Raw genomic sequence first — 72,089 nt, forward strand, 5'->3', positions numbered from 1 at the left:
AATAACTTGGCCATTTTCATTCACATTTACCCATTTCTCAAATCTTGTGTTTAGGTCCCCTGGAAGCTTGAAAATCACTTTAAACATCTCATTTTATCTCAAAAATGATTATCCAAGTACAATGTTAATTGTAGTTCAAAGACGCATCATTTGAAAATGAACCATTTTTTTAGTTTCAGAAGCATGTCGTAAGGGGGGGTGGTTATCTCTTTCATCAAAAATCAGGCGTTTTTGATTGAACAATAAAGGCCTCCAAATGGTATTTTATTCACTTCCCGTGGAGGAGAAACACTTTTTAAGGCCGCAGAGTGAGTAAATTGGCCATTTTCATTCACTTTTACCCATTACTAAAATCTTGTGTTTAAGGCCCCTGGAAGCATGAAAATCACTTTAAACATCTCATTTTATCTTTAAAATACGATTTTCCACGTACAAATGGGAATTGTAGTTCAAAGAGGCAACATTTGAAAACGGACCATTTTTTTAGTTTCTGAAGCATGTCGTAAGGGGGGTGGTTATCTCTTTCGTCAAAAATCGGGCGTATTCGCTTGAACAATAAAGGCCTACGAATGTTATTTAATTCACTTCCCGTGGAGGAGAAACACTTTTTAAGGCCTCAGAATGAGTAAATTGACCATTTTCATTCACTTCTACCCATTCCTCAAATCTTGTGTTTAAGGCCCCTGGAAGCATGAAAATCACTTTAAACATCTCATTTTATCTTTAAAAGTGATTTTCCAAGTACAAATGTGAATTGTAGTTCAAAGAGGCAACATTTGAAAACGGGCCATTTTTTTCGTTTCTGAAGCATGTCGTAAGGGGGGGTGGTTATCTCTTTCGTCAAAAATCGGATCGGGCGTTTTCGCTTGAACAATAAAGGCCTACAAATGTTATTTAATTCACTTCCCGTGGTGGAGAAACATTTTTTAAGGCCTCAGAATGAGTAAATTGGCCATTTTCATTCACTTCTACTCATTCCTCTAATCTTGTGTTTAAGGCCACTGGAAGCATGAAAATCACTTTAAACATCTCATTTAATCTTTAAAAGTGATTTTCCACGTACAAATGTGAATTGTAGTTCAAAGAGGCAACATTTGAAAACTGACCATTTTTTTAGTTTCTGAAGCATGTCGTAAGGGGGGGTGGTTATCTCTTTCATCAAAAATCGGGCGTTTTTGATTGAACAATAAAGGCCTCCAAATGTTATTTTATTCACTTCCCGTGGAGGAGAAATACTTTTTAAGGCCGCAGAGTGAGTAAATTGGCCATTTTCATTCACGTTTACCCATTTCTCAAATCTTGTGTTTAGGGCCCCTGGAAGCTTGAAAATCACTTTAAACATCTAATTTTATCTCTAAAAGTGATTATCCACGTACAAATGTGAATTGTCGTTCAAAGACGTAACATTTGAAAATGGACCATTTTTTTGTTTCTGAAGCATGTCGTAAGGGGGGGTGGTTATCTCTTTCTCCAAAAAACAGTCGTTTTTGATTGAACAATAAAGGCCTCCAAATGGTATTTTATTCACTTCCCGTGGAGGAGAAACACTTTTTAAGGCCGCAGAATGAGTAAATTGGCCATTTTCATTCACTTCTACCCATTCCTCAAATCTTGTGTTTAAGGCCCCTGGAAGCATGAAAATCACTTTAAACATCTCATTTTATCTTTAAAAGTGATTTTCCACGTACAAATGTGAATTGTAGTTCAAAGAGGCAACATTTGAAAACGGACCATTTTTTTAGTTTCTGAAGCATGTCGTAAGGGGGGGTGGTTATATCTTTCATCAAAAATCGGGCGTTTTTGATTGAACAATAAAGGCCTACAAATGTTATTTAATTCACTTTCTTAGGTGGAGAAAAACTTTTTAAGGCCTCAGAGTGAATAAATTGGCCATTTTCATTCACATTTACCCATTTCTCAAATCTTGTGTTTAGGGCCCCTGGAAGCTTGAAAATCACTTTAAACATCTAATTTTATCTCTAAAAGTGATTATCCACGTACAAATGTGAATTGTCGTTAAAAGACGCAACATTTGAAAATGGACAATTTTTTTCGTTTCTGAAGCATGTCGTAAGGGGGGGTGGTTATCTCTTTCTCCAAAAAACAGTCGTTTTTGATTGAACAATAAAGGCCTCCAAATGGTATTTTATTCACTTCCCGTGGAGGAGAAACACTTTTTAAGGCCGCAGAATGAGTAAATTGGCCATTTTCATTCACTTCTACCCATTCCTCAAATCTTGTGTTTAAGGCCCCTGGAAGCATGAAAATCACTTTAAACATCTCCTTTTATCTTTAAAAGCGATTTTCCACGTACAAATGTATATTGTAGTTCAAAGAGGCAACATTTGAAAACGGACCATTTTTTTAGTTTCTGAAGCATGTCGTAAGGGGGGTGGTTATCTCTTTCGTCAAAAATCGGGCGTTTTCGCTTGAACAATAAAGGCCTCCAAATATTACTTAATTCACTTCCCGTGGAGGAGAAACACTTTTTAAGGCCTCAGAGTGAATAAATTGGCCATTTTCATTCACGTTTACCCATTTCTCAAATCTTGTGTTTAGGTCCCCTGGAAGCTTGAAAATCACTTTAAACATCTCATTTTATCTCAAAAATGATTATCCAAGTACAATGTTAATTGTAGTTCAAAGACGCAACATTTGAAAATGAACCATTTTTTTAGTTTCAGAAGCATGTCGTAAGGGGGGGTGGTTATCTCTTTCATCAAAAATCAGGCGTTTTCGCTTGAACAATGAAGGCCTCCAAATGGTATTTAATTCACTTCCCATAGAGGAGAAACACTTTTAAGGCCTCAGAATGAGTAAATTGGGCATTTTCATTCATTTTTACCCATTTCTCAAATCTTGTGTTTAGGGCCCCTGGAAGCTTGAAAATCACTTTAAACATCTAATTTCATCTCTAAAAGTGATTATCCACGTACAATTGTGAATTGTCGTTCAAAGACGCAACATTTGAAAATGGACAATTTTTTTCGTTTCTGAAGCATGTCGTAAGGGGGGGTGGTTATCTCTTTCTCCAAAAAACAGTCGTTTTTGATTGAACAATAAAGGCCTCCAAATGGTATTTTATTCACTTCCCGTGGAGGGGAAACACTTTTTAAGGCCGCAGAGTGAGTAAATTGGCCATTTTCATTCACTTTTACCCATTCCTCAAATCTTGTGTTTAAGGCCCCTGGAAGCATGAAAATCACTTTAAACATCTCATTTTATCTTTAAAAGTGATTTTCCACGTACAAATGTGAATTGTAGTTCAAAGAGGCAACATTTGAAAACTGACCATTTTTTTAGTTTCTGAAGCATGTCGTAAGGGGGGGTGGTTATCTCTTTCATCAAAAATCGGGCGTTTTTGATTGAACAATAAAGGCCTACAAATGTCGTTTAATTCACTTTCTTGGGTGAAGAAAAACTTTTTAAGGCCTCAGAGTGAATAAATTGGCCATTTTCATTCACGTTTACCCATTTCTCAAATCTTGTGGTTAGGTCCCCTGGAAGCTTGAAAATCACTTTAAACATCTCATTTTATCTCAAAAATGATTATCCAAGTACAATGTTAATTGTAGTTCAAAGACGCAACATTTGAAAATGAACCATTTTTTTAGTTTCAGAAGCATGTCGTAAGGGGGGGTGGTTATCTCTTTCATCAAAAATCAGGCGTTTTCGCTTGAACAATAACGGCCTCTAAATGGTATTTAATTCACTTCCCATGGAGGAGAAACACTTTTAAGGCCTCAGAATGAGTAAATTGGCCATTTTCATTCATTTTTACCCATTCCTCAAATCTTGTGTTTAAGGCCCCTGGAAGCATGAAAATCACTTTAAACATCTCATTTTATCTTTAAAAGTGATTTTCCACATACAAATGTGAATTGTAGTTCAAAGAGGCAACATTTGAAAATGGACCATTTTTTTAGTTTCTGAACCATGTCGTAAGGGGGGGTGGTTATCTCTTTCGTCAAAAATCGGGCGTTTTCGCTTGAACAATAAAGGCCTACAAATGTTATTTAATTCACTTTCCTTGGAGGAGAAACACTTTTTAAGGCCTCAGAATGAGTAAATTGGCCATTTTCATTCACTTCTACCCATTCCTCAAATCTTGTGTTTAAGGCCCCTGGAAGCATGAAAATCACTTTAAACATCTCATTTTATCTTTAAAAGTGATTTTCCACGTACAAATGTGAATTGTAGTTCTAAGAGGCAACATTTGAAAACTGACCATTTTTTTAGTTTCTGAAGCATGTCGTAAGGGGGGGTGGTTATCTCTTTCGTCAAAAATCTGGTGTTTTTGCTTGAACAATAAAGGCCTAGAAATGTTATTTAATTCACTTCCCGTGGAGGAGAAACACTTTTTAAGGCCTCAGAATGAGTAAATTGGCCATTTTCATTCACTTTTACCCATACCTCAAATCTTGTGTTTAAGGCCCCTGGAAGCTTGAAAATCACTTTAAACATCTCATTTTATCTTTAAAAGTGATTTTCCACGTACAAATGTGAATTGTAGTTCAAAGAGGCAACTTTTGAAAATGGACCATTTTTTTTGTTTCTGAAGCATGTCGTAAGGGGGGGGGTGGTTATCTCTTTCACCAAAAAACAGGCGTTTTCGCTTGAACAATAAAGGCCTACAAATGTTATTTAATTCACTTCCCGTGGAAGAGAAACACTTTTTAAGGCCTCAGAATGAGTAAATTGGCCATTTTCATTCACTTCTACCCATTCCTCAAATCTTGTGTTTAAGGCCCCTGGAAGCATGAAAATCACTTTAAACATCTCATTTTAATCCTTAAAAGTGATTTTCCACGTACAAATGTGAATTGTAGTTCAAAGAGGCAACATTTGAAAACGGACCATTTTTTTTGTTTCTGAAGCATGTCGTAAGGGAGGGTGGTTATCTCTTTCGTCAAAAATCGGGCGTTTTCGCTTGAACAATAAAGGCCTCCAAATGTTACTTAATTCACTTCCCGTGGAGGAGAAACACTTTTTAAGGCCTCAGAATGAGTAAATTGGCCATTTTCATTCACTTCTACCCATTCCTCAAATCTTGTGTTTAAGGCCCCTGGAAGCATGAAAATCACTTTAAACATCTCATTTTATCTTTAAAAGTGATTTTCCACGTACAAATGTGAATTGTAGTTCAAAGAGGCAACATTTGAAAACGGACCATTTTTTTAGTTTCTGAAGCATGTCGTAAGGGCGGGTGGTTATCTCTTTCGTCAAAAATCGGGCGTTTTCGCTTGAACAATAAAGGCCTACAAATGTTATTTAATTCACTTCCCGTGGAGGAGAAACACTTTTTAAGGCCTCAGAATGAGTAAATTGGCCATTTTCATTCACTTCTACCCATTCCTCAAATCTTGTGTTTAAGGCCCCTGGAAGCATGAAAATCACTTTAAACATCTCATTTTATCTTTAAAAGTGATTTTCCACGTACAAATGTGAATTGTAGTTCAAAGAGGCAACATTTGAAAATGGACCATTTTTTCGTTTCTGAAGCATGTCGTAAGGGAGGGTGGTTATCTCTTTCATCAAAAATCGGGCATTTTTGATTGAACGATAAAAGCCTACAAATGTCATTTAATTCACTTTCTTGGGTGGAGAAAAACTTTTTAAGGCCTCAGAGTGAATAAATTGGCCATTTTCATTCACGTTTACCCATTTCTCAAATCTTGTGTTTAGGGCCCCTGGAAGCTTGAAAATCACTTTAAACATCTAATTTTATCTCTAAAAGTGATTATCCACGTACAAATGTGAATTGTCGTTCGAAGACGCAACATTTGAAAATGGACCATTTTTTTCGTTTCTGAAGCATGTCGTAAGGGGGGGTGGTTATCTCTTTCTCCAAAAAACAGTCGTTTTTGATTGAACAATAAAGGCCTCCAAATGGTATTTTATTCACTTCCCGTGGAGGAGAAACACTTTTTAAGGCCGCAGAGTGAGTAAATTGGCCATTTTCATTCACTTTTACCCATTCCTCAAATCTTGTGTTTAAGGCCCCTGGAAGCATGAAAATCACTTTAAACATCTCATTTTATCTTTAAAAGTGATTTTCCACGTACAAATGTGAATTGTAGTTCAAAGAGGCAACATTTGAAAACTGACTATTTTTTTAGTTTCTGAAGCATGTCGTAAGGGGGGGTGGTTATCTCTTTCATCAAAAATCGGGTGTTTTTGATTGAACAATAAAGGCCTACAAATGTCGTTTAATTCACTTTCTTTTGTGAAGAAAAACTTTTTAAGGCCTCAGAGTGAATAAATTGGCCATTTTCATTCACGTTTACCCATTTCTCAAATCTTGTGTTTAGGTCCCCTGGAAGCTTGAAAATCACTTTAAACATCTCATTTTATCTCAAAAATGATTATCCAAGTACAATGTTAATTGTAGTTCAAAGACGCAACATTTGAAAATGAACCATTTTTTTAGTTTCAGAAGCATGTCGTAAGGGGGGGTGGTTATCTCTTTCATCAAAAATCAGGCGTTTTCGCTTGAACAATAACGGCCTCCAAATGGTATTTTATTCACTTCCCGTGGAGGAGAAACACTTTTTAAGGCCGCAGAGTGAGTAAATTGGCCATTTTCATTCACTTTTACCCATTCCTCAAACCTTGTGTTTAAGGCCCCTGGAAGCATGAAAATCACTTTAAACATCTCATTTTATCTTTAAAATACGATTTTCCACGTACGAATGTGAATTGTAGTTCAAAGAGGCAACATTTGAAAACGGACCATTTTTTTAGTTTCTGAAGCATGTCGTAAGGGGGGGTGGTTATCTCTTTCGTCAAAAATCGGGCGTTTTCGCTTGAACAATGAAGGCCTCCAAATGTTACTTAATTCACTTCCCGTGGAGGAGAAACACTTTTTAAGGCCTCAGAATGAGTAAATTGGCAATTTTCATTCACTTCTACCCATTCCTCAAATCTTGTGTTTAAGGCCCCTGGAAGCATGAAAATCACTTTAAACATCTCATTTTATCTTTAAAAGTGATTTTCCACGTACAAATGTGAATTGTAGTTCAAAGAGGCAACATTTGAAAACGGACCATTTTTTTAGTTTCTGAAGCATGTCGTAAGGGGGGGTGGTTATCTCTTTCGTCAAAAATCGGGCGTTTTCGCTTGAACAATAAAGGCCTACAAATGTTATTTAATTCACTTCCCGTGGAGGAGAAACATTTTTTAAGGCCTCAGAATGAGTAAATTGGCCATTTTCATTCACTTCTACCCATTCCTCAAATCTTGTGTTTAAGGCCACTGGAAGCATGAAAATCACTTTAAACATCTCATTTAATCTTTAAAAGTGATTTTCCACGTACAAATGTGAATTGTGGTTCAAAGAGGCAACATTTGAAAACTGACCATTTTTTTAGTTTCTGAAGCATGTCGTAAGGGGGGGTGGTTATCTCTTTCATCAAAAATCGGGCGTTTTTGATTGAACAATAAAGGCCTACAAATGTTATTTAATTCACTTTCTTGGGTGGAGAAAAACTTTTTAAGGCCTCAGAGTGAATAAATTGGCCATTTTCATTCACGTTTACCCATTTCTCAAATCTTGTGTTTAGGTCCCCTGGAAGCTTGAAAATCACTTTAAACATCTCATTTTATCTCAAAAATGATTATCCAAGTACAATGTTAATTGTAGTTCAAAGACGCAACATTTGAAAATGAACCATTTTTTTAGTTTCAGAAGCATGTCGTAAGGGGGGGTGGTTATCTCTTTCATCAAAAATCAGGCATTTTCGCTTGAACAATAACGGCCTCCAAATGGTATTTAATTCACTTCCCATGGAGGAGAAACACTTTTAAGGCCTCAGAATGAGTAAATTGGGCATTTTCATTCATTTTTACCCATTTCTCAAATCTTGTGTTTAGGGCCCCTGGAAGCTTGAAAATCACTTTAAACATCTAATTTTATCTCTAAAAGTGATTATCCACGTACAAATGTGAATTGTCGTTCGAAGACGCAACATTTGAAAATGGACCATTTTTTTCGTTTCTGAAGCATGTCGTAAGGGGGGGTGGTTATCTCTTTCTCCAAAAAACAGTCGTTTTTGATTGAACAATAAAGGCCTCCAAATGGTATTTTATTCACTTCCCGTGGAGGAGAAACACTTTTTAAGGCCGCAGAGTGAGTAAATTGGCCATTTTCATTCACTTTTACCCATTCCTCAAATCTTGTGTTTAAGGCCCCTGGAAGCATGAAAATCACTTTAAACATCTCATTTTATCTTTAAAAGTGATTTTCCACGTACAAATGTGAATTGTAGTTCAAAGAGGCAACATTTGAAAACTGACTATTTTTTTAGTTTCTGAAGCATGTCGTAAGGGGGGGTGGTTATCTCTTTCATCAAAAATCGGGTGTTTTTGATTGAACAATAAAGGCCTACAAATGTCGTTTAATTCACTTTCTTTTGTGAAGAAAAACTTTTTAAGGCCTCAGAGTGAATAAATTGGCCATTTTCATTCACGTTTACCCATTTCTCAAATCTTGTGTTTAGGTCCCCTGGAAGCTTGAAAATCACTTTAAACATCTCATTTTATCTCAAAAATGATTATCCAAGTACAATGTTAATTGTAGTTCAAAGACGCAACATTTGAAAATGAACCATTTTTTTAGTTTCAGAAGCATGTCGTAAGGGGGGGTGGTTATCTCTTTCATCAAAAATCAGGCGTTTTCGCTTGAACAATAACGGCCTCCAAATGGTATTTTATTCACTTCCCGTGGAGGAGAAACACTTTTTAAGGCCGCAGAGTGAGTAAATTGGCCATTTTCATTCACTTTTACCCATTCCTCAAACCTTGTGTTTAAGGCCCCTGGAAGCATGAAAATCACTTTAAACATCTCATTTTATCTTTAAAATACGATTTTCCACGTACGAATGTGAATTGTAGTTCAAAGAGGCAACATTTGAAAACGGACCATTTTTTTAGTTTCTGAAGCATGTCGTAAGGGGGGGTGGTTATCTCTTTCGTCAAAAATCGGGCGTTTTCGCTTGAACAATGAAGGCCTCCAAATGTTACTTAATTCACTTCCCGTGGAGGAGAAACACTTTTTAAGGCCTCAGAATGAGTAAATTGGCAATTTTCATTCACTTCTACCCATTCCTCAAATCTTGTGTTTAAGGCCCCTGGAAGCATGAAAATCACTTTAAACATCTCATTTTATCTTTAAAAGTGATTTTCCACGTACAAATGTGAATTGTAGTTCAAAGAGGCAACATTTGAAAACGGACCATTTTTTTAGTTTCTGAAGCATGTCGTAAGGGGGGGTGGTTATCTCTTTCGTCAAAAATCGGGCGTTTTCGCTTGAACAATAAAGGCCTACAAATGTTATTTAATTCACTTCCCGTGGAGGAGAAACATTTTTTAAGGCCTCAGAATGAGTAAATTGGCCATTTTCATTCACTTCTACCCATTCCTCAAATCTTGTGTTTAAGGCCACTGGAAGCATGAAAATCACTTTAAACATCTCATTTAATCTTTAAAAGTGATTTTCCACGTACAAATGTGAATTGTGGTTCAAAGAGGCAACATTTGAAAACTGACCATTTTTTTAGTTTCTGAAGCATGTCGTAAGGGGGGGTGGTTATCTCTTTCATCAAAAATCGGGCGTTTTTGATTGAACAATAAAGGCCTACAAATGTTATTTAATTCACTTTCTTGGGTGGAGAAAAACTTTTTAAGGCCTCAGAGTGAATAAATTGGCCATTTTCATTCACGTTTACCCATTTCTCAAATCTTGTGTTTAGGTCCCCTGGAAGCTTGAAAATCACTTTAAACATCTCATTTTATCTCAAAAATGATTATCCAAGTACAATGTTAATTGTAGTTCAAAGACGCAACATTTGAAAATGAACCATTTTTTTAGTTTCAGAAGCATGTCGTAAGGGGGGGTGGTTATCTCTTTCATCAAAAATCAGGCATTTTCGCTTGAACAATAACGGCCTCCAAATGGTATTTAATTCACTTCCCATGGAGGAGAAACACTTTTAAGGCCTCAGAATGAGTAAATTGGGCATTTTCATTCATTTTTACCCATTTCTCAAATCTTGTGTTTAGGGCCCCTGGAAGCTTGAAAATCACTTTAAACATCTAATTTTATCTCTAAAAGTGATTATCCACGTACAAATGTGAATTGTCGTTCGAAGACGCAACATTTGAAAATGGACCATTTTTTTCGTTTCTGAAGCATGTCGTAAGGGGGGGTGGTTATCTCTTTCTCCAAAAAACAGTCGTTTTTGATTGAACAATAAAGGCCTCCAAATGGTATTTTATTCACTTCCCGTGGAGGAGAAACACTTTTTAAGGCCGCAGAGTGAGTAAATTGGCCATTTTCATTCACTTTTACCCATTCCTCAAATCTTGTGTTTAAGGCCCCTGGAAGCATGAAAATCACTTTAAACATCTCATTTTATCTTTAAAAGTGATTTTCCACGTACAAATGTGAATTGTAGTTCAAAGAGGCAACATTTGAAAACTGACTATTTTTTTAGTTTCTGAAGCATGTCGTAAGGGGGGGTGGTTATCTCTTTCATCAAAAATCGGGTGTTTTTGATTGAACAATAAAGGCCTACAAATGTCGTTTAATTCACTTTCTTTTGTGAAGAAAAACTTTTTAAGGCCTCAGAGTGAATAAATTGGCCATTTTCATTCACGTTTACCCATTTCTCAAATCTTGTGTTTAGGTCCCCTGGAAGCTTGAAAATCACTTTAAACATCTCATTTTATCTCAAAAATGATTATCCAAGTACAATGTTAATTGTAGTTCAAAGACGCAACATTTGAAAATGAACCATTTTTTTAGTTTCAGAAGCATGTCGTAAGGGGGGGTGGTTATCTCTTTCATCAAAAATCAGGCGTTTTCGCTTGAACAATAACGGCCTCCAAATGGTATTTTATTCACTTCCCGTGGAGGAGAAACACTTTTTAAGGCCGCAGAGTGAGTAAATTGGCCATTTTCATTCACTTTTACCCATTCCTCAAACCTTGTGTTTAAGGCCCCTGGAAGCATGAAAATCACTTTAAACATCTCATTTTATCTTTAAAATACGATTTTCCACGTACGAATGTGAATTGTAGTTCAAAGAGGCAACATTTGAAAACGGACCATTTTTTTAGTTTCTGAAGCATGTCGTAAGGGGGGGTGGTTATCTCTTTCGTCAAAAATCGGGCGTTTTCGCTTGAACAATGAAGGCCTCCAAATGTTACTTAATTCACTTCCCGTGGAGGAGAAACACTTTTTAAGGCCTCAGAATGAGTAAATTGGCAATTTTCATTCACTTCTACCCATTCCTCAAATCTTGTGTTTAAGGCCCCTGGAAGCATGAAAATCACTTTAAACATCTCATTTTATCTTTAAAAGTGATTTTCCACGTACAAATGTGAATTGTAGTTCAAAGAGGCAACATTTGAAAACGGACCATTTTTTTAGTTTCTGAAGCATGTCGTAAGGGGGGGTGGTTATCTCTTTCGTCAAATATCGGATCTGGCGTTTTCGCTTGAACAATAAAGGCCTACAAATGTTATTTAATTCACTTCCCGTGGAGGAGAAACATTTTTTAAGGCCTCAGAATGAGTAAATTGGCCATTTTCATTCACTTCTACCCATTCCTCAAATCTTGTGTTTAAGGCCACTGGAAGCATGAAAATCACTTTAAACATCTCATTTAATCTTTAAAAGTGATTTTCCACATACAAATGTGAATTGTGGTTCAAAGAGGCAACATTTGAAAACTGACCATTTTTTTAGTTTCTGAAGCATGTCGTAAGGGGGGGTGGTTATCTCTTTCATCAAAAATCGGGCGTTTTTGATTGAACAATAAAGACCTACAAATGTTATTTAATTCACTTTCTTGGGTGGAGAAAAACTTTTTAAGGCCTCAGAGTGAATAAATTGGCCATTTTCATTCACATTTACCCATTTCTCAAATCTTGTGTTTAGGGCCCCTGGAAGCTTGAAAATCACTTTAAACATCTAATTTTATCTCTAAAAGTGATTATCCACGTACAAATGTGAATTGTAGTTCAAAGAGGCAACTTTTTAAAATGGACCATTTTTTTTGTTTCTGAAGCATGTCGTAAGGGGGGGGTGGTTATCTCTTTCACCAAAAAACAGGCGTTTTCGCTTGAACAATAAAGGCCTACAAATGTTATTTAATTCACTTCCCGTGGAAGAGAAACACTTTTTAAGGCCTCAGAATGAGTAAATTGGCCATTTTCATTCACTTCTACCCATTCCTCAAATCTTGTGTTTAAGGCCCCTGGAAGCATGAAAATCACTTTAAACATCTCATTTTAATCCTTAAAAGTGATTTTCCACGTACAAATGTGAATTGTAGTTCAAAGAGGCAACATTTGAAAACGGACCATTTTTTTTGTTTCTGAAGCATGTCGTAAGGGAGGGTGGTTATCTCTTTCATCAAAAATCGGGCGTTTTCGCTTGAACAATAAAGGCCTCCAAATGTTACTTAATTCACTTCCCGTGGAGGAGAAACACTTTTTAAGGCCTCAGAATGAGTAAATTGGCCATTTTCATTCACTTCTACCCATTCCTCAAATCTTGTGTTTAAGGCCCCTGGAAGCATGAAAATCACTTTAAACATCTCATTTTATCTTTAAAAGTGATTTTCCACGTACAAATGTGAATTGTAGTTCAAAGAGGCAACATTTGAAAACGGACCATTTTTTTAGTTTCTGAAGCATGTCGTAAGGGGGGGTGGTTATCTCTTTCGTCAAAAATCGGGCGTTTTCGCTTGAACAATAAAGGCCTACAAATGTTATTTAATTCACTTCCCGTGGAGGAGAAACACTTTTTAAGGCCTCAGAATGAGTAAATTGGCCATTTTCATTCACTTCTACCCATTCCTCAAATCTTGTGTTTAAGGCCCCTTGAAGCATGAAAATCACTTTAAACATCTCATTTTATCTTTAAAAGTGATTTTCCACGTACAAATGTGAATTGTAGTTCAAAGAGGCAACATTTGAAAATGGACCATTTTTTCGTTTCTGAAGCATGTCGTAAGGGAGGGTGGTTATCTCTTTCATCAAAAATCGGGCATTTTTGATTGAACAATAAAAGCCTACAAATGTCATTTAATTCACTTTCTTGGGTGGAGAAAAACTTTTTAAGGCCTCAGAGTGAATAAATTGGCCATTTTCATTCACGTTTACCCATTTCTCAAATCTTGTGTTTAGGTCCCCTGGAAGCTTGAAAATCACTTTAAACATCTCATTTTATCTCAAAAATGATTATCCAAGTACAATGTAAATTGTAGTTCAAAGACGCAACATTTGAAAATGAACCATTTTTTTTGTTTCAGAAGCATGTCGTAAGGGGGGGTTGGTTATCTCTTTCATCAAAAATCGGGCGTTTTTGATTGAACAATAAAGGCCTCCAAATGGTATTTTATTCACTTCCCGTGGAGGAGAAACACTTTTTAAGGCCGCAGAGTGAGTAAATTGGCCATTTTCATTCACGTTTACCCATTTCTTAAATCTTGTGTTTAGGGCCCCTGGAAGCTTAAAAATCACTTTAAACATCTAATTTTATCTCTAAAAGTGATTATCCACGTACAAATGTGAATTGTCATTCAAAGATGCAACATTTGAAAACGGACCATTTTTTTTGTTTCTGAAGCATGTCGTAAGGGGGCGTGGTTATCTCTTTCTCCAAAAAACAGTCGTTTTTGATTGAACAATAAAGGCCTCCAAATGGTATTTTATTCACTTCCCGTGGAGGAGAAACACTTTTTAAGGCCGCAGAGTGAGTAAATTGGCCATTTTCATTCACTTTTACCCATTCCTCAAATCTTGTGTTTAAGGCCCCTCGAAGCATGAAAATCACTTTAAACATCTCATTTTATCTTTAAAAGTGATTTTCCACGTACAAACGTGATTTGTAGTTCAAAGAGGCAACATTTGAAAACGGACCATTTTTTTAGTTTCTGAAGCATGTCGTAAGGGGGGGTGGTTATCTCTTTCATCAAAAATCGGGCGTTTTTGATTGAACAATAAAGGCCTACAAATGTTATTTAATTCACTTTCTTGGGTGGAGAAATACTTTTTAAGGCCTCAGAGTGAATAAATTGGCCATTTTTATTCACATTTACCCATTTCTTAAATCTTGTGTTTAGGGCCCCTGGAAGCTTGAAAATCACTTTAAACATCTAATTTTATCTTTAAAAGTGATTTTCCACGTACAAATGTGAATTGTAGTTCAAAGAGGCAACATTTGAAAACTGACCATTTTTTTAGTTTCTGAAGCATGTCGTAAGGGGGGGTGGTTATCTCTTTCATCAAAAATCGGGCGTTTTTGATTGAACAATAAAGGCCTCCAAATGTTATTTTATTCACTTCCCGTGGAGGAGAAACACTTTTTAAGGCCGCAGAGTGAGTAAATTGGCCATTTTCATTCACGTTTACCCATTTCTCAAATCTTGTGTTTAGGGCCCCTGGAAGCTTGAAAATCACTTTAAACATCTAATTTTATCTCTAAAAGTGATTATCCACGTACAAATGTGAATTGTCGTTCAAAGACGTAACATTTGAAAATGGACCATTTTTTTAGTTTCTGAAGCATATCGTAAGGGGGGGTGGTTAACTATTTCTCCAAAAAAAAGTCGTTTTTGATTGAACAATAAAGGCCTCCAAATGGTAGTTTATTCACTTCCCGTGGAGGAGAAACACTTTTTAAGGCCGCAGAGTGAGTAAATTGGCCATTTTCATTCACTTTTACCCATTCCGCAAATCTTGTGTTTAAGGCCCTTGGAAGCATGAAAATCACTTTAAACATCTCATTTTATCTTTAAAAGTGATTTTCCACGTACAAATGTGAATTGTAGTTCAAAGAGGCAACATTTGAAAATGGACCATTTTTTTAGTTTCTGAAGCATGTCGTAAGGGGGGGTGGTTATCTCTTTCGTCAAAAATTGGGCGTTTTCGCTTGAACAATAAAGGCCTACAAATGTTATTTAATTCACTTTCCGTGGAGGAGAAACACTTTTTAAGGCCTCAGAATGAGTAAATTGGCCATTTTCATTCACTTCTTCCCATTCCTCAAATCTTGTGTTTAAGGCCCCTGGAAGCATGAAAATCACTTTAAACATCTCATTTTATCTTTAAAAGTGATTTTCCACGTACAAATGTGAATTGTAGTTCAAAGAGGCAACATTTGAAAACGGACCATTTTTTTAGTTTCTGAAGCATGTCGTAAGGGGGGGTGGTTATCTCTTTCATCAAAAATCGGGCGTTTTTGATTGAACAATAAAGGCCTACAAATGTTATTTAATTCACTTTCTTGGGTGGAGAAAAACTTTTTAAGGCCTCAGAGTGAATAAATTGGCCATTTTCATTCACATTTACCCATTTCTCAAATCTTGTGTTTAGGGCCCCTGGAAGCTTGAAAATCACTTTAAACATCTAACTTTATCTCTAAAAGTGATTATCCACGTACAAATGTGAATTGTCGTTAAAAGACGCAACATTTGAAAATGGACCATTTTTTTCGTTTCTGAAGCATGTCGTAAGGGGGGGTGGTTATCTCTTTCTCCAAAAAACAGTCGTTTTTGATTGAACAATAAAGGCCTCCAAATGGTATTTAATTCACTTCCCGTGGAGGAGAAACACTTTTTAAGGCCTCAGAATGAGTAAATTGGCCATTTTCATTCACTTCTACCCATTCCTCAAATCTTGTGTTTAAGGCCCCTGGAAGCATGAAAATCACTTTAAACATCTCATTTTATCATTAAAAGTGATTTTCCACGTACAAATGTGAATTGTAGTTCAAAGAGGCAACATTTGAAAACTGACCATTTTTTTAGTTTCTGAAGCATGTCGTAAGGGGGGGTGGTTATCTCTTTCGTCAAATATCGGATCTGGCGTGTTCGCTTGAACAATAAAGGCCCACAAATGTTATTTAATTCACTTCCCGTGGAGGAGAAACATTTTTTAAGGCCTCAGAATGAGTAAATTGGCCATTTTCATTCACTTCTACCCATTCCTCAAATCTTGTGTTTAAGGCCACTGGAAGCATGAAAATCACTTTAAACATCTCATTTAATCTTTAAAAGTGATTTTCCACGTACAAATGTGAATTGTAGTTCAAAGAGGCAACTTTTGAAAATGGACCATTTTTTTCGTTTCTGAAGCATGTCGTAAGGTGGGGTGGTTATCTCTTTCATCAAAAATCGGGCGTTTTTGATTGAACAATAAAGGCCTACAAATGTCGTTTAATTCACTTTCTTGGGTGAAGAAAAACTTTTTAAGGCCTCAGAGTGAATAAATTGGCCATTTTCATTCACGTTTACCCATTTCTCAAATCTTGTGTTTAGGTCCCCTGGAAGCTTGAAAATCACTTTAAACATCTCATTTTATCTCTAAAAGTGATTATCCAAGTACAATGTGAATTGTCGTTCAAAGACGCAACATTTGAAAATGGACCATTTTTTTCGTTTCAGAAGCATGTCGTAAGGGGGGGTGGTTATCTCTTTCTCCAAAAAAAAATCGTTTTTGATTGAACAATAAAGGCCTCCAAATGTTATTTTATTCACTTCCCGTGGAGGAGAAACACTTTTTAAGGCCGCAGAGTGAGTAAATTGGCCATTTTCATTCACGTTTACCCATTTCTCAAATCTTGTGTTTAGGGCCCCTGGAAGCTTGAAAATCACTTTAAACATCTCATTTTATCTTTAAAAGTGATTTTCCACGTACAAATGTGAATTGTAGTTCAAAGAGGCAACATTTGAAAACGGACCATTTTTTTAGTTTCTGAAGCATGTCGTAAAGGGGGGTGGTTATCTCTTTCGTCAAAAATCGGGCGTTTTCGCTTGAACAATAAAGGCCTCCAAATGTTACTTAATTCACTTCCCGTGGAGGAGAAACACTTTTTAAGGCCTCAGAATGAGTAAATTGGCCATTTTCATTCACTTCTACCCATTCCTCAAATCTTGTGTTTAAGGCCCCTGGAAGCATGAAAATCACTTTAAACATCTCATTTTATCTTTAAAAGTGATTTTCCACGTACAAATGTGAATTGTAGTTCAAAGAGGCAACATTTGAAAACGGACCATTTTTTTAGTTTCTGAAGCATGTCGTAAGGGGGGGTGGTTATCTCTTTCATCAAAAATCGGGCGTTTTTGATTGAACATTAAAGGCCTACAAATGTTATTTAATTCACTTTCTTGGGTGGAGAAAAACTTTTTAAGGCCTCAGAGTGAATAAATTGGCCATTTTCATTCACATTTACCCATTTCTCAAATCTTGTGTTTAGGGCCCCTGGAAGCTTGAAAATCAATTTAAACATCTAATTTTATCTCTAAAAGTGATTATCCACGTACAAATGTGAATTGTAGTTCAAAGAGGCAACATTTGAAAATGGACCATTTTTTTCGTTTCTGAAGCATGTCGTAAGGGAGGGTGGTTATCTCTTTCATCAAAAATCGGGCGTTTTTGATTGAACAATAAAAGCCTACAAATGTCATTTAATTCACTTTCTTGGGTGAAGAAAAACTTTTTAAGGCCTCAGAGTGAATAAATTGGCCATTTTCATTCACGTTTACCCATTTCTCATATCTTGTGTTTAGGTCCCCTGGAAGCTTGAAAATCACTTTAAACATCTCATTTTATCTCAAAAATGATTATCCAAGTACAATGTTAATTGTAGTTCAAAGACGCAACATTTGAAAATGAACCATTTTTTTAGTTTCAGAAGCATGTCGTAAGGGGGGGGTGGTTATCTCTTTCATCAAAAATCAGGCATTTTCGCTTGAACAATAAAGGCCTCCAAATGTTATTTAATTCACTTCCGGTGGAGGAGAAACACTTTTTAAGGCCTCAGAATGAGTAAATTGGCCGTTTTCATTCACTTCTACCCATTCCTCAAATCTTGTGTTTAGGGCCCCTGGTAGCTTGAAAATCACTTTAAACATCTAATTTTATCTCTAAAAGTGATCATACACTTCTACCCATTCCTCAAATCATGTGTTTAAGGTCACTGGAAGCATGAAAATCACTTTAAACATCTCATTTAATCTTTAAAAGTGATTTTCCACGTACAAATGTGAATTGTAGTTCAAAGAGGCAACATTTGAAAACTGACCATTTTTTTAGTTTCTGAAGCATGTCGTAAGGGGGGGTGGTTATCTCTTTCATCAAAAATCGGGCGTTTTTGATTGAACAATAAAGGCCTACAAATGTCATTTAATTCACTTTCGTGGGTGGAAAAAACTTTTTAAGGCCTCAGAGTGAATAAATTGGCCATATTCATTTACGTTTACTCATTTCTCAAATCTTGTGTTTAGGGCCTCTGGAAGCTTGAAAATCACTTTAAACACCTCATTTTATCTCAAAAATGATTATCCAAGTACAATATTAATTGTAGTTCAAAGACGCAACATTTGAAAATGAACCATTTTTTTAGTTTCAGAAGCATGTCAAAAGGGGGGGTGGTTATCTCTTTCATCAAAAATCAGGCGGTTTCGCTTGAACAATAAAGGCCTCCAAATGTTATTTGATTCACTTCCCATGGAGGAGAAACACTTTTAAGGCCTCAAAATGAGTAAATTGGCCATTTTCATAAATTTTTACCCATTTCTCAAATCTTGTGTTTAGGGCCCCTGGAAGCTTGAAAATCACTTTAAACATCTCATTTTATCTCTAAAAGTGATTATCCAAGTACAATGTTAATTGTAGATCAAAGACGCAACATTTGAAAATGAACCAGTTTTTTAGTTTCAGAAGCATGTCTTAAGGGGGGGGTAGTTATCTCTTTCATCAAAAATCAGGCGTTTTCGCTTGAACAATAAAGGCCTCCACATGTTATTTAATTCACTTCCCGTTGAGGAGAAACACTTTTTAAGGCCTCAGAGTGAGTAAATTGGCCATTTTCATTCACTTTTACCATTCCTCAAATCTCGTGTTTAGGGCCCCTGGAAGCTTGAAAATCACTTTAAACATCTCATTTTATCTTTAAAAGTGATTTTCCACGTACAAATGTGAATTGTAGTTCAAAGAGGCAACATTTGAAAACGGACCATTTTTTTAGTTTCTGAAGCATGTCGTAAGGGGGGGTGGTTATCTCTTTCGTCAAAAATCGTGCGTTTTCGCTTGAACAATAAAGGCCTCCAAATGTTACTTAATTCACTTCCCGTGGAGGAGAAACACTTTTTAAGGCCTCAGAATGAGTAAATTGGCCATTTTCATTCACTTCTACCCATTCCTCAAATCTTGTGTTTAAGGCCCCTGGAAGCATGAAAATCACTTTAAACATCTCATTTTATCTTTAAAAGTGATTTTCCACGTACAAATGTGAATTGTAGTTCAAAGAGGCAACATTTGAAAATGGACTATTTTTTTAGTTTCTGAAGCATGTCGTAAGGGGGGGTGGTTATCTCTTTCATCAAAAATCGGGCGTTTTTGATTGAACAATAAAGGCCTACACATGTTATTTAATTCACTTTCTTGGGTGGAGAAAAACTTTTTAAGGCCTCAGAGTGAATAAATTGGCCATTTTCATTCACGTTTACCCATTTCTCAAATCTTGTGTTTAGGTCCCCTGGAAGCTTGAAAATCACTTTAAACATCTCATTTTATCTCAAAAATGATTATCCAAGTACAATGTTAATTGTAGTTCAAAGACGCAACATTTGAAAATGAACCATTTTTTTAGTTTCAGAAGCATGTCGTAAGGGGGGGTGGTTATCTCTTTCATCAAAAATCAGGCGTTTTCGCTTGAACAATAAAGGCCTCCAAATGTTATTTAATTCACTTCCGGTGGAGGAGAAACACTTTTTAAGGCCTCAGAATGAGTAAATTGGCCATTTTCATTCACTTCTCCCATTCCTCAAATCTTGTGTTTAGGGCCCCTGGTAGCTTGAAAATCACTTTAAACATCTAATTTTATCTCTAAAAGTGATCATACACTTCTACCCATTCCTCAAATCATGTGTTTAAGGACACTGGAAGCATGAAAATCACTTTAAACATCTCATTTAATCTTTAAAAGTGATTTTCCACGTACAAATGTGAATTGTAGTTCAAAGAGGCAACATTTGAAAACTGACCATTTTTTTAGTTTCTGAAGCATGTCGTAAGGGGGGGTGGTTATCTCTTTCATCAAAATCGGGCGTTTTTGATTGAACAATAAAGGCCTACAAATGTCATTTAATTCACTTTCTTGGGTGGAGAAAAACTTTTTAAGGCCTCAGAGTGAATAAATTGGCCATATTCATTTACGTTTACCCATTTCTCAAATCTTGTGTTTAGGGCCTCTGGAAGCTTGAAAATCACTTTAAACACCTCATTTTATCTCAAAAATGATTATCCAAGTACAATGTTAATTGTAGTTCAAAGACGCAACATTTGAAAATGAACCATTTTTTTAGTTTCAGAAGCATGTCATAAGGGGGGGTGGTTATCTCTTTCATCAAAAATCAGGCGGTTTCGCTTGAACAATAAAGGCCTCCAAATGTTATTTAATTCACTTCCCATGGAGGAGAAACACTTTTAAGGCCTCAGAATGAGTAAATTGGCCATTTTCATTCACTTTTACCATTCCTCAAATCTCGTGTTTAAGGCCCCTGGAAGCATGAAAATCACTTTAAACATCTCATTTTATCTTTAAAAGTGATTTTCCACGTACAAATGTGAATTTTAGTTCAAAGAGGCAACATTTGAAAACGGACCATTTTTTTAGTTTCTGAAACATGTCGTAAGGCGGGAGGCTATCTCTTTCGTCAAAAATCGGGCGTTTTCGCTTGAACAATAACGGCCTACAAATGTTATTTAATTCACTTCCCGTAGAGGAGAAACACTTTTTAAGGCCTTAGAATGAGTAAATTGGCCATTTTCATTCACTTTTACCCATTCCTCAAATCTTGTGTTTAAGGCCCCTGGAAGCATGAAAATCACTTTAAACATCTCATTTTATCTTTAAAAGTGATTTTCCACGTACAAATGTGAATTGTAGTTCAAAGAGGCAACATTTGAAAACTGACCATTTTTTTAGTTTCTGAAGCATGTCGTAAGGGGGGGTGGTTATCTCTTTCTCCAAACATCAGGCGTTTTTGATTGAACAATAAAGGCCTCCAAATGGTATTTTATTCACTTCCCGTGGAGGAGAAACACTTTTTAAGGCCGCAGAGTGAGTAAATTGGCCATTTTCATTAACTTTTACCCATTCCTCAAATCTTGTGTTTAAGACCCCTGGAAGCATGAAAATCACTTTAAACATCTCATTTTATCTTTAAAAGTGATTTTCCACGTACAAATGTGAATTGTAGTTCAAAGAGGCAACATTTGAAAACGGACCATTTTTTTAGTTTCTACAGCATGTCGTAAGGGGGGGTGGTTATCTCTTTCACCAAAAAACTGGTGTTTTTGATTGAACAATAAAGGCCTCCAAATGTTATTTTATTCACTTCCCGTGGAGGAGAAACACTTTTTAAGGCCGCAGAGTGAGTAAATTGGCCATTTTCATTCACGTTTACCCATTTCTCAAATCTTGTGTTTAGTTCCCCTGGAAGCTTGAAAATCACTTTAAACATCTCATTTTATCTCTAAAAGTGATTATCCACGTACATTGGTAATTGTAGTTCAAAGACGCAACATTTGAAAATGAACCATTTTTTTAGTTTCAGAAGCATGTCGTAAGGGGTGGTGGTTATCTCTTTCATCAAAAATCAGGCGTTTTTGCTTGAACAGTAACGGCCTCCAAATGTTATTTAATTCCCTTCCCGTGGAGGAGAAACACTTCTTAAGGCCGCAGAGTGAGTAAATTGGCCATTTTCATTCACATTTACACATTTCTCAAATCTTGTGTTTAGGGCCCCTGGAAGCTTGAAAATCAGTTTAAACATCCAATTTTATCTCTAAAAGTGATTATCCACGTACAAATGTGAATTGTCGCTCAAAGAGGCAACATTTGAAAACGGATCATTTTTTTAGTTTCTGAAGCATGTCGTAAGGGGGGGTGGTTATCTCTTTCACCAAAAAACGGGCGTTTTTGATTGAACAATAAAGGCCTCCAAATGTTATTTTATTCACTTCCCGTGGAGGAGAAACATTTTTTAAGGCCTCAGAATGAGTAAATTGGCCATTTTCATTCACTTTTACCCATACCTCAAATCTTGTGTTTAAGGCCCCTGGAAGCATGAAAATAACTTTAAACATCTCATTTTATCTTTAAAAGTGATTTTCCACGTACAAATGTGAATTGTAGTTCAAAGACGCAACATTTGAAAACGGACCATTTTTTTTGTTTCTGAAGCATGTCGTAAGGGGGGGTGGTTATCTCTTTCGTCAAAAATCGTGCGTTTTCGCTTGAACTATAAAGGCCTACAAATGTTATTTAATTCACTTCCCGTGGAGGAGAAACACTTTTTAAGGCCTCAGAATGAGTAAATTGGCCATTTTCATAAATTTTTACCCATTTCTCAAATCTTGTGTTTAGGTCCCCTGGAAGCTTGAAAATCACTTAAAACATCTAATTTTATCTCTAAAAGTGATTATCCACGCACAAATGTGAATTGTAGTTCAAAGACGCAACATTTGAAAATGGACCATTTTTTTCGTTTCTGAAGCATGTCGTAAGGGGGGGGGTTATCTCTTTCACCAAAAAACGGGTGTTTTTGATTGAACAATAAAGGCCTCCAAATGTTATTTTATTCACTTCCCGTGGAGGAGAAACACTTTTTAAGGCCGCAGAGTGAGTAAATTGGCCATTTTCATTCACTTTTACCCATTTCTCAAATCTTGTGTTTAGGGCCCCTGGACGCTTGAAAATCACTTTAAACATCTAATTTTATCTCTAAAAATGATTATCCACGTACAAATGTGAATTGTCGTTCAAAGACGCAACATTTGAAAATGGACCATTTTTTTCGTTTCTGAAGCATGTCGTAAGGGGGGGTGGTTATCTCTTTCACCAAAAAAGGGTCGTTTTTGATTGAACAATAAAGGCCTCCAAATGTTATTTTATTCACTTCCCGTGGAGGAGAAACACTTTTTAAGGCCGCAGAGTGAGTAAATAGGCCATTTTCATTCACTTTTTCCCATTCCTCAAATCTCATGTTTAAGGCCCCTGGAAGCATGAAAATCACTTTAAACATCTCATTTTATCTTTAAAAGTGATTTTCCACTTACAAATGTGAATTGCAGTTCAAAGAGGCAACATTTGAAAACGGACCATTTTTTTAGTTTCAGAAGCATGTCGTAAGGGGTGGTGGTTATCTCTTTCATCAAAAATCAGGCGTTTTTGCTTGAACAATAACGGCCTCCAAATGTTATTTAATTCCCTTCCCGTGGAGGAGAAACACTTCTTAAGGCCGCAGAGTGAGTAAATTGGCCATTTTCATTCACGTTTACACATTTCTCAAATCTTGTGTTTAGGGCCCCTGGAAGCTTGAAAATCAGTTTAAACATCCAATTTTATCTCTAAAAGTGATTATCCACGTACAAATGTGAATTGTCGCTCAAAGAGGCAACATTTGAAAACGGATCATTTTTTTAGTTTCTGAAGCATGTCGTAAGGGGGGGTGGTTATCTCTTTCACCAAAAAACGAGCGTTTTTGATTGAACAATAAAGGCCTCCAAATGTTATTTTATTCACTTCCCGTGGAGGAGAAACACTTTTTAAGGCCTCAGAATGAGTAAATTGGCCATTTTCATTCACTTTTACCCATACCTCAAATCTTGTGTTTAAGGCCCCTGGAAGCATGAAAATAACTTTAAACATCTCATTTTATCTTTAAAAGTGATTTTCCACATACAAATGTGAATTGTAGTTCAAAGACGCAACATTTGAAAACGGACCATTTTTTTAGTTTCTGAAGCATGTCGTAAGGGGGGGTGGTTATCTCTTTCGTCAAAAATCGTGCGTTTTCGCTTGAACTATAAAGGCCTACAAATGTTATTTAATTCACTTCCCGTGGAGGAGAAACACTTTTTAAGGCCTCAGAATGAGTAAATTGGCCATTTTCATAAATTTTTACCCATTTCTCAAATCTTGTGTTTAGGTCCCCTGGAAGCTTGAAAATCACTTAAAACATCTAATTTTATCTCTAAAAGTGATTATCCACGCACAAATGTGAATTGTAGTTCAAAGACGCAACATTTGAAAATGGACCATTTTTTTCGTTTCTGAAGCATGTCGTAAGGGGGGTGGTTATCTCTTTCGTCAAAAATCGTGCGTTTTCGCTTGAACAATAAAGGCCTACAAATGTTATTTAATTCACTTCCCGTGGAGGAGAAACACTTTTTAAGGCCTCAGAATGAGTAAATTGGCCATTTTCATTAATTTTTACCCATTTCTCAAATCTTGTGTTTAGGTCCCCTGGAAGCTTGAAAATCACTTAAAACATCTAATTTTATCTCTAAAAGTGATTATCCACGTACAAATGTGAATTGTAGTTCAAAGACGCAACATTTGAAAATGGACCATTTTTTTAGTTTCTGAAGCATGTCGTAAGGGGGGGTGGTTATCTCTTTCGTCAAAAATCGTGCGTTTTCGCTTGAACAATAAAGGCCTACAAATGTTATTTAATTCACTTCCCGTGGAGGAGAAACACTTTTTAAGGCCTCAGAATGAGTAAATTGGCCATTTTCATTCACGTTTACCCATTTCTCAAATCTTGTGTTTAGGGCCCCTGGAAGCTTGAAAATCACTTTAAACATCTAATTTTATCTCTAAAAATGATTTTTCACGTACAAATGTGAATTGTAGTTCAAAGACGCAACATTTGAAAACGGACCATTTTTTTAGTTTCTGAAGCATGTCGTAAGGGGTGGTGGTTATCTCTTTCGTCAAAAATCAGGTGTTTTTGCTTGAACAATAAAGGCCTAGAAATGTTATTTAATTCACTTCCCGTGGAGGAGAAACACTTTTTAAGGCCTCAGAATGAGTAAATTGGCATTTTCATTCACTTTTACCCATACCTCAAATCTTGTGTTTAAGGCCCCTGGAAACATGAAAATCACTTTAAACATCTCATTTTATCTTTAAAAGTGATTTTCCACGTACAAATGTGAATTGTAGTTCCAAGACGCAACATTTGAAAACGGACCATTTTTTTAGTTTCTGAAGCATGTCGTAAGGGGGGGTGGTTATCTCTTTCGTCAAAAATCGTGCGTTTTCGCTTGAAAAATAAAGGCCTACAAATGTTATTTAATTCACTTCCCGTGGAGGAGAAACACTTTTTAAGGCCTCAGAATGAGTAAATTGGCCATTTTCATTAATTTTTACCCATTTCTCAAATCTTGTGTTCAGGTCCCCTGGAAGCTTGAAAATCACTTAAAACATCTAATTTTATCTCTAAAAGTGATTATCCACGTACAAATGTGAATTGTAGTTCAAAGACGCAACATTTGAAAATGGACCATTTTTTTCGTTTCTGAAGCATGTCGTAAGGGGGGGTGGTTATCTCTTTCACCAAAAAACGGGTGTTTTTGATTGAACAATAAAGGCCTCCAAATGTTATTTTATTCACTTCCCGTGGAGGAGAAACACTTTTTAAGGCCGCAGAGTGAGTAAATTGGCCATTTTCATTCACGTTTACCCATTTCTCAAATCTTGTGTTTAGGGCCCGTGGAAGCTTGAAAATCACTTTAAACATCTAATTTTATCTCTAAAAGTGATTATCCACGTACAAATGTGAATTGTCGTTCAAAGACGCAACATTTGAAAATGGACCATTTTTTTTCGTTTCTGAAGCATGTCGTAAGCTGGGGTGGTTATCTCTTTCACCAAAAAACGGGCGTTTTTGATTGAACAATAAAGGCCTCCAAAGGTCATTTTATTCACTTCCCGTGGAGGAGAAACACTTTTTAAGGCTGCAGAGTGAGTAAATTGGCCATTTTCATTCACGTTTACCCATTTCTCAAATCTCATGTTTAAGGCCCGTGGAAGCATGAAAATCACTTTAAACATCTAATTTTATCTTTAAAAGTGATTTTCCACGTACAAATGTGAATTGTAGTTCAAAGAGACAACATTTGAAAACGGACCATTTTTTTAGTTTCTGAAGCATGTCGTTAGGGGGGGTGGTTATCTCTTTCACCAAAAAACTGGTGTTTTTGATTGAACAATAAAGGCCTCCAAATGTTATTTTATTCACTTCCCGTGGAGGAGAAACACTTTTTAAGGCCGCAGAGTGAGTAAATTGGCCATTTTCATTCATTTTTACCCATTTCTCAAATCTTGTGTTTAGGGCCCCTGGAAGCTTGAAAATCACTTTAAACATCTCATTTCATCTCTAAAAGTGATTATCCACGTACATTGTTAATTGTAGTTCAAAGACGCAACATTTGAAAATGAACCATTTTTTTAGTTTCAGAAGCATGTCGTAAGGGGTGGTGGTTATCTCTTTCATCAAAAATCAGGCATTTTTGCTTGAACAATAACGGCCTCCAAATGTTATTTAATTCCCTTCCCGTGGAGGAGAAACACTTCTTAAGGCCGCAGAGTGAGTAAATTGGCCATTTTCATTCACGTTTACACATTTCTCAAATCTTGTGTTTAGGGCCCCTGGAAGCTTGAAAATCAGTTTAAACATCCAATTTTATCTCTAAAAGTGATTATCCACGTACAAATGTGAATTGTCGCTCAAGAGGCAACATTTGAAAACGGATCATTTTTTTAGTTTCTGAAGCATGTCGTAAGGGGGGGTGGTTATCTCTTTCACCAAAAAACGGGCATTTTTGATTGAACAATAAAGGCCTCCAAATGTTATTTTATTCACTTCCCGTGGAGGAGAAACACTTTTTAAGGCCGCAGAGTGAGTAAATTGGCCATTTTCATTCACTTTTTCCCATTCCTCAAATCTCATGTTTAAGGCCCCTGGAAGCATGAAAATCACTTTAAACACCTCATTTTATCTTTAAAAGTGATTTTCCACGTACAAATGTGAATTGTAGTTCAAAGAGGCAACATTTAAAAACTGACAATTTTTTTAGTTACTGAAGCATGTCGTAAGGGGGGGTGGTTATCTCTTTCGTCAAAAATCGTGTGTTTTCGCTTGAACAATAAAGGCCTACAAATGTTATTTAATTCACTTCCCGTGGAGGAGAAACACTTTTTAAGGCCGCAGTGTGAGTAAATTGGCCATTTTCATTCACGTTTACCCATTTCTCAAATCTTGTGTTTAGTTCCCCTGGAAGCTTGAAAATCACTTTAATCATCTCATTTTATCTCTAAAAGTGATTATCCACGTACATTGTTAATTGTCGCTCAAAGAGGCAACATTTGAAAACGGATCATTTTTTTCGTTTCTGAAGCCTGTCGTAAGGGGGGTGGTTATCTCTTTCGTCAAAAATCAGGCATTTTCGCTTGAACAATAACGGCCTCCAAATGGTATTTAATTCACTTCCCTTGGAGGAGAAACACTTTTTAAGGCCTCGGAGTGAGTAAATTGGCCATTTTCATTCACTTTTACCCTTTCCTCAAATCTTGTGTTTAAGGCCCCTGGAAGCATGAAAATCACTTTAAACATCCCATTTTATCTTTAAAAGTGATTTTCCACGTACAAATGTGAATTGTAGTTCAAAGACGCAACATTTGAAAACGGACCATTTTTTTAGTTTCTGAAGCATGTCGTAAGGGGGGTGGTTATCTCTTTTGTCAAAAATCGTGCGTTTTCGCTTGAACAATAAAGGCCTACAAATGTTATTTAATTCACTTCCCGTGGAGGAGAAACACTTTTTAAGGCCTCAGAATGAGTAAATTGGCCATTTTCATTAATTTTTACCCATTTCTCAAATCTTGTGTTTAGGTCCCCTGGAAGCTTGAAAATCACTTAAAACATCTAATTTTATCTCTAAAAGTGATTATCCACGTACAAATGTGAATTGTAGTTCAAAGACGCAACATTTGAAAATGGACCATTTTTTTAGTTTCTGAAGCATGTCGTAAGGGGGGGTGGTTATCTCTTTCGTCAAAAATCGTGCGTTTTCGCTTGAACAATAAAGGCCTACAAATGTTATTTAATTCACTTCCCGTGGAGGAGAAACACTTTTTAAGGCCTCAGAATGAGTAAATTGGCCATTTTCATTCACGTTTACCCATTTCTCAAATCTTGTGTTTAGGGCCCCTGGAAGCTTGAAAATCACTTTAAACATCTAATTTTATCTCTAAAAATGATTTTTCACGTACAAATGTGAATTGTAGTTCAAAGACGCAACATTTGAAAACGGACCATTTTTTTAGTTTCTGAAGCATGTCGTAAGGGGTGGTGGTTATCTCTTTCGTCAAAAATCAGGTGTTTTTGCTTGAACAATAAAGGCCTAGAAATGTTATTTAATTCACTTCCCGTGGAGGAGAAACACTTTTTAAGGCCTCAGAATGAGTAAATTGGCCATTTTCATTCACTTTTACCCATACCTCAAATCTTGTGTTTAAGGCCCCTGGAAACATGAAAATCACTTTAAACATCTCATTTTATCTTTAAAAGTGATTTTCCACGTACAAATGTGAATTGTAGTTCAAAGACGCAACATTTGAAAACGGACCATTTTTTTAGTTTCTGAAGCATGTCGTAAGGGGGGGTGGTTATCTCTTTCGTCAAAAATCGTGCGTTTTCGCTTGAAAAATAAAGGCCTACAAATGTTATTTAATTCACTTCCCGTGGAGGAGAAACACTTTTTAAGGCCTCAGAATGAGTAAATTGGCCATTTTCATTAATTTTTACCCATTTCTCAAATCTTGTGTTCAGGTCCCCTGGAAGCTTGAAAATCACTTAAAACATCTAATTTTATCTCTAAAAGTGATTATCCACGTACAAATGTGAATTGTAGTTCAAAGACGCAACATTTGAAAATGGACCATTTTTTTCGTTTCTGAAGCATGTCGTAAGGGGGGGTGGTTATCTCTTTCACTAAAAAACGGGTGTTTTTGATTGAACAATAAAGGCCTCCAAATGTTATTTTATTCACTTCCCGTGGAGGAGAAACACTTTTTAAGGCCGCAGAGTGAGTAAATTGGCCATTTTCATTCACGTTTACCCATTTCTCAAATCTTGTGTTTAGGGCCCGTGGAAGCTTGAAAATCACTTTAAACATCTAATTTTATCTCTAAAAATGATTATCCACGTACAAATGTGAATTGTCGTTCAAAGACGCAACATTTGAAAATGGACCATTTTTTTTCGTTTCTGAAGCATGTCGTAAGCTGGGGTGGTTATCTCTTTCACCAAAAAACGGGCGTTTTTGATTGAACAATAAAGGCCTCCAAATGTCATTTTATTCACTTCCCGTGGAGGAGAAACACTTTTTAAGGCCGCAGAGTGAGTAAATTGGCCATTTTCATTCACGTTTACCCATTTCTCAAATCTCATGTTTAAGGCCCCTGGAAGCATGAAAATCACTTTAAACATCTAATTTTATCTTTAAAAGTGATTTTCCACGTACAAATGTGAATTGTATTTCAAAGAGACAACATTTGAAAACGGACCATTTTTTTAGTTTCTGAAGCATGTCGTTAGGGGGGGTGGTTATCTCTTTCACCAAAAAACTGGTGTTTTTGATTAAACAATAAAGGCCTCCAAATGGTTTTTTATTCACTTCCCGTGGAGGAGAAACACTTTTTAAGGCCGCAGAGTGAGTAAATTGGCCATTTTCATTCATTTTTACCCATTTCTCAAATCTTGTGTTTAGGGCCCCTGGAAGCTTGAAAATCACTTTAAACATCTCATTTCATCTCTAAAAGTGATTATCCACGTACATTGTTAATTGTAGTTCAAAGACGCAACATTTGAAAATGAACCATTTTTTTAGTTTCAGAAGCATGTCGTAAGGGGTGGTGGTTATCTCTTTCATCAAAAATCAGGCATTTTTGCTTGAACAATAACGGCCTCCAAATGTTATTTAATTCCCTTCCCGTGGAGGAGAAACACTTCTTAAGGCCTCAGAGTGAATAAATTGGCCATTTTCATTCACATTTACCATTCCTCAAATCTCGTGTTTAAGGCCCCTGGAAGCATGAAAATCACTTTAAACATCTCATTTTATCTTTAAAAGTGATTTTCCACGTACAAATGTGAATTGTAGTTCAAAGAGGCAACATTTGAAAACGGACCATTTTTTTAGTTTCTGAAACATGTCGTAAGGCGGGTGGCTATCTCTTTCGTCAAAAATCGGGCGTTTTCGCTTGAACAATAACGGCCTACAAATGTTATTTAATTCACTTCCCGTAGAGGAGAAACACTTTTTAAGGCCTCAGAATGAGTAAATTGGCCATTTTCATTCACTTTTACCCATTCCTCAAATCTTGTGTTTAAGGCCCCTGGAAGCATGAAAATCACTTTAAACATCTCATTTTATCTTTAAAAGTGATTTTCCACGTACAAATGTGAATTGTAGTTCAAAGAGGCAACATTTGAAAACTGACCATTTTTTTAGTTTCTGAAGCATGTCGTAAGGGGGGGTGGTTATCTCTTTCTCCAAACATCAGGCGTTTTTGATTGAACAATAAAGGCCTCCAAATGGTATTTTATTCACTTCCCGTGGAGGAGAAACACTTTTTAAGGCCGCAGAATGAGTAAATTGGCCATTTTCATTCATTTTTACCCATTTCTCAAATCTTGTGTTTAGGGCCCCTGGAAGCTTGAAAATCACTTAAAACATCTAATTTTATCTCTAAAAGTGATTATCCACGTACAAATGTGAATTGTAGTTCAAAGACGCAACATTTGAAAATGGACCATTTTTTTTGTTTCTGAAACATGTCGTAAGGGGGGGTGGTTATCTCTTTCACCAAAAAACGGGTGTTTTTGATTGAACAATAAAGGCCTCCAAATGTTATTTTATTCACCTCCCGTGGAGGAGAAACACTTTTTAGGGCCGCAGAGTGAGTAAATTGGCCATTTTCATTCACTTTTACCCATTCCTCAAATCTCGTGTTTAAGGCCCCTGGAAGCATGAAAATCACTATAAATATCTCATTTTATCTTTAAAAGTGATTTTCCATGTACAAATGTGAATTGCAGTTCAAAGAGGCAACATTTGAAAACGGACCATTTTTTTAGTTTCTGAAGCATGTCGTAAGGGGGGGTGGTTATCTCTTTCACCAAAAAACTGGGGTTTTTGATTGAACTATAAAGGCCTCCAAATGTTATTTTATTCACTTCCCGTGGAGGAGAAACACTTTTTAAGGCCGCAGAGTGAGTAAATTGGCCATTTTCATTCACTTTTACCCATTCCTCAAATCTCGTGTTTAAGGCCCCTGGAAGCATGAAAATCACTATAAACATCTCATTTTATCTCTAAAAGTGATTATCCACGTACATTGTTAATTGTCGCTCAAAGAGGCAACATTTGAAAACGGATCATTTTTTTAGTTTCTGAAGCATGTCGTAAGGGGGGGTGGTTATCTCTTTCGTCAAAAATCGTGCGTTTTCGCTTGAACAATAAAGGCCTACAAATGTTATTTAATTCACTTCCCGTGGAGGAGAAACACTTTTTAAGGCCTCAGAATGAGTAAATTGGCCATTTTCATTAATTTTTACCCATTTCTCAAATCTTGTGTTTAGGTCCCCTGGAAGCTTGAAAATCACTTAAAACATCTAATTTTATCTCTAAAAGTGATTATCCACTCACAAATGTGAATTGTAGTTCAAAGACGCAACATTTGAAAATGGACCATTTATTTTAGTTTCTGAAGCATGTCGTAAGGGGGGGTGGTTATCTCTTTCGTCAAAAATCGTGCGTTTTCGCTTGAACAATAAAGGCCTACAAATGTTATTTAAATCACTTCCCGTGGAGGAGAAACACTTTTTAAGGCCTCAGAATGAGTAAATTGGCCATTTTCATTCACGTTTACCCATTTCTCAAATCTTGTGTTTAGGGCCCCTGGAAGCTTGAAAATCACTTTAAACATCTAATTTTATCTCTAAAAATGATTTTCCACGTACAAATGTGAATTGTAGTTCAAAGACGCAACATTTGAAAACGGACCATTTTTTTAGTTTCTGAAGCATGTCGTAAGGGGGGGTGGTTATCTCTTTCGTCAAAAATCGTGCGTTTTCACTTGAAAAATAAAGGCCTACAAATGTTATTTAATTCACTTCCCGTGGAGGAGAAACACTTTTTAAGGCCTCAGAATGAGTAAATTGGCCATTTTCATTAATTTTTACCCATTTCTCAAATCTTGTGTTTAGGTCCCCTGGAAGCTTGAAAATCACTTAAAACATCTAATTTTATCTCTAAAAGTGATTATCCACGTACAAATGTGAATTGTAGTTCAAAGACGCAACATTTGAAAATGGACCATTTTTTTCGTTTCTGAAGCATGTCGTAAGGGGGGGTGGTTATCTCTTTCACCAAAAAACGGGTGTTTTTGATTGAACAATAAAGGCCTCCAAATGTTATTTTATTCACTTCCCGTTCAGGAGAAACACTTTTTAAGGCCGCAGAGTGAGTAAATTGGCCATTTTCATTCACGTTTACCCATTTCTCAAATCTTGTGTTTAGGGCCCGTGGAAGCTTGAAAATCACTTTAAACATCTAATTTTATCTCTAAAAGTGATTATCCACGTACAAATGTGAATTGTAGTTCAAAGAGGCAACATTTGAAAATGGACCATTTTTTTCGTTTCTGAAGCATGTCGTAAGGGGGGGTGGTTATCTCTTTCACCAAAAAACTGGTGTTTTTGATTGAACAATAAAGGCCTCCAAATGTTATTTTATTCACTTCCCGTGGAGGAGAAACACGTTTTAAGGCCGCAGAGTGAGTAAATTGGCCATTTTCATTCACTTTTACCCATTCCTCAAATCTCGTGTTTAAGGCCCCTGGAAGCATGAAAATCACTATAAACATCTCATTTTATCTTTAAAAGTGATTTTCCACGTACAAATGTGAATTGCAGTTCAAAGAGGCAACATTTGAAAAAGGACCATTTTTTTAGTTTCTGAAGCATGTCGTAAGGGGGGGGGGTTATCTCTTTCACCAAAAAACTGGTGTTTTTGATTGAACAATAAAGGCCTCCAAATGTTATTTTATTCACTTCCCGTGGAGGAGAAACACTTCTTAAGGCCGCAGAGTGAGTAAATTGGCCATTTTCATTAACGTTTACACATTTCTCAAATCTTGTGTTTTGGTACCCCTGGAAGCTTGAAAATCAGTTTAAACATCCAATTTTATCTCTAAAAGTGATTATCCACGTACAAATGTGAATTGTCGCTCAAAGAGGCAACATTTGAAAACGGATCATTTTTTTAGTTTCTGAAGCCTTTCGTAAGAAGGTGGTTATCTCTTTCGTCAAAAATCAGGCGTTTTCGCTTGAACAATAACGGCCTCCAAATGTTATTTATTTACTTCCCGTGGAGGAGAAACACTTTTTAAGGCCTCAGAGTGAGTAAATTGGCCATTTTCATTCACTTTTACCCTTTCCTCAAATCTCGTGTTTAAGGCCCCTGGAAGCATGAAAATCACTTTAAACATCTCATTTTATCTTTAAAAGTGATTTTGCACGTACAAATGTGAATTGTAGTTCAAAGACGCAACATTTGAAAACCGACCATTTTTTTAGTTTCTGAAGCATGTCGTAAGGGGGGGTGGTTATCTCTTTCGTCAAAAATCGTGCGTTTTCGCTTGAACAATAAAGGCCTACAAATGTTATTTAATTCACTTCCCGTGGAGGAGAAATACTTTTTAAGGTCTCAGAATGAGTAAATTGGCCATTTTCATTCACGTTTACCCATTTCTCAAATCTTGTGTTTAGGGCCCAAGGAAGCTTGAAAATCACTTTAAACATCTCATTTTATCTTTAAAAGTGATTTTCCACGTACAAATGTGAATTGTAGTTCAAAGACGCAACATTTGAAAACGGACCATTTTTTTAGTTTCTGAAGCATGTCGTAAGGGGGGGTGGTTATCTCTTTCGTCAAAAATCGTGCGTTTTCGCTTGAACAATAAAGGCCTACAAATGGTATTTAATTCACTTCCCATGGAGAAGAAACACTTTTTAAGGCCTCAGAATGAGTAAATTGGCCATTTTCATTAATTTTTACCCATTTCTCAAATCTTGTGTTTAGGTCCCCTGGAAGCTTGAAAATCACTTAAAACATCTAATTTTATCTCTAAAAGTGATTATCCACGTACAAATGTGAATTGTAGTTCAAAGACGCAACATTTGAAAATGGACCATTTTTTTCGTTTCTGAAGCATGTCGTAAGGGGGGGGTTATCTCTTTCACCAAAAAACGGGTGTTTTTGATTGAACAATAAAGGCCTCCAAATGTTATTTTATTCACTTCCCACTTTTTAACCACTTTTTAAGGCCGCAGAGTGAGTAAATAGGCCATTTTCATTCACTTTTTCCCATTCCTCAAATCTCATGTTAAAGGCCCCTGGAAGCATGAAAATCACTTTAAACATCTCATTTTATCTTTAAAAGTGATTTTCCACTTACAAATGTGAATTGCAGTTCAAAGAGGCAACATTTGAAAACGGACCATTTTTTTAGTTTCTACAGCATGTCGTAAGGGGGGGTGGTTATCTCTTTCACCAAAAAACTGGTGTTTTTGATTGAACAATAAAGGCCTCCAAATGTTATTTTATTCACTTCCCGTGGAGGAGAAACACTTTTTAATTGGCCATTTTCATTCACGTTTACCCATTTCTCAAATCTTGTGTTTAGTTCCCCTGGAAGCTTGAAAATCACTTTAAACATCTCATTTTATCTCTAAAAGTGATTATCCACGTACATTGTTAATTGTAGTTCAAAGATGCAACATTTGAAAATGAACCATTTTTTTAGTTTCAGAAGCATGTCGTAAGGGGTGGTGGTTATCTCTTTCATCAAAAATCAGGCGTTTTTGCTTGAACAATAACGGCCTCCAAATGTTATTTAATTCCCTTCCCGTGGAGGAGAAACACTTTTTAAGGCCTCAGAATGAGTAAATTGGCCATTTTCATTCACGTTTACCCATTTCTCAAATCTTGTGTTTAGGGCCCCTGGAAGCTTGAAAATCACTTTAAACATCTAATTTTATCTCTAAAAATGATTTTCCACGTACAAATGTGAATTGTAGTTCAAAGACGCAACATTTGAAAACAGACCATTTTTTTAGTTTCTGAAGCATGTCGTAAGGGGGGGTGGTTATCTCTTTCGTCAAAAATCGTGCGTTTTCACTTGAAAAATAAAGGCCTACAAATGTTATTTAATTCACTTCCCGTGGAGGAGAAACACTTTTTAAGGCCTCAGAATGAGTAAATTGGCCATTTTCATTAATTTTTACCCATTTCTCAAATCTTGTGTTTAGGTCCCCTGGAAGCTTGAAAATCACTTAAAACATCTAATTTTATCTCTAAAAGTGATTATCCACGTACAAATGTGAATTGTAGTTCAAAGACGCAACATTTGAAAATGGACCATTTTTTTCGTTTCTGAAGCATGTCGTAAGGGGGGGTGGTTATCTCTTTCACCAAAAAACGGGTGTTTTTGATTGAACAATAAAGGCCTCCAAATGTTATTTTATTCACTTCCTGTTCAGGAGAAACACTTTTTAAGGCCGCAGAGTGAGTAAATTGGCCATTTTCATTCACGTTTACCCATTTCTCAAATCTTGTGTTTAGGGCCCCTGGAAGCTTGAAAATCACTTTAAACATCTAATTTTATCTCTAAAAATGATTATCCACGTACAAATGTGAATTGTTGTTCAAAGATGCAACATTTGAAAATGGACCATTTTTTTCGTTTCTGAAGCATGTCGTAAGGGGGGGTGGTTATCTCTTTCACCAAAAAACTGGTGTTTTTGATTGAACAATAAAGGCCTCCAAATGTCATTTTATTCACTTCCCGTGGAGGAGAAACACTTTTTAAGGCCTCAGAGTGAGTAAATAGGCCATTTTCATTCACTTTTTCCCATTCCTCAAATCTCGTGTTTAAGGCCCCTGGAAGCATGAAAATCACTTTAAACATCTCATTTTATCTTTAAAAGTGATTTTGCACGTACAAATGTGAATTGTAGTTCAAAGACGCAACATTTGAAAACCGACCATTTTTTTAGTTTCTGAAGCATGTCGTAAGGGGGGGTGGTTATCTCTTTCGTCAAAAATCGTGTGTTTTCGCTTGAACAATAAAGGCCTACAAATGTTATTTAATTCACTTCCCGTGGAGGAGAAACACTTTTTAAGGCCTCAGAATGAGTAAATTGGCCATTTTCATTCATTTTTACCCATTTCTCAAATCTTGTGTTTAGGGCCCCTGGAAGCTTGAAAATCACTTAAAACATCTAATTTTATCTCTAAAAGTGATTATCCACGTACAAATGTGAATTGTAGTTCAAAGAGGCAACATTTGAAAATGGACCATTTTTTTCGTTTCTGAAGCATGTCGTAAGGGGGGGTGGTTATCTCTTTCACCAAAAAACTGGTGTTTTTGATTGAACAATAAAGGCCTCCAAATGTTATTTTATTCACTTCCCGTGGAGGAGAAACACGTTTTAAGGCCGCAGAGTGAGTAAATTGGCCATTTTCATTCACTTTTACCCATTCCTCAAATCTCGTGTTTAAGGCCCCTGGAAGCATGAAAATCACTATAAACATCTCATTTTATCTTTAAAAGTGATTTTCCACGTACAAATGTGAATTGCAGTTCAAAGAGGCAACATTTGAAAAAGGACCATTTTTTTAGTTTCTGAAGCATGTCGTAAGGGGGGGGGGTTATCTCTTTCACCAAAAAACTGGTGTTTTTGATTGAACAATAAAGGCCTCCAAATGTTATTTTATTCACTTCCCGTGGAGGAGAAACACTTCTTAAGGCCGCAGAGTGAGTAAATTGGCCATTTTCATTAACGTTTACACATTTCTCAAATCTTGTGTTTTGGTACCCCTGGAAGCTTGAAAATCAGTTTAAACATCCAATTTTATCTCTAAAAGTGATTATCCACGTACAAATGTGAATTGTCGCTCAAAGAGGCAACATTTGAAAACGGATCATTTTTTTAGTTTCTGAAGCCTTTCGTAAGAAGGTGGTTATCTCTTTCGTCAAAAATCAGGCGTTTTCGCTTGAACAATAACGGCCTCCAAATGTTATTTATTTACTTCCCGTGGAGGAGAAACACTTTTTAAGGCCTCAGAGTGAGTAAATTGGCCATTTTCATTCACTTTTACCCTTTCCTCAAATCTCGTGTTTAAGGCCCCTGGAAGCATGAAAATCACTTTAAACATCTCATTTTATCTTTAAAAGTGATTTTGCACGTACAAATGTGAATTGTAGTTCAAAGACGCAACATTTGAAAACCGACCATTTTTTTAGTTTCTGAAGCATGTCGTAAGGGGGGGTGGTTATCTCTTTCGTCAAAAATCGTGCGTTTTCGCTTGAACAATAAAGGCCTACAAATGTTATTTAATTCACTTCCCGTGGAGGAGAAATACTTTTTAAGGTCTCAGAATGAGTAAATTGGCCATTTTCATTCACGTTTACCCATTTCTCAAATCTTGTGTTTAGGGCCCAAGGAAGCTTGAAAATCACTTTAAACATCTCATTTTATCTTTAAAAGTGATTTTCCACGTACAAATGTGAATTGTAGTTCAAAGACGCAACATTTGAAAACGGACCATTTTTTTAGTTTCTGAAGCATGTCGTAAGGGGGGGTGGTTATCTCTTTCGTCAAAAATCGTGCGTTTTCGCTTGAACAATAAAGGCCTACAAATGGTATTTAATTCACTTCCCATGGAGAAGAAACACTTTTTAAGGCCTCAGAATGAGTAAATTGGCCATTTTCATTAATTTTTACCCATTTCTCAAATCTTGTGTTTAGGTCCCCTGGAAGCTTGAAAATCACTTAAAACATCTAATTTTATCTCTAAAAGTGATTATCCACGTACAAATGTGAATTGTAGTTCAAAGACGCAACATTTGAAAATGGACCATTTTTTTCGTTTCTGAAGCATGTCGTAAGGGGGGGGTTATCTCTTTCACCAAAAAACGGGTGTTTTTGATTGAACAATAAAGGCCTCCAAATGTTATTTTATTCACTTCCCACTTTTTAACCACTTTTTAAGGCCGCAGAGTGAGTAAATAGGCCATTTTCATTCACTTTTTCCCATTCCTCAAATCTCATGTTAAAGGCCCCTGGAAGCATGAAAATCACTTTAAACATCTCATTTTATCTTTAAAAGTGATTTTCCACTTACAAATGTGAATTGCAGTTCAAAGAGGCAACATTTGAAAACGGACCATTTTTTTAGTTTCTACAGCATGTCGTAAGGGGGGGTGGTTATCTCTTTCACCAAAAAACTGGTGTTTTTGATTGAACAATAAAGGCCTCCAAATGTTATTTTATTCACTTCCCGTGGAGGAGAAACACTTTTTAATTGGCCATTTTCATTCACGTTTACCCATTTCTCAAATCTTGTGTTTAGTTCCCCTGGAAGCTTGAAAATCACTTTAAACATCTCATTTTATCTCTAAAAGTGATTATCCACGTACATTGTTAATTGTAGTTCAAAGATGCAACATTTGAAAATGAACCATTTTTTTAGTTTCAGAAGCATGTCGTAAGGGGTGGTGGTTATCTCTTTCATCAAAAATCAGGCGTTTTTGCTTGAACAATAACGGCCTCCAAATGTTATTTAATTCCCTTCCCGTGGAGGAGAAACACCTTTTAAGGCCTCAGAATGAGTAAATTGGCCATTTTCATTCACGTTTACCCATTTCTCAAATCTTGTGTTTAGGGCCCCTGGAAGCTTGAAAATCACTTTAAACATCTAATTTTATCTCTAAAAATGATTTTCCACGTACAAATGTGAATTGTAGTTCAAAGACGCAACATTTGAAAACGGACCATTTTTTTAGTTTCTGAAGCATGTCGTAAGGGGTGGTGGTTATCTCTTTCGTCAAAAATCTGGTGTTTTTGCTTGAACAATAAAGGCCTAGAAATGTTATTTAATTCACTTCCCGTGGAGGAGAAACACTTTTTAAGGCCTCAGAATGAGTAAATTGGCCATTTTCATTCACTTTTACCCATACCTCAAATCTTGTGTTGAAGGCCCCTGGAAACATGAAAATCACTTTAAACATCTCATTTTATCTTTAAAAGTGATTTTCCACGTACAAATGTGAATTGTAGTTCAAAGACGCAACATTTGAAAACGGACCATTTTTTTAGTTTCTGAAGCATGTCGTAAGGGGGGTGGTTATCTCTTTCGTCAAAAATCGTGCGTTTTCGCTTGAAAAATAAAGGCCTACAAATGTTATTTAATTCACTTCCCGTGGAGGAGAAACACTTTTTAAGGCCTCAGAATGAGTAAATTGGTCATTTTTATTAATTTTTACCCATTTCTCAAATCTTGTGTTTAGGTCCCCTGGAAGCTTGAAAATCACTTAAAACATCTAATTTTATCTCTAAAAGTGATTATCCACGTACAAATGTGAATTGTAGTTCAAAGACGCAACATTTGAAAATGGACCATTTTTTTCGTTTCTGAAGCATGTCGTAAGGGGGGGTGGTTATCTCTTTCACCAAAAAACAGGTGTTTTTGATTGAACAATAAAGGCCTCCAAATGGTATTTTATTCACTTCCCGTGGAGGAGAAACACTTTTTAAGGCCGCAGAGTGAGTAAATTGGCCATTTTCATTCACGTTTACCCATTTCTCAAATCTTGTGTTTAGGGCCCCTGGAAGCTTGAAAATCACTTTAAACATCTAATTTTATCTCTAAAAATGATTATCCACGTACAACTGTGAATTGTTGTTCAAAGACGCAACATTTGAAAATGGACCATTTTTTTCGTTTCTGAAGCATGTCGTAAGGGGGGGTGGTTATCTCTTTCACCAAAAAAGTGGTGTTTTTGATTGAACAATAAAGGCCTCCAAATGTTATTTTATTCACTTCCCGTGTAGGAGAAACACTTCTTAAGGCCGCAGAGTGAGTAAATTGGCCATTTTCATTATCGTTTACAAATTTCTCAAATCTTGTGTTTAGGGCCCCTGGAAGCTTGAAAATCAGTTTAAACATCCAATTTTATCTCTAAAAGTGATTATCCACGTACAAATGTGAATTGTCGCTCAAAGAGGCAACATTTGAAAACGGATCATTTTTTTAGTTTCTGAAGCCTTTCGTAAGAATGTGGTTATCTCTTTCGTCAAAAATCAGGCGTTTTCGCTTGAACAATAACGGCCTCCAAATGTTATTTATTTACTTCCCGTGGAGGAGAAACACTTTTTAAGGCCTCAGAGTGAGTAAATTGGCCATTTTCATTCACTTTTACCCTTTCCTCAAATCTCGTGTTTAAGGCCCCTGGAAGCATGAAAATCACTTTAAACATCTCATTTTATCTTTAAAAGTGATTTTGCACGTACCAATGTGAATTGTAGTTCAAAGACGCAACATTTGAAAACCGACCATTTTTTTAGTTTCTGAAGCATGTCGTAAGGGGGGGTGGTTATCTCTTTCGTCAAAAATCGTGCGTTTTCGCTTGAACAATAAAGGCCTACAAATGTTATTTAATTCACTTCCCGTGGAGGAGAAATACTTTTTAAGGCCTCAGAATGAGTAAATTGGCCATTTTCATTCACGTTTACCCATTTCCCAAATCTTGTGTTTAGGGCCCAAGGAAGCTTGAAAATCACTTTAAACATCTCATTTTATCTTTAAAAGTGATTTTCCACGTACAAATGTGAATTGTAGTTCAAAGACGCAACTTTGAAAACGGACCATTTTTTTAGTTTCTGAAGCATGTCGTAAGGGGGGGTGGTTATCTCTTTCGTCAAAAATCGTGCGTTTTCGCTTGAACAATAAAGGCCTACAAATGGTATTTAATTCACTTCCCGTGGAGAAGAAACACTTTTTAAGGCCTCAGAATGAGTAAATTGGCCATTTTCATTAATTTTTACCCATTTCTCAAATCTTGTGTTTAGGTCCCCTGGAAGCTTGAAAATCACTTAAAACATCTAATTTTATCTCTAAAAGTGATTATCCACGTACAAATGTGAATTGTAGTTCAAAGACGCAACATTTGAAAATGGACCATTTTTTTCGTTTCTGAAGCATGTCGTAAGGGGGGGGTTATCTCTTTCACCAAAAAACGGGTGTTTTTGATTGAACAATAAAGGCCTCCAAATGTTATTTTATTCACTTCCCGTGGAGGAGAACCACTTTTTAAGGCCGCAGAGTGAGTAAATTGGCCATTTTCATTCACTTTTTCCCATTCCTCAAATCTCATGTTAAAGGCCCCTGGAAGCATGAAAATCACTTTAAACATCTCATTTTATCTTTAAAAGTGATTTTCCACTTACAAATGTGAATTGCAGTTCAAAGAGGCAACATTTGAAAACGGACCATTTTTTTATTTTCTACAGCATGTCGTAAGGGGGGGTGGTTATCTCTTTCACCAAAAAACTGGTGTTTTTGATTGAACAATAAAGGCCTCCAAATGTTATTTTATTCACTTCCCGTGGAGGAGAAACACTTTTTAATTGGCCATTTTCATTCACGTTTACCCATTTCTCAAATCTTGTGTTTAGTTCCCCTGGAAGCTTGAAAATCACTTTAAACATCTCATTTTATCTCTAAAAGTGATTATCCACGTACATTGTTAATTGTAGTTCAAAGATGCAACATTTGAAAATGAACCATTTTTTTAGTTTCAGAAGCATGTCGTAAGGGGTGGTGGTTATCTCTTTCATCAAAAATCAGGCGTTTTTGCTTGAACAATAACGGCCTCCAAATGTTATTTAATTCCCTTCCCGTGGAGGAGAAACACTTTTTAAGGCCTCAGAATGAGTAAATTGGCCATTTTCATTCACGTTTACCCATTTCTCAAATCTTGTGTTTAGGGCCCCTGGAAGCTTGAAAATCACTTTAAACATCTAATTTTATCTCTAAAAATGATTTTCCACGTACAAATGTGAATTGTAGTTCAAAGACGCAACATTTGAAAACGGACCATTTTTTTAGTTTCTGAAGCATGTCGTAAGGGGTGGTGGTTATCTCTTTTGTCAAAAATCTGGTGTTTTTGCTTGAACAATAAAGGCCTAGAAATGTTATTTAATTCACTTCCCGTGGAGGAGAAACACTTTTTAAGGCCTCAGAATGAGTAAATTGGCCATTTTCATTCACTTTTACCCATACCTCAAATCTTGTGTTTAAGGCCCCTGGAAACATGAAAATCACTTTAAACATCTCATTTTATCTTTAAAAGTGATTTTCCACGTACAAATGTGAATTGTAGTTCAAAGACGCAACATTTGAAAACGGACCATTTTTTTAGTTTCTGAAGCATGTCGTAAGGGGGGGTGGTTATCTCTTTCGTCAAAAATCGTGCGTTTTCGCTTGAAAAATAAAGGCCTACAAATGTTATTTAATTCACTTCCCGTGGAGGAGAAACACTTTTTAAGGCCTCAGAATGAGTAAATTGGTCATTTTTATTAATTTTTACCCATTTCTCAAATCTTGTGTTTAGGTCCCCTGGAAGCTTGAAAATCCCTTAAAACATCTAATTTTATCTCTAAAAGTGATTATCCACGTACAAATGTGAATTGTAGTTCAAAGACGCAACATTTGAAAATGGACCATTTTTTTCGTTTCTGAAGCATGTCGTAAGGGGGGGTGGTTATCTCTTTCACCAAAAAACAGGTGTTTTTGATTGAACAATAAAGGCCTCCAAATGTTATTTTATTTACTTCCCGTGGAGGAGAAACACTTTTTAAGGCCGCAGAGTGAGTAAATTGGCCATTTTCATTCACGTTTACCCATTTCTCAAATCTTGTGTTTAGGGCCCCTGGAAGCTTGAAAATCACTTTAAACATCTAATTTTATCTCTAAAAATGATTATCCACGTACAACTGTGAATTGTTGTTCAAAGACGCAACATTTGAAAATGGACCATTTTTTTCGTTTCTGAAGCATGTCGTAAGGGGGGGTGGTTATCTCTTTCACCAAAAAAGTTCTGTTTTTGATTGAACAATAAAGGCCTCCAAATGTCATTTTATTCGCTTCCCGTGGAGGAGAAACACTTTTTAAGGCCGCAGAGTGAGTAAATAGGCCATTTTCATTCACTTTTTCCCATTCCTCAAATCTCATGTTTAAGGCCTCTGGAAGCATGAAAATCACTTTAAACATCTAATTTTATCTTTAAAAGTGATTTTCCACGTACAAATGTGAATTGTAGTTCAAAGAGACAACATTTGAAAATGGACCATTTTTTTAGTTTCTGAAGCATGTCGTAAGGGGGGGTGGTTATCTCTTTCGTCAAAAATCGTGTGTTTTCGCTTGAACAATAAAGGCCTACAAATGTTATTTAATTCACTTCCCGTGGAGGAGAAACACTTTTTAAGGCCTCAGAATGAGTAAATTGGCCATTTTCATTCATTTTTACCCATTTCTCAAATCTTGTGTTTAGGTCCCCTGGAAGCTTGAAAATCACTTAAAACATCTCATTTTATCTCTAAAAGGGATTATCCACGCACAAATGTGAATTGTAGTTCAAAGACGCAACATTTGAAAATGGACCATTTTTTTCGTTTCTGAAGCATGTCGTAAGGGGGGTGGTTATCTCTTTCACCAAAAAACGGGTGTTTTTGATTGAACAATAAAGGCCTCCAAATGTTATTTTATTCACTTCCCGTGGAGGAGAAACACGTTTTAAGGCCGCAGAGTGAGTAAATTGGCCATTTTCATTCACTTATACCCATTCCTCAAATCTCGTGTTTAAGGCCCCTGGAAGCATGAAAATCACTATAAACATCTCATTTTATCTTTAAAAGTGATTTTCCACGTACAAATGTGAATTGCAGTTCAAAGAGGCAACATTTGAAAACGGACCATTTTTTTAGTTTCTGAAGCATGTCGTAAGGGGGGGGGTTATCTCTTTCACCAAAAAACTGGTGTTTTTGATTGAACAATAAAGGCCTCCAAATGTTATTTTATTCACTTCCCGTGGAGGAGAAACACTTCTTAAGGCCGCAGAGTGAGTAAATTGGCCATTTTCATTAACGTTTACACATTTCTCAAATCTTGTGTTTTGGTACCCCTGGAAGCTTGAAAATCAGTTTAAACATCCAATTTTATCTCTAAAAGTGATTATCCACGTACAAATGTGAATTGTCGCTCAAAGAGGCAACATTTGAAAACGGATCATTTTTTTAGTTTCTGAAGCCTTTCGTAAGAAGGTGGTTATCTCTTTCGTCAAAAATTAGGCGTTTTCGCTTGAACAATAACGGCCTCCAAATGTTATTTATTTACTTCCCGTGGAGGAGAAACACTTTTTAAGGCCTCAGAGTGAGTAAATTGGCCATTTTCATTCACTTTTACCCTTTCCTCAAATCTCGTGTTTAAGGCCCCTGGAAGCATGAAAATCACTTTAAACATCTCATTTTATCTTTAAAAGTGATTGTGCACGTACAAATGTGAATTGTAGTTCAAAGACGCAACATTTGAAAACCGACCATTTTTTTAGTTTCTGAAGCATGTCGTAAGGGGGGGTGGTTATCTCTTTCGTCAAAAATCATGCGTTTTCGCTTGAACAATAAAGGCCTACAAATGTTATTTAATTCACTTCCCGTGGAGGAGAAATACTTTTTAAGGCCTCAGAATGAGTAAATTGGCCATTTTCATTCACGTTTACCCATTTCTCAAATCTTGTGTTTAGGGCCCAAGGAAGCTTGAAAATCACTTTAAACATCTCATTTTATCTTTAAAAGTGATTTTCCACGTACAAATGTGAATTGTAGTTCAAAGACGCAACATTTGAAAACGGACCATTTTTTTAGTTTCTGAAGCATGTCGTAAGGGGGGGTGGTTATCTCTTTCGTCAAAAATCGTGCGTTTTCGCTTGAACAATAAAGGCCTACAAATGGTATTTAATTCACTTCCCATGGAGAAGAAACACTTTTTAAGGCCTCAGAATGAGTAAATTGGCCATTTTCATTAATTTTTACCCATTTCTCAAATCTTGTGTTTAGGTCCCCTGGAAGCTTGAAAATCACTTAAAACATCTAATTTTATCTCTAAAAGTGATTATCCACGTACAAATGTGAATTGTAGTTCAAAGACGCAACATTTGAAAATGGACCATTTTTTTCGTTTCTGAAGCATGTCGTAAGGGGGGGGTTATCTCTTTCACCAAAAAACGGGTGTTTTTGATTGAACAATAAAGGCCTCCAAATGTTATTTTATTCACTTCCCGTGGAGGAGAACCACTTTTTAAGGCCGCAGAGTGAGTAAATATGCCATTTTCATTCACTTTTTCCCATTCCTCAAATCTCATGTTAAAGGCCCCTGGAAGCATGAAAATCACTTTAAACATCTCATTTTATCTTTAAAAGTGATTTTCCACTTACAAATGTGAATTGCAGTTCAAAGAGGCAACATTTGAAAACGGACCATTTTTTTAGTTTCTACAGCATGTCGTAAGGGGGGGTGGTTATCTCTTTCACCAAAAAACTGGTGTTTTTGATTGAACAATAAAGGCCTCCAAATGTTATTTTATTCACTTCCCGTGGAGGAGAAACACTTTTTAATTGGCCATTTTCATTCACGTTTACCCATTTCTCAAATCTTGTGTTTAGTTCCCCTGGAAGCTTGAAAATCACTTTAAACATCTCATTTTATCTCTAAAAGTGATTATCCACGTACATTGTTAATTGTAGTTCAAAGATGCAACATTTGAAAATGAACCATTTTTTTAGTTTCAGAAGCATGTCGTAAGGGGTGGTGGTTATCTCTTTCATCAAAAATCAGGCGTTTTTGCTTGAACAATAACGGCCTCCAAATGTTATTTAATTCCCTTCCCGTGGAGGAGAAACACTTTTTAAGGCCTCAGAATGAGTAAATTGGCCATTTTCATTCACGTTTACCCATTTCTCAAATCTTGTGTTTAGGGCCCCTGGAAGCTTGAAAATCACTTTAAACATCTAATTGTATCTCTAAAAATGATTTTCCACGTACAAATGTGAATTGTAGTTCAAAGACGCAACATTTGAAAACGGACCATTTTTTTAGTTTCTGAAGCATGTCGTAAGGGGTGGTGGTTATCTCTTTCGTCAAAAATCTGGTGTTTTTGCTTGAACAATAAAGGCCTAGAAATGTTATTTAATTCACTTCCCGTGGAGGAGAAACACTTTTTAAGGCCTCAGAATGAGTAAATTGGCCATTTTCATTCACTTTTACCCATACCTCAAATCTTGTGTTTAAGGCCCCTGGAAACATGAAAATCACTTTAAACATCTCATTTTATCTTTAAAAGTGATTTTCCACGTACAAATGTGAATTGTAGTTCAAAGACGCAACATTTGAAAACGGACCATTTTTTTAGTTTCTGAAGCATGTCGTAAGGGGGGGTGGTTATCTCTTTCGTCAAAAATCGTGCGTTTTCGCTTGAAAAATTAAAGGCCTACAAATGTTATTTAATTCACTTCCCGTGGAGGAGAAACACTTTTTAAGGCCTCAGAATGAGTAAATTGGTCATTTTTATTAATTTTTACCCATTTCTCAAATCTTGTGTTTAGGTCCCCTGGAAGCTTGAAAATCACTTAAAACATCTAATTTTATCTCTAAAAGTGATTATCCACGTACAAATGTGAATTGTAGTTCAAAGACGCAACATTTGAAAATGGACCATTTTTTTCGTTTCTGAAGCATGTCGTAAGGGGGGGTGGTTATCTCTTTCACCAAAAAACAGGTGTTTTTGATTGAACAATAAAGGCCTCCAAATGTTATTTTATTCACTTCCCGTGGAGGAGAAACACTTTTTAAGGCCGCAGAGTGAGTAAATTGGCCATTTTCATTCACGTTTACCCATTTCTCAAATCTTGTGTTTAGGGCCCCTGGAAGCTTGAAAATCACTTTAAACATCTAATTTTATCTCTAAAAATGATTATTCACGTACAACTGTGAATTGTTGTTCAAAGACGCAACATTTGAAAATGGACCATTTTTTTCGTTTCTGAAGCATGTCGTAAGGGGGGGTGGTTATCTCTTTCACCAAAAAAGTGGTGTTTTTGATTGAACAATAAAGGCCTCCAAATGTCATTTTATTCACTTCCCGTGGAGGAGAAACACTTTTTAAGGCCGCAGAGTGAGTAAATAGGCCATTTTCATTCACTTTTTCCCATTCCTCAAATCTCATGTTTAAGGCCTCTGGAAGCATGAAAATCACTTTAAACATCTAATTTTATCTTTAAAAGTGATTTTCCACGTACAAATGTGAATTGTAGTTCAAAGAGACAACATTTGAAAACGGACCTTTTTTTAGTTTCTGAAGCATGTCGTAAGGGGGGGTGGTTATCTCTTTCGTCAAAAATCGTGTGTTTTCGCTTGAACAATAAAGGCCTACAAATGTTATTTAATTCACTTCCCGTGGAGGAGAAACACTTTTTAAGGCCTCAGAATGAGTAAATTGGCCATTTTCATTCATTTTTACCCATTTCTCAAATCTTGTGTTTAGGTCCCCTGGAAGCTTGAAAATCACTTAAAACATCTAATTTTATCTCTAAAAGGGATTATCCACGCACAAATGTGAATTGTAGTTCAAAGACGCAACATTTGAAAATGGACCATTTTTTTCGTTTCTGATGCATGTCGTAAGGGGGGTGGTTATCTCTTTCACCAAAAAACGGGTGTTTTTGATTGAACAATAAAGGCCTCCAAATGTTATTTTATTCACTTCCCGTGGAGGAGAAACACTTTTTAAGGCCGCAGAGTGAGTAAATTGGCCATTTTCATTCACGTTTACCCATTTCTCAAATCTTGTGTTTAAGGCCCCTGGAAGCATGAAAATCACTATAAACATCTCATTTTATCTTTAAAAGTGATTTTCCACGTACAAATGTGAATTGCAGTTCAAAGAGGCAACATTTGAAAACGGACCATTTTTTTCGTTTCTGAAGCATGTCGTAAGGGGGGGGGGTTATCTCTTTCACCAAAAAACTGGTGTTTTTGATTGAACAATAAAGGCCTCCAAATGTTATTTTATTCACTTCCCGTGTAGGAGAAACACTTCTTAAGGCCGCAGAGTGAGTAAATTGGCCATTTTCATTATCGTTTACAAATTTCTCAAATCTTGTGTTTAGGGCCCCTGGAAGCTTGAAAATCAGTTTAAACATCCAATTTTATCTCTAAAAGTGATTATCCACGTACAAATGTGAATTGTCGCTCAAAGAGGCAACATTTGAAAACGGATCATTTTTTTAGTTTCTGAAGCCTTTCGTAAGAATGTGGTTATCTCTTTCGTCAAAAATCAGGCGTTTTCGCTTGAACAATAACGGCCTCCAAATGTTATTTATTTACTTCCCGTGGAGGAGAAACACTTTTTAAGGCCTCAGAGTGAGTAAATTGGCCATTTTCATTCACTTTTACCCTTTCCTCAAATCTCGTGTTTAAGGCCCCTGGAAGCATGAAAATCACTTTAAACATCTCATTTTATCTTTAAAAGTGATTTTGCACGTACCAATGTGAATTGTAGTTCAAAGACGCAGCATTTGAAAACCGATCATTTTTTTAGTTTCTGAAGCATGTCGTAAGGGGGGGTGGTTATCTCTTTCGTCAAAAATCGTGCGTTTTCGCTTGAACAATAAAGGCCTACAAATGTTATTTAATTCACTTCCCGTGGAGGAGAAATACTTTTTAAGGCCTCAGAATGAGTAAATTGGCCATTTTCATTCACGTTTACCCATTTCCCAAATCTTGTGTTTAGGGCCCAAGGAAGCTTGAAAATCACTTTAAACATCTCATTTTATCTTTAAAAGTGATTTTCCACGTACAAATGTGAATTGTAGTTCAAAGACGCAACATTTGAAAACGGACCATTTTTTTAGTTTCTGAAGCATGTCGTAAGGGGGGGTGGTTATCTCTTTCGTCAAAAATCGTGCGTTTTCGCTTGAACAATAAAGGCCTACAAATGGTATTTAATTCACTTCCCGTGGAGAAGAAACACTTTTTAAGGCCTCAGAATGAGTAAATTGGCCATTTTCATTAATTTTTACCCATTTCTCAAATCTTGTGTTTAGGTCCCCTGGAAGCTTGAAAATCACTTAAAACATCTAATTTTATCTCTAAAAGTGATTATCCACGTACAAATGTGAATTGTAGTTCAAAGACGCAACATTTGAAAATGGACCATTTTTTTCGTTTCTGAAGCATGTCGTAAGGGGGGGGTTATCTCTTTCACCAAAAAACGGGTGTTTTTGATTGAACAATAAAGGCCTCCAAATGTTATTTTATTCACTTCCCGTGGAGGAGAACCACTTTTTAAGGCCGCAGAGTGAGTAAATAGGCCATTTTCATTCACTTTTTCCCATTCCTCAAATCTCATGTTAAAGGCCCCTGGAAGCATGAAAATCACTTTAAACATCTCATTTTATCTTTAAAAGTGATTTTCCACTTACAAATGTGAATTGCAGTTCAAAGAGGCAACATTTGAAAACGGACCATTTTTTTAGTTTCTACAGCATGTCGTAAGGGGGGGTGGTTATCTCTTTCACCAAAAAACTGGTGTTTTTGATTGAACAATAAAGGCCTCCAAATGTTATTTTATTCACTTCCCGTGGAGGAGAAACACTTTTTAATTGGCCATTTTCATTCACGTTTACCCATTTCTCAAATCTTGTGTTTAGTTCCCCTGGAAGCTTGAAAATCACTTTAAACATCTCATTTTATCTCTAAAAGTGATTATCCACGTACATTGTTAATTGTAGTTCAAAGATGCAACATTTGAAAATGAACCATTTTTTTAGTTTCAGAAGCATGTCGTAAGGGGTGGTGGTTATCTCTTTCATCAAAAATCAGGCGTTTTTGCTTGAACAATAACGGCCTCCAAATGTTATTTAATTCCCTTCCCGTGGAGGAGAAACACTTTTTAAGGCCTCAGAATGAGTAAATTGGCCATTTTCATTCACGTTTACCCATTTCTCAAATCTTGTGTTTAGGGCCCCTGGAAGCTTGAAAATCACTTTAAACATCTAATTTTATCTCTAAAAATGATTTTCCACGTACAAATGTGAATTGTAGTTCAAAGACGCAACATTTGAAAACGGACCATTTTTTTAGTTTCTGAAGCATGTCGTAAGGGGTGGTGGTTATCTCTTTTGTCAAAAATCTGGTGTTTTTGCTTGAACAATAAAGGCCTAGAAATGTTATTTAATTCACTTCCCGTGGAGGAGAAACACTTTTTAAGGCCTCAGAATGAGTAAATTGGCCATTTTCATTCACTTTTACCCATACCTCAAATCTTGTGTTTAAGGCCCCTGGAAACATGAAAATCACTTTAAACATCTCATTTTATCTTTAAAAGTGATTTTCCACGTACAAATGTGAATTGTAGTTCAAAGACGCAACATTTGAAAACTGACCATTTTTTTAGTTTCTGAAGCATGTCGTAAGGGGGGGTGGTTATCTCTTTCGTCAAAAATCGTGCGTTTTCGCTTGAAAAATAAAGGCCTACAAATGTTATTTAATTCACTTCCCGTGGAGGAGAAACACTTTTTAAGGCCTCAGAATGAGTAAATTGGTCATTTTTATTAATTTTTACCCATTTCTCAAATCTTGTGTTTAGGTCCCCTGGAAGCTTGAAAATCCCTTAAAACATCTAATTTTATCTCTAAAAGTGATTATCCACGTACAAATGTGAATTGTAGTTCAAAGACGCAACATTTGAAAATGGACCATTTTTTTCGTTTCTGAAGCATGTCGTAAGGGGGGGTGGTTATCTCTTTCACCAAAAAACAGGTGTTTTTGATTGAACAATAAAGGCCTCCAAATGTTATTTTATTCACTTCCCGTGGAGGAGAAACACTTTTTAAGGCCGCAGAGTGAGTAAATTGGCCATTTTCATTCACGTTTACCCATTTCTCAAATCTTGTGTTTAGGGCCCCTGGAAGCTTGAAAATCACTTTAAACATCTAATTTTATCTCTAAAAATGATTATCCACGTACAACTGTGAATTGTTGTTCAAAGACGCAACATTTGAAAATGGACCATTTTTTTCGTTTCTGAAGCATGTCGTAAGGGGGGGTGGTTATCTCTTTCACCAAAAAAGTGGTGTTTTTGATTGAACAATAAAGGCCTCCAAATGTCATTTTATTCACTTCCCGTGGAGGAGAAACACTTTTTAAGGCCGCAGAGTGAGTAAATAGGCCATTTTCATTCACTTTTTCCCATTCCTCAAATCTCATGTTTAAGGCCTCTGGAAGCATGAAAATCACTTTAAACATCTAATTTTATCTTTAAAAGTGATTTTCCACGTACAAATGTGAATTGTAGTTCAAAGAGACAACATTTGAAAATGGACCATTTTTTTAGTTTCTGAAGCATGTCGTAAGGGGGGGTGGTTATCTCTTTCGTCAAAAATCGTGTGTTTTCGCTTGAACAATAAAGGCCTACAAATGTTATTTAATTCACTTCCCGTGGAGGAGAAACACTTTTTAAGGCCTCAGAATGAGTAAATTGGCCATTTTCATTCATTTTTACCCATTTCTCAAATCTTGTGTTTAGGTCCCCTGGAAGCTTGAAAATCACTTAAAACATCTCATTTTATCTCTAAAAGGGATTATCCACGCACAAATGTGAATTGTAGTTCAAAGACGCAACATTTGAAAATGGACCATTTTTTTCGTTTCTGAAGCATGTCGTAAGGGGGGTGGTTATCTCTTTCACCAAAAAACGGGTGTTTTTGATTGAACAATAAAGGCCTTCAAATGTTATTTTATTCACTTCCCGTGGAGGAGAAACACGTTTTAAGGCCGCAGAGTGAGTAAATTGGCCATTTTCATTCACTTTTACCCATTCCTCAAATCTCGTGTTTAAGGCCCCTGGAAGCATGAAAATCACTATAAACATCTCATTTTATCTTTAAAAGTGATTTTCCACGTACAAATGTGAATTGCAGTTCAAAGAGGCAACATTTGAAAACGGACCATTTTTTTAGTTTCTGAAGCATGTCGTAAGGGGGGGGGGGGTTATCTCTTTCACCAAAAAACTAGTGTTTTTGATTGAACAATAAAGGCCTCCAAATGTTATTTTATTCACTTCCCGTGGAGGAGAAACACTTCTTAAGGCCGCAGAGTGAGTAAATTGGCCATTTTCATTAACGTTTACACATTTCTCAAATCTTGTGTTTTGGTACCCCTGGAAGCTTGAAAATCAGTTTAAACATCCAATTTTATCTCTAAAAGTGATTATCCACGTACAAATGTGAATTGTCGCTCAAAGAGGCAACATTTGAAAACGGATCATTTTTTTAGTTTCTGAAGCCTTTCGTAAGAAGGTGGTTATCTCTTTCGTCAAAAATCAGGCGTTTTCGCTTGAACAATAACGGCCTCCAAATGTTATTTATTTACTTCCCGTGGAGGAGAAACACTTTTTAAGGCCTCAGAGTGAGTAAATTGGCCATTTTCATTCACTTTTACCCTTTCCTCAAATCTCGTGTTTAAGGCCCCTGGAAGCATGAAAATCACTTTAAACATCTCATTTTATCTTTAAAAGTGATTGTGCACGTACAAATGTGAATTGTAGTTCAAAGACGCAACATTTGAAAACCGACCATTTTTTTAGTTTCTGAAGCATGTCGTAAGGGGGGGTGGTTATCTCTTTCGTCAAAAATCGTGCGTTTTCGCTTGAACAATAAAGGCCTACAAATGTTATTTAATTCACTTCCCGTGGAGGAGAAATACTTTTTAAGGCCTCAGAATGAGTAAATTGGCCATTTTCATTCACGTTTACCCATTTCTCAAATCTTGTGTTTAGGGCCCAAGGAAGCTTGAAAATCACTTTAAACATCTCATTTTATCTTTAAAAGTGATTTTCCACGTACAAATGTGAATTGTAGTTCAAAGACGCAACATTTGAAAACGGACCATTTTTTTAGTTTCTGAAGCATGTCGTAAGGGGGGGGTGGTTATCTCTTTCGTCAAAAATCGTGCGTTTTCGCTTGAACAATAAAGGCCTACAAATGGTATTTAATTCACTTCCCATGGAGAAGAAACACTTTTTAAGGCCTCAGAATGAGTAAATTGGCCATTTTCATTAATTTTTACCCATTTCTCAAATCTTGTGTTTAGGTCCCCTGGAAGCTTGAAAATCACTTAAAACATCTAATTTTATCTCTAAAAGTGATTATCCACGTACAAATGTGAATTGTAGTTCAAAGACGCAACATTTGAAAATGGACCATTTTTTTCGTTTCTGAAGCATGTCGTAAGGGGGGGGTTATCTCTTTCACCAAAAAACGGGTGTTTTTGATTGAACAATAAAGGCCTCCAAATGTTATTTTATTCACTTCCCGTGGAGGAGAACCACTTTTTAAGGCCGCAGAGTGAGTAAATAGGCCATTTTCATTCACTTTTTCCCATTCCTCAAATCTCATGTTAAAGGCCCCTGGAAGCATGAAAATCACTTTAAACATCTCATTTTATCTTTAAAAGTGATTTTCCACTTACAAATGTGAATTGCAGTTCAAAGAGGCAACATTTGAAAACGGACCATTTTTTTAGTTTCTACAGCATGTCGTAAGGGGGGGTGGTTATCTCTTTCACCAAAAAACTGGTGTTTTTGATTGAACAATAAAGGCCTCCAAATGTTATTTTATTCACTTCCCGTGGAGGAGAAACACTTTTTAATTGGCCATTTTCATTCACGTTTACCCATTTCTCAAATCTTGTGTTTAGTTCCCCTGGAAGCTTGAAAATCACTTTAAACATCTCATTTTATCTCTAAAAGTGATTATCCACGTACATTGTTAATTGTAGTTCAAAGATGCAACATTTGAAAATGAACCATTTTTTTAGTTTCAGAAGCATGTCGTAAGGGGTGGTGGTTATCTCTTTCATCAAAAATCAGGCGTTTTTGCTTGAACAATAACGGCCTCCAAATGTTATTTAATTCCCTTCCCGTGGAGGAGAAACACTTTTTAAGGCCTCAGAATGAGTAAATTGGCCATTTTCATTCACGTTTACCCATTTCTCAAATCTTGTGTTTAGGGCCCCTGGAAGCTTGAAAATCACTTTAAACATCTAATTTTATCTCTAAAAATGATTTTCCACGTACAAATGTGAATTGTAGTTCAAAGACGCAACATTTGAAAACGGACCATTTTTTTAGTTTCTGAAGCATGTCGTAAGGGGTGGTGGTTATCTCTTTCGTCAAAAATCTGGTGTTTTTGCTTGAACAATAAAGGCCTAGAAATGTTATTTAATTCACTTCCCGTGGAGGAGAAACACTTTTTAAGGCCTCAGAATGAGTAAATTGGCCATTTTCATTCACTTTTACCCATACCTCAAATCTTGTGTTTAAGGCCCCTGGAAACATGAAAATCACTTTAAACATCTCATTTTATCTTTAAAAGTGATTTTCCACGTACAAATGTGAATTGTAGTTCAAAGACGCAACATTTGAAAACGGACCATTTTTTTAGTTTCTGAAGCATGTCGTAAGGGGGGGTGGTTATCTCTTTCGTCAAAAATCGTGCGTTTTCGCTTGAAAAATAAAGGCCTACAAATGTTATTTAATTCACTTCCCGTGGAGGAGAAACACTTTTTAAGGCCTCAGAATGAGTAAATTGGTCATTTTTATTAATTTTTACCCATTTCTCAAATCTTGTGTTTAGGTCCCCTGGAAGCTTGAAAATCCCTTAAAACATCTAATTTTATCTCTAAAAGTGATTATCCACGTACAAATGTGAATTGTAGTTCAAAGACGCAACATTTGAAAATGGACCATTTTTTTCGTTTCTGAAGCATGTCGTAAGGGGGGGTGGTTATCTCTTTCACCAAAAAACAGGTGTTTTTGATTGAACAATAAAGGCCTCCAAATGTTATTTTATTCACTTCCCGTGGAGGAGAAACACTTTTTAAGGCCGCAGAGTGAGTAAATTGGCCATTTTCATTCACGTTTACCCATTTCTCAAATCTTGTGTTTAGGGCCCCTGGAAGCTTGAAAATCACTTTAAACATCTAATTTTATCTCTAAAAATGATTATTCACGTACAACTGTGAATTGTTGTTCAAAGACGCAACATTTGAAAATGGACCATTTTTTTCGTTTCTGAAGCATGTCGTAAGGGGGGGTGGTTATCTCTTTCACCAAAAAAGTGGTGTTTTTGATTGAACAATAAAGGCCTCCAAATGTCATTTTATTCACTTCCCGTGGAGGAGAAACACTTTTTAAGGCCGCAGAGTGAGTAAATAGGCCATTTTCATTCACTTTTTCCCATTCCTCAAATCTCATGTTTAAGGCCTCTGGAAGCATGAAAATCACTTTAAACATCTAATTTTATCTTTAAAAGTGATTTTCCACGTACAAATGTGAATTGTAGTTCAAAGAGACAACATTTGAAAACGGACCATTTTTTTAGTTTCTGAAGCATGTCGTAAGGGGGGGTGGTTATCTCTTTCGTCAAAAATCGTGTGTTTTCGCTTGAACAATAAAGGCCTACAAATGTTATTTAATTCACTTCCCGTGGAGGAGAAACACTTTTTAAGGCCTCAGAATGAGTAAATTGGCCATTTTCATTCATTTTTACCCATTTCTCAAATCTTGTGTTTAGGTCCCCTGGAAGCTTGAAAATCACTTAAAACATCTAATTTTATCTCTAAAAGGGATTATCCACGCACAAATGTGAATTGTAGTTCAAAGACGCAACATTTGAAAATGGACCATTTTTTTCGTTTCTGATGCATGTCGTAAGGGGGGTGGTTATCTCTTTCACCAAAAAACGGGTGTTTTTGATTGAACAATAAAGGCCTCCAAATGTTATTTTATTCACTTCCCGTGGAGGAGAAACACTTTTTAAGGCCGCAGAGTGAGTAAATTGGCCATTTTCATTCACGTTTACCCATTTCTCAAATCTTGTGTTTAAGGCCCCTGGAAGCATGAAAATCACTATAAACATCTCATTTTATCTTTAAAAGTGATTTTCCACGTACAAATGTGAATTGCAGTTCAAAGAGGCAACATTTGAAAACGGACCATTTTTTTCGTTTCTGAAGCATGTCGTAAGGGGGGGGTTATCTCTTTCACCAAAAAACTGGTGTTTTTGATTGAACAATAAAGGCCTCCAAATGTTATTTTATTCACTTCCCGTGTAGGAGAAACACTTCTTAAGGCCGCAGAGTGAGTAAATTGGCCATTTTCATTATCGTTTACAAATTTCTCAAATCTTGTGTTTAGGGCCCCTGGAAGCTTGAAAATCAGTTTAAACATCCAATTTTATCTCTAAAAGTGATTATCCACGTACAAATGTGAATTGTCGCTCAAAGAGGCAACATTTGAAAACGGATCATTTTTTTAGTTTCTGAAGCCTTTCGTAAGAATGTGGTTATCTCTTTCGTCAAAAATCAGGCGTTTTCGCTTGAACAATAACGGCCTCCAAATGTTATTTATTTACTTCCCGTGGAGGAGAAAGACTTTTTAAGGCCTCAGAGTGAGTAAATTGGCCATTTTCATTCACTTTTACCCTTTCCTCAAATCTCGTGTTTAAGGCCCCTGGAAGCATGAAAATCACTTTAAACATCTCATTTTATCTTTAAAAGTGATTTTGCACGTACCAATGTGAATTGTAGTTCAAAGACGCAACATTTGAAAACCGACCATTTTTTTAGTTTCTGAAGCATGTCGTAAGGGGGGGTGGTTATCTCTTTCGTCAAAAATCGTGCGTTTTCGCTTGAACAATAAAGGCCTACAAATGTTATTTAATTCACTTCCCGTGGAGGAGAAATACTTTTTAAGGCCTCAGAATGAGTAAATTGGCCATTTTCATTCACGTTTACCCATTTCCCAAATCTTGTGTTTAGGGCCCAAGGAAGCTTGAAAATCACTTTAAACATCTCATTTTATCTTTAAAAGTGATTTTCCACGTACAAATATGAATTGTAGTTCAAAGACGCAACATTTGAAAACGGACCATTTTTTTAGTTTCTGAAGCATGTCGTAAGGGGGGGTGGTTATCTCTTTCGTCAAAAATCGTGCGTTTTCGCTTGAACAATAAAGGCCTACAAATGGTATTTAATTCACTTCCCGTGGAGAAGAAACACTTTTTAAGGCCTCAGAATGAGTAAATTGGCCATTTTCATTAATTTTTACCCATTTCTCAAATCTTGTGTTTAGGTCCCCTGGAAGCTTGAAAATCACTTAAAACATCTAATTTTATCTCTAAAAGTGATTATCCACGTACAAATGTGAATTGTAGTTCAAAGACGCAACATTTGAAAATGGACCATTTTTTTCGTTTCTGAAGCATGTCGTAAGGGGGGGGTTATCTCTTTCACCAAAAAACGGGTGTTTTTGATTGAACAATAAAGGCCTCCAAATGTTATTTTATTCACTTCCCGTGGAGGAGAACCACTTTTTAAGGCCGCAGAGTGAGTAAATAGGCCATTTTTATTCACTTTTTCCCATTCCTCAAATCTCATGTTAAAGGCCCCAGGAAGCATGAAAATCACTTTAAACATCTCATTTTATCTTTAAAAGTGATTTTCCACTTACAAATGTGAATTGCAGTTCAAAGAGGCAACATTTGAAAACGGACCATTTTTTTAGTTTCTACAGCATGTCGTAAGGGGGGGTGGTTATCTCTTTCACCAAAAAACTGGTGTTTTTGATTGAACAATAAAGGCCTCCAAATGTTATTTTATTCACTTCCCGTGGAGGAGAAACACTTTTTAATTGGCCATTTTCATTCACGTTTACCCATTTCTCAAATCTTGTGTTTAGTTCCCCTGGAAGCTTGAAAATCACTTTAAACATCTCATTTTATCTCTAAAAGTGATTATCCACGTACATTGTTAATTGTAGTTCAAAGATGCAACATTTGAAAATGAACCATTTTTTTAGTTTCAGAAGCATGTCGTAAGGGGTGGTGGTTATCTCTTTCATCAAAAATCAGGCGTTTTTGCTTGAACAATAACGGCCTCCAAATGTTATTTAATTCCCTTCCCGTGGAGGAGAAACACTTTTTAAGGCCTCAGAATGAGTAAATTGGCCATTTTCATTCACGTTTACCCATTTCTCAAATCTTGTGTTTAGGGCCCCTGGAAGCTTGAAAATCACTTTAAACATCTAATTTTATCTCTAAAAATGATTTTCCACGTACAAATGTGAATTGTAGTTCAAAGACGCAACATTTGAAAACGGACCATTTTTTTAGTTTCTGAAGCATGTCGTAAGGGGTGGTGGTTATCTCTTTCGTCAAAAATCTGGTGTTTTTGCTTGAACAATAAAGGCCTAGAAATGTTATTTAATTCACTTCCCGTGGAGGAGAAACACTTTTTAAGGCCTCAGAATGAGTAAATTGGCCATTTTCATTCACTTTTACCCATACCTCAAATCTTGTGTTTAAGGCCCCTGGAAACATGAAAATCACTTTAAACATCTCATTTTATCTTTAAAAGTGATTTTCCACGTACAAATGTGAATTGTAGTTCAAAGACGCAACATTTGAAAACGGACCATTTTTTTAGTTTCTGAAGCATGTCGTAAGGGGGGGTGGTTATCTCTTTCGTCAAAAATCGTGCGTTTTCGCTTGAAAAATAAAGGCCTACAAATGTTATTTAATTCACTTCCCGTGGAGGAGAAACACTTTTTAAGGCCTCAGAATGAGTAAATTGGTCATTTTTATTAATTTTTACCCATTTCTCAAATCTTGTGTTTAGGTCCCCTGGAAGCTTGAAAATCACTTAAAACATCTAATTTTATCTCTAAAAGTGATTATCCACGTACAAATGTGAATTGTAGTTCAAAGACGCAACATTTGAAAATGGACCATTTTTTTCGTTTCTGAAGCATGTCGTAAGGGGGGGGGTTATCTCTTTCACCAAAAAACGGGTGTTTTTGATTGAACAATAAAGGCCTCCAAATGTTATTTTATTCACTTCCCGTGGAGGAGAACCACTTTTTAAGGCCGCAGAGTGAGTAAATAGGCCATTTTTATTCACTTTTTCCCATTCCTCAAATCTCATGTTAAAGGCCCCAGGAAGCATGAAAATCACTTTAAACATCTCATTTTATCTTTAAAAGTGATTTTCCACTTACAAATGTGAATTGCAGTTCAAAGAGGCAACATTTGAAAACGGACCATTTTTTTAGTTTCTACAGCATGTCGTAAGGGGGGGTGGTTATCTCTTTCACCAAAAAACTGGTGTTTTTGATTGAACAATAAAGGCCTCCAAATGTTATTTTATTCACTTCCCGTGGAGGAGAAACACTTTTTAATTGGCCATTTTCATTCACGTTTACCCATTTCTCAAATCTTGTGTTTAGTTCCCCTGGAAGCTTGAAAATCACTTTAAACATCTCATTTTATCTCTAAAAGTGATTATCCACGTACATTGTTAATTGTAGTTCAAAGATGCAACATTTGAAAATGAACCATTTTTTTAGTTTCAGAAGCATGTCGTAAGGGGTGGTGGTTATCTCTTTCATCAAAAATCAGGCGTTTTTGCTTGAACAATAACGGCCTCCAAATGTTATTTAATTCCCTTCCCGTGGAGGAGAAACACTTTTTAAGGCCTCAGAATGAGTAAATTGGCCATTTTCATTCACGTTTACCCATTTCTCAAATCTTGTGTTTAGGGCCCCTGGAAGCTTGAAAATCACTTTAAACATCTAATTTTATCTCTAAAAATGATTTTCCACGTACAAATGTGAATTGTAGTTCAAAGACGCAACATTTGAAAACGGACCATTTTTTTAGTTTCTGAAGCATGTCGTAAGGGGTGGTGGTTATCTCTTTCGTCAAAAATCTGGTGTTTTTGCTTGAACAATAAAGGCCTAGAAATGTTATTTAATTCACTTCCCGTGGAGGAGAAACACTTTTTAAGGCCTCAGAATGAGTAAATTGGCCATTTTCATTCACTTTTACCCATACCTCAAATCTTGTGTTTAAGGCCCCTGGAAACATGAAAATCACTTTAAACATCTCATTTTATCTTTAAAAGTGATTTTCCACGTACAAATGTGAATTGTAGTTCAAAGACGCAACATTTGAAAACGGACCATTTTTTTAGTTTCTGAAGCATGTCGTAAGGGGGGGTGGTTATCTCTTTCGTCAAAAATCGTGCGTTTTCGCTTGAAAAATAAAGGCCTACAAATGTTATTTAATTCACTTCCCGTGGAGGAGAAACACTTTTTAAGGCCTCAGAATGAGTAAATTGGTCATTTTTATTAATTTTTACCCATTTCTCAAATCTTGTGTTTAGGTCCCCTGGAAGCTTGAAAATCACTTAAAACATCTAATTTTATCTCTAAAAGTTATTGTCCACGTACAAATGTGAATTGTAGTTCAAAGACGCAACATTTGAAAATGGACCATTTTTTTCGTTTCTGAAGCATGTCGTAAGGGGGGGTGGTTATCTCTTTCACCAAAAAACAGGTGTTTTTGATTGAACAATAAAGGCCTCCAAATGTTATTTTATTCACTTCCCGTGGAGGAGAAACACTTTTTAAGGCCGCAGAGTGAGTAAATTGGCCATTTTCATTCACGTTTACCCATTTCTCAAATCTTGTGTTTAGGGCCCCTGGAAGCTTGAAAATCACTTTAAACATCTAATTTTATCTCTAAAAATGATTATTCACGTACAACTGTGAATTGTTGTTCAAAGACGCAACATTTGAAAATGGACCATTTTTTTCGTTTCTGAAGCATGTCGTAAGGGGGGGTGGTTATCTCTTTCACCAAAAAAGTGGTGTTTTTGATTGAACAATAAAGGCCTCCAAATGTCATTTTATTCACTTCCCGTGGAGGAGAAACACTTTTTAAGGCCGCAGAGTGAGTAAATAGGCCATTTTCATTCACTTTTTCCCATTCCTCAAATCTCATGTTTAAGGCCTCTGGAAGCATGAAAATCACTTTAAACATCTAATTTTATCTTTAAAAGTGATTTTCCACGTACAAATGTGAATTGTAGTTCAAAGAGACAACATTTGAAAACGGACCATTTTTTTAGTTTCTGAAGCATGTCGTAAGGGGGGGTGGTTATCTCTTTCGTCAAAAATCGTGTGTTTTCGCTTGAACAATAAAGGCCTACAAATGTTATTTAATTCACTTCCCGTGGAGGAGAAACCCTTTTTAAGGCCTCAGAATGAGTAAATTGGCCATTTTCATTCATTTTTACCCATTTCTCAAATCTTGTGTTTAGGTCCCCTGGAAGCTTGAAAATCACTTAAAACATCTAATTTTATCTCTAAAAGGGATTATCCACGCACAAATGTGAATTGTAGTTCAAAGACGCAACATTTGAAAATGGACCATTTTTTTCGTTTCTGATGCATGTCGTAAGGGGGGTGGTTATCTCTTTCACCAAAAAACGGGTGTTTTTGATTGAACAATAAAGGCCTCCAAATGTTATTTTATTCACTTCCCGTGGAGGAGAAACACTTTTTAAGGCCGCAGAGTGAGTAAATTGGCCATTTTCATTCACGTTTACCCATTTCTCAAATCTTGTGTTTAAGGCCCCTGGAAGCATGAAAATCACTATAAACATCTCATTTTATCTTTAAAAGTGATTTTCCACGTACAAATGTGAATTGCAGTTCAAAGAGGCAACATTTGAAAACGGACCATTTTTTTCGTTTCTGAAGCATGTCGTAAGGGGGGGGGGTTATCTCTTTCACCAAAAAACTGGTGTTTTTGATTGAACAATAAAGGCCTCCAAATGTTATTTTATTCACTTCCCGTGTAGGAGAAACACTTCTTAAGGCCGCAGAGTGAGTAAATTGGCCATTTTCATTATCGTTTACAAATTTCTCAAATCTTGTGTTTAGGGCCCCTGGAAGCTTGAAAATCAGTTTAAACATCCAATTTTATCTCTAAAAGTGATTATCCACGTACAAATGTGAATTGTCGCTCAAAGAGGCAACATTTGAAAACGGATCATTTTTTTAGTTTCTGAAGCCTTTCGTAAGAATGTGGTTATCTCTTTCGTCAAAAATCAGGCGTTTTCGCTTGAACAATAACGGCCTCCAAATGTTATTTATTTACTTCCCGTGGAGGAGAAACACTTTTTAAGGCCTCAGAGTGAGTAAATTGGCCATTTTCATTCACTTTTACCCTTTCCTCAAATCTCGTGTTTAAGGCCCCTGGAAGCATGAAAATCACTTTAAACATCTCATTTTATCTTTAAAAGTGATTTTGCATGTACCAATGTGAATTGTAGTTCAAAGACGCAACATTTGAAAACCGACCATTTTTTTAGTTTCTGAAGCATGTCGTAAGGGGGGGTGGTTATCTCTTTCGTCAAAAATCGTGCGTTTTCGCTTGAACAATAAAGGCCTACAAATGTTATTTAATTCACTTCCCGTGGAGGAGAAATACTTTTTAAGGCCTCAGAATGAGTAAATTGGCCATTTTCATTCACGTTTACCCATTTCCCAAATCTTGTGTTTAGGGACCAAGGAAGCTTGAAAATCACTTTAAACATCTCATTTTATCTTTAAAAGTGATTTTCCACGTACAAATGTGAATTGTAGTTCAAAGACGCAACATTTGAAAACGGACCATTTTTTTAGTTTCTGAAGCATGTCGCAAGGGGGAGTGGTTATCTCTTTCGTCAAAAATCGTGCGTTTTCGCTTGAACAATAAAGGCCTACAAATGGTATTTAATTCACTTCCCGTGGAGAAGAAACACTTTTTAAGGCCTCAGAATGAGTAAATTGGCCATTTTCATTAATTTTTACCCATTTCTCAAATCTTGTGTTTAGGTCCCCTGGAAGCTTGAAAATCACTTAAAACATCTAATTTTATCTCTAAAAGTGATTATCCACGTACAAATGTGAATTGTAGTTCAAAGACGCAACATTTGAAAATGGACCATTTTTTTCGTTTCTGAAGCATGTCGTAAGGGGGGGGTTATCTCTTTCACCAAAAAACGGGTGTTTTTGATTGAACAATAAAGGCCTCCAAATGTTATTTTATTCACTTCCCGTGGAGGAGAACCACTTTTTAAGGCCGCAGAGTGAGTAAATAGGCCATTTTCATTCACTTTTTCCCATTCCTCAAATCTCATGTTAAAGGCCCCTGGAAGCATGAAAATCACTTTAAACATCTCATTTTATCTTTAAAAGTGATTTTCCACTTACAAATGTGAATTGCAGTTCAAAGAGGCAACATTTGAAAACGGACCATTTTTTTAGTTTCTACAGCATGTCGTAAGGGGGGGTGGTTATCTCTTTCGTCAAAAAACTGGTGTTTTTGATTGAACAATAAAGGCCTCCAAATGTTATTTTATTCACTTCCCGTGGAGGAGAAACACTTTTTAATTGGCCATTTTCATTCACGTTTACCCATTTCTCAAATCTTGTGTTTAGTTCCCCTGGAAGCTTGAAAATCACTTTAAACATCTCATTTTATCTCTAAAAGTGATTATCCACGTACATTGTTAATTGTAGTTCAAAGATGCAACATTTGAAAATGAACCATTTTTTTAGTTTCAGAAGCATGTCGTAAGGGGTGGTGGTTATCTCTTTCATCAAAAATCAGGCGTTTTTGCTTGAACAATAACGGCCTCCAAATGTTATTTAATTCCCTTCCCGTGGAGGAGAAACACTTTTTAAGGCCTCAGAATGAGTAAATTGGCCATTTTCATTCACGTTTACCCATTTCTCAAATCTTGTGTTTAGGGCCCCTGGAAGCTTGAAAATCACTTTAAACATCTAATTTTATCTCTAAAAATGATTTTCCACGTACAAATGTGAATTGTAGTTCAAAGACGCAACATTTGAAAACGGACCATTTTTTTAGTTTCTGAAGCATGTCGTAAGGGGTGGTGGTTATCTCTTTCGTCAAAAATCTGGTGTTTTTGCTTGAACAATAAAGGCCTAGAAATGTTATTTAATTCACTTCCCGTGGAGGAGAAACACTTTTTAAGGCCTCAGAATGAGTAAATTGGCCATTTTCATTCACTTTTACCCATACCTCAAATCTTGTGTTTAAGGCCCCTGGAAACATGAAAATCACTTTAAACATCTCATTTTATCTTTAAAAGTGATTTTCCACGTACAAATGTGAATTGTAGTTCAAAGACGCAACATTTGAAAACGGACCATTTTTTTAGTTTCTGAAGCATGTCGTAAGGGGGGGTGGTTATCTCTTTCGTCAAAAATCGTGCGTTTTCGCTTGAAAAATAAAGGCCTACAAATGTTATTTAATTCACTTCCCATGGAGGAGAAACACTTTTTAAGGCCTCAGAATGAGTAAATTGGTCATTTTTATTAATTTTTACCCATTTCTCAAATCTTGTGTTTAGGTCCCCTGGAAGCTTGAAAATCCCTTAAAACATCTAATTTTATCTCTAAAAGTGATTATCCACGTACAAATGTGAATTGTTGTTCAAAGACGCAACATTTGAAAATGGACCATTTTTTTCGTTTCTGAAGCATGTCGTAAGGGGGGGTGGTTATCTCTTTCACCAAAAAACAGGTGTTTTTGATTGAACAATAAAGGCCTCCAAATGTTATTTTATTCACTTCCCGTGGAGGAGAAACACTTTTTAAGGCCGCAGAGTGAGTAAATAGGCCATTTTCATTCACTTTTTCCCATTCCTCAAATCTCATGTTTAAGGCCCCTGGAAGCATGAAAATCACTTTCAACATCTCATTTTATCTTTAAAAGTGATTTTCCACGTACAAATGGGAATTATAGTTCAAAGAGGCAACATTTGAAAACGGACCATTTTTTTAGTTTCTGAAGCATGTCGTAAGGGGTGGTGGTTATCTCTTTCGTCAAAAATCGTGCGTTTTCGCTTGAACAATAAAGGCCTACAAATGTTATTTAATTCACTTCCCGTGGAGGAGAAACACTTTTTAAGGCCTCAGAATGAGTAAATTGGCCATTTTCATTAATTTTTACCCATTTCTCAAATCTTGTGTTTAGGTCCCCTGGAAGCTTGAAAATCACTTAAAACATCTAATTTTATCTCTAAAAGTGATTATCCATGTACAAATGTGAATTGTAGTTCAAAGACGCAACATTTGAAAATGGACCATTTTTTTCGTTTCTGAAGCATGTCGTAAGGGGGGGTGGTTATCTCTTTCACCAAAAAACGGGTGTTTTTGATTGAACAATAAAGGCCTCCAAATGTTATTTTATTCACTTCCCGTGGAGGAGAAACACTTTTTAAGGCCGCAGAGTGAGTAAATTGGCCATTTTCATTCACGTTTACCCATTTCTCAAATCTTGTGTTTAGGGCCCCTGGAAGCTTGAAAATCACTTTAAACATCTAATTTTATCTCTAAAAATGATTATCCACGTACAAATGTGAATTGTTGTTCAAAGACGCAACATTTGAAAATGGACCATTTTTTTCGTTTCTGAAGCATGTCGTAAGGGGGGGTGGTTATCTCTTTCACCAAAAAACTGGTGTTTTTGATTGAACAATAAAGGCCTCCAAATGTCATTTTATTCACTTCCCGTGGAGGAGAAACACTTTTTAAGGCCTCAGAGTGAGTAAATAGGCCATTTTCATTCACTTTTTCCCATTCCTCAAATCTCGTGTTTAAGGCCCCTGGAAGCATGAAAATCACTTTAAACATCTCATTTCATCTTTAAAAGTGATTTTGTACGTACAAATGTGAATTGTAGTTCAAAGACGCAACATTTGAAAACCGACCATTTTTTTAGTTTCTGAAGCATGTCGTAAGGGGGGGTGGTTATCTCTTTCGTCAAAAATCGTGTGTTTTCGCTTGAACAATAAAGGCCTACAAATGTTATTTAATTCACTTCCCGTGGAGGAGAAACACTTTTTAAGGCCTCAGAATGAGTAAATTGGCCATTTTCATTCATTTTTACCCATTTCTCAAATCTTGTGTTTAGGTCGCCTGGAAGCTTGAAAATCACTTAAAACATCTAATTTTATCTCTAAAAGGGATTATCCACGCACAAATGTGAATTGTAGTTCAAAGACGCAACATTTGAAAATGGACCATTTTTTTCGTTTCTGAAGCATGTCGTTAGGGGGGGTGGTTATCTCTTTCACCAAAAAACTGGTGTTTTTGATTGAACAATAAAGGCCTCCAAATTTTATTTTATTCACTTCCCGTGGAGGAGAAACACTTTTTAAGGCCGCAGAGTGAGTAAATTGGCCATTTTCATTCATTTTTACCCATTTCTCAAATCTTGTGTTTAGGGCCCCTGGAAGCTTGAAAATCACTTTAAACATCTCATTTTATCTCTAAAGGTGATTATCCACGTACATTGTTAATTGTAGTTCAAAGACGCAACATTTGAAAATGAACCATTTTTTTAGTTTCAGAAGCATGTCGTAAGGGGTGGTGGTTATCTCTTTCATCAAAAATCAGGCAATTTTGCTTGAACAATAACGGCCTCCAAATGTTATTTAATTCCCTTCCCGTGGAGGAGAAACACTTCTTAAGGCCGCAGAGTGAGTAAATTGGCCATTTTCATTCACGTTTACACATTTCTCAAATCTTGTGTTTAGGGCCCCTGGAAGCTTGAAAATCAGTTTAAACATCCAATTTTATCTCTAAAAGTGATTATCCACGTACAAATGTGAATTGTCGCTCAAGAGGCAACATTTGAAAACGGATCATTTTTTTAGTTTCTGAAGCATGTCGTAAGGGGGGGTGGTTATCTCTTTCACCAAAAAACGGGTGTTTTTGATTGAACAATAAAGGCCTCCAAATGTTATTTTATTCACTTCCCGTGGAGGAGAAACACTTTTTAAGGCCGCAGAGTGAGTAAATTGGCCATTTTCATTCACGTTTACCCATTTCTCAAATCTTGTGTTTAAGGCCCCTAGAAGCATGAAAATCACTATAAACATCTCATTTTATCTTTAAAAGTGATTTTCCACGTACAAATGTGAATTGCAGTTCAAAGAGGCAACATTTGAAAACGGACCATTTTTTTAGTTTCTGAAGCATGTCGTAAGGGGGGGGGTTATCTCTTTCACCAAAAAACTGGTGTTTTTGATTGAACAATAAAGGCCTCCAAATGTTATTTTATTCACTTCCCGTGGAGGAGAAACACTTCTTAAGGCCGCAGAGTGAGTAAATTGGCCATTTTCATTAACGTTTACACATTTCTCAAATCTTGTGTTTAGGGCCCCTGGAAGCTTGAAAATCAGTTTAAACATCCAATTTTATCTCTAAAAGTGATTATCCACGTACAAATGTGAATTGTCGCTCAAAGAGGCAACATTTGAAAACGGATCATTTTTTTAGTTTCTGAAGCCTTTCGTAAGAAGGTGGTTATCTCTTTCGTCAAAAATCAGGCGTTTTCGCTTGAACAATAAAGGCCTCCAAATGTTATTTATTTACTTCCCGTGGAGGAGAAACACTTTTTAAGGCCTCAGAATGAGTAAATTGGCCATTTTCATTCACTTTTACCCTTTCCTCAAATCTCGTGTTTAAGGCCCCTGGAAGCATGAAAATCACTTTAAACATCTCATTTTATCTTTAAAAGTGATTTTGCACGTACAAATGTGAATTGTAGTTCAAAGACGCAACATTTGAAAACCGACCATTTTTTTAGTTTCTGAAGCATGTCGTAAGGGGGGGTGGTTATCTCTTTCGTCAAAAATCGTGCGTTTTCGCTTGAACAATAAAGGCCTACAAATGTTATTTAATTCACTTCCCGTGGAGGAGAAATACTTTTTAAGGCCTCAGAATGAGTAAATTGGCCATTTTCATTCACTTTTTCCCATTCCTCAAATCTCATGTTTAAGGCCCCTGGAAGCATGAAAATCACTTTAAACATCTCATTTTATCTTTAAAAGTGATTATCCACGTACAAATGTGAATTGTAGTTCAAAGACGCAACATTTCAAAATGGAACATTTTTTTCATTTCTGAAGCATGTCGTAAGGGGGGGTTATCTCTTTCACCAAAAAACGGGTGTTTTTTATTGAACAATAAAGGCCTCCAAATGTTATTTTATTCACTTCCCGTGGAGGAGAAACACTTTTTAAGGCCGCAGAGTGAGTAAATAGGCTATTTTCATTCACTTTTTCCCATTCCTCAAATCTCATGTTTAAGGCCCCTGGAAGCATGAAAATCACTTTAAACATCTCATTTTATCTTTAAAAGTGATTTTCCACTTACAAATGTGAATTGCAGTTCAAAGAGGCAACATTTAAAAATGGACCATTTTTTTAGTTTCTACAGCATGTCGTAAGGGGGGGTGGTTATCTCTTTCACCAAAAAACTGGTGTTTTTGATTGAACAATAAAGGCCTCCAAATGTTATTTTATTCACTTCCCGTGGAGGAGAAACACTTTTTAATTGGCCATTTTCATTCACGTTTACCCATTTCTCAAATCTTGTGTTTAGTTCCCCTGGAAGCTTGAAAATCACTTTAAACATCTCATTTTATCTCTAAAAGTGATTATCCACGTACATTGTTAATTGTAGTTCAAAGATGCAACATTTGAAAATGAACCATTGTTTTAGTTTCAGAAGCATGTCGTAAGGGGTGGTGGTTATCTCTTTCATCAAAAATCAGGCGTTTTTGCTTGAACAATAACGGCCTCCAAATGTTATTTAATTCCCTTCCCGTGGAGGAGAAACACTTTTTAAGGCCTCAGAATGAGTAAATTGGCCATTTTCATTCACGTTTACCCATTTCTCAAATCTTGTGTTTAGGGCCCCTGGAAGCTTGAAAATCACTTTAAACATCTAATTTTATCTCTAAAAATGATTTTCCACGTACAAATGTGAATTGTAGTTCAAAGACGCAACATTTGAAAACGGACCATTTTTTTAGTTTCTGAAGCATGTCGTAAGGAGTGGTGGTTATCTCTTTCGTCAAAAATCTGGTGTTTTTGCTTGAACAATAAAGGCCTAGAAATGTTATTTAATTAACTTCCCGTGGAGGAGAAACACTTTTTAAGGCCGCAGAGTGAGTAAATAGGCCATTTTCATTCACTTTTTCCCATTCCTCAAATCTCATGTTTAAGGCCCCTGGAAGCATGAAAATCACTTTAAACATCTCATTTTATCTTTAAAAGTGATTTTCCACGTACAAATGTGAATTGTAGTTCAAAGAGGCAACATTTAAAAACTGACAATTTTTTTAGTTACTGAAGCATGTCGTAAGGGGGGGTGGTTATCTCTTTCGTCAAAAATCGTGCGTTTTCGCTTGAAAAATAAAGGCCTACAAATGTTATTTAATTCACTTCCCGTGGAGGAGAAACACTTTTTAAGGCCTCAGAATGAGTAAATTGGCCATTTTCATTAATTTTTACCCATTTCTCAAATCTTGTGTTTAGGTCCCCTGGAAGCTTGAAAATCCCTTAAAACATCTAATTTTATCTCTAAAAGTGATTATCCACGTACAAATGTGAATTGTAGTTCAAAGACGCAACATTTGAAAATGGACCATTTTTTTCGTTTCTGAAGCATGTCGTAAGGGGGGGTGGTTATCTCTTTCACCAAAAAACAGGTGTTTTTGATTGAACAATAAAGGCCTCCAAATGTTATTTTATTCACTTCCCGTGGAGGAGAAACACTTTTTAAGGCCGCAGAGTGAGTAAATTGGCCATTTTCATTCACGTTTACCCATTTCTCAAATCTTGTGTTTAGGGCCCCTGGAAGCTTGAAAATCACTTTAAACATCTAATTTTATCTCTAAAAATGATTATCCACGTACAACTGTGAATTGTTGTTCAAAGACGCAACATTTGAAAATGGACTATTTTTTTCGTTTCTGAAGCATGTCGTAAGGGGGGGTGGTTATCTCTTTCACCAAAAAAGTGGTGTTTTTGATTGAACAATAAAGGCCTCCAAATGTCATTTTATTCACTTCCCGTGGAGGAGAAACACTTTTTAAGGCTGCAGAGTGAGTAAATAGGCCATTTTCATTCACTTTTTCCCATTCCTCAAATCTCATGTTTAAGGCCCCTGGAAGCATGAAAATCACTTTAAACATCTAATTTTATCTTTAAAAGTGATTTTCCACGTACAAATGTGAATTGTAGTTCAAAGAGACAACATTTGAAAACGGACCATTTTTTTAGTTTCTGAAGCATGTCGTAAGGGGGGGTGGTTATCTCTTTCGTCAAAAATCGTGTGTTTTCGCTTGAACAATAAAGGCCTACAAATGTTATTTAATTCACTTCCCGTGGAGGAGAAACACTTTTTAAGGCCTCAGAATGAGTAAATTGGCCATTTTCATTCATTTTTACCCATTTCTCAAATCTTGTGTTTAGGTCGCCTGGAAGCTTGAAAATCACTTAAAACATCTAATTTTATCTCTAAAAGGGATTATCCACGCACAAATGTGAATTGTAGTTCAAAGACGCAACATTTGAAAATGGACCATTTTTTTCGTTTCTGAAGCATGTCGTTAGGGGGGGTGGTTATCTCTTTCACCAAAAAACTGGTGTTTTTGATTGAACAATAAAGGCCTCCAAATTTTATTTTATTCACTTCCCGTGGAGGAGAAACACTTTTTAAGGCCGCAGAGTGAGTAAATTGGCCATTTTCATTCATTTTTACCCATTTCTCAAATCTTGTGTTTAGGGCCCCTGGAAGCTTGAAAATCACTTTAAACATCTCATTTTATCTCTAAAGGTGATTATCCACGTACATTGTTAATTGTAGTTCAAAGACGCAACATTTGAAAATGAACCATTTTTTTAGTTTCAGAAGCATGTCGTAAGGGGTGGTGGTTATCTCTTTCATCAAAAATCAGGCAATTTTGCTTGAACAATAACGGCCTCCAAATGTTATTTAATTCCCTTCCCGTGGAGGAGAAACACTTCTTAAGGCCGCAGAGTGAGTAAATTGGCCATTTTCATTCACGTTTACACATTTCTCAAATCTTGTGTTTAGGGCCCCTGGAAGCTTGAAAATCAGTTTAAACATCCAATTTTATCTCTAAAAGTGATTATCCACGTACAAATGTGAATTGTCGCTCAAGAGGCAACATTTGAAAACGGAGTATTTTTTTAGTTTCTGAAGCATGTCGTAAGGGGGGGTGGTTATCTCTTTCACCAAAAAACGGGCGTTTTTGATTGAACAATAAAGGCCTCCAAATGTTATTTTATTCACTTCCCGTGGAGGAGAAACACTTTTTAAGGCCGCAGAGTGAGTAAATAGGCCATTTTCATTCACTTTTTCCCATTCCTCAAATCTCATGTTTAAGGCCCCTGGAAGCATGAAAATCACTTTAAACATCTCATTTTATCTTTAAAAGTGATTTTCCACGTACAAATGTGAATTGTAGTTCAAAGAGGCAACATTTAAAAACTGACAATTTTTTTAGTTACTGAAGCATGTCGTAAGGGGGGGTGGTTATCTCTTTCGTCAAAAATCGTGTGTTTTCGCTTGAACAATAAAGGCCTACAAATGTTATTTAATTCACTTCCCGTGGAGGAGAAACACTTTTTAAGGCCTCAGAATGAGTAAATTGGCCATTTTCATTAATTTTTACCCATTTCTCAAATCTTGTGTTTAGGTCCCCTGGAAGCTTGAAAATCCCTTAAAACATCTAATTTTATCTCTAAAAGTGATTATCCACGTACAAATGTGAATTGTAGTTCAAAGACGCAACATTTGAAAATGGACCATTTTTTTCGTTTCTGAAGCATGTCGTAAGCGGGGGTGGTTATCTCTTTCACCAAAAAACAGGTGTTTTTGAGTGAACAATAAAGGCCTCCAAATGTTATTTTATTCACTTCCCGTGGAGGAGAAACACTTTTTAAGGCCGCAGAGAGAGTAAATTGGCCATTTTCATTCACGTTTACCCATTTCTCAAATCTTGTGTTTAGGGCCCCTGGAAGCTTGAAAATCACTTTAAACATCTAATTTTATCTCTAAAAATGATTATCCACGTACAACTGTGAATTGTTGTTCAAAGACGCACCATTTGAAAATGGACTATTTTTTTCGTTTCTGAAGCATGTCGTAAGGGGGGGTGGTTATCTCTTTCACCAAAAAAGTGGTGTTTTTGATTGAACAATAAAGGCCTCCAAATGTCATTTTATTCACTTCCCGTGGAGGAGAAACACTTTTTAAGGCCGCAGAGTGAGTAAATAGGCCATTTTCATTCATTTTTACCCATTTCTCAAATCTTGTGTTTAGGTCCCCTGGAAGCTTGAAAATCACTTAAAACATCTAATTTTATCTCTAAAAGGGATTATCCACGCACAAATGTGAATTGTAGTTGAAAGACGCAACATTTGAAAATGGACCATGTTTTTTCGTTTCTGAAGCATGT

Source organism: Triturus cristatus, chromosome 8, assembly GCF_964204655.1.
Source record: "Triturus cristatus chromosome 8, aTriCri1.1, whole genome shotgun sequence".
NCBI classification, from domain to species: domain Eukaryota; kingdom Metazoa; phylum Chordata; class Amphibia; order Caudata; family Salamandridae; genus Triturus; species Triturus cristatus.